A 72089-nucleotide genomic window follows, 5' to 3' on the forward strand; every position below is an offset into this window, starting at 1 on the left:
CTTCCAGCCTTCCACATCCCAGGTGCTCCTGTCAAAGTCAGGATCCTGAGCTTCCAAGGCCATCTGCAGTTTGGTCTTGTACATCGCTATGGCGGCAGAGACTTTGGCATCTTCGGTGATCTCATGCTTCTCGTAGTCGACATTAATCAGCACCTTAGCTGTCTCGTTTCTGGCATTCTGGAGGTCCTTCTGGAGGTCGGCAATCTTGAGATCCTTTAGTAGTGCAACCTTTGGAGGTCAGCAATCTTTTTATCCTGATCCTCAACGTGGCCAACGTAATCCTCAATCTCAGCGAATTTCTGCAAAGAGGATAAAGGATATTTCAAGACCAGATGATCCTCAAACAAGCAGGATATACAAGTAGGGACAGTGATCCTTACCTCACTGAAGTAGTCAAGGAATTGTTGGCGGATCAAGGGCAGACCTTGCAGATCCTCGGCTTCGGAGGCTTTTCTCTTCTTTCCTCCCCTTCCTTTGAGGGGTGCCTTGGGGATTGAAGCAGTTGGGCTGGCAGGAGTTTTCTTCTTAGAGGATCTGACAGTGGTAAGATCAGTGACACTGAACTTTGAGGCAGACTTTGTGGATTTTCCAGCACCTGCACAACCAAAACAAAGATAAGTACCTTTACCCTACTTATATTTCACTATTTATTTGAATTTTTAAACAAAGATACTTACTTGACATCGTGACAGAGCCTGAGGATACATCTTGTGAATCCTAGGTGGTTGTCTTGAACGATCTTATTTCAGGATCGAGTCTCTTAAAGGCGGCAAGCCTCTCTTTAGCAGCAGGAGACAGTTTGAGGTGTGAGACGGTAACAGCTGCACAACAAAAAAGCAAAAGGGTGTCAGTGATCCTTATATGAAAAGAAAGTTGTCTGGTCCTACCATGGGTAGCCCATTTCTTGGGTAGATCCTTCCCGTCAGGAATAGAATCCCTTTTTACGAAAAAGAAATGCCGTTTCCAATTAGTGTCGTTCTTGGTGGCCTTGAAGATTGGGTGTTCTTCACCAGGCTTTCGTTTGAACAAGTACCGGTGGGAACCAAAGGTGGTAAGATCATACATCTCACCCAGCTCTGACATCCCTAGGTCTATCCCCTCCTGCTCAATGATCCTTTCAAGGGTATGCAAAACCCTCCAGATCATCGGCATGGCTTGGATATAAGAAATGTCGGTTAGGGAGAAGAAAGATTGGGTAAAGGCTGGAAAAGGATATGTATAGCCTATGGGGAAGGCAACCCATGATTCAGAGACATGATCGCTCAGGGCAGTGGGATCGAAGGATTTAAATACGGCATTCGCTGGGAAGCAGTAGGGGATCCTATCAATCTGCGGATCGGTGAAACAACAGCGTTCTTTTATGGAATCTTCGATGATCCCCTGGCTTTTCAGTGGGCTGTTCTTCTGGTGATCCTTAGCAGGAGAGTTCCGGAGCAACATTTTTGGCGAGATGATGGAAAGAGAAAGAAAACAGAGTAAGAGAAGGAAGAAGATGAAGAGAGAATACCTGTTTGATCTTCGGATGAGATTATAAAGGGAGTATCTCTGAAATTTAAATGCTAATTGATCCTATCTCTATCTCCTATTTATAATCATGATCGTGCAGGGTTGTCACTTCTGTGACGTCAGAATTGCAACGGATAGTTAGATTGAAACGGCTATATATCCGTTAGTTAGTTGCGGATAAGATCATAAAATATAACTCGCTCATTTTACAAATTACTCCTTATATTTTGGGGGCAATTGTTAGGGCAGGATTTTTAATGACCTATGATCCTCACTTGTTATCCTATTAGTGATCCTTACTTCTGTAACAAATAGTGATCCTCAGAAGCGTTTCAGGATCAGGATCATGGATCACCCTAAGGATCCTTATACTAACGATTATTCTCTTTGAATTTCGTATTGTTTTGCAGGAGTAACAAGTTGGACCTGGTCTTGGCAACATTACTAAGGAATATTCCACGGCTATTTCGCACACGTTTGACTGGAAATGGACGTTGTGGAGAACGTGGGAGCATGGCACGAATTTCGGATAGTTAGTTAGCATAGTTAACTTCTATTTTTAAAAGCGGTAACGAGCTAGTAGTTAGAACACTTGGCTAATTCCAGCTACACACACTCGTACAATTGCACTCTTGAGCATTCAGCAAAACACTTAACAGTTTTCACACATTCTTGCACGATATACCATAGTGATCCTTGTACCTAGCTCGTTACTATCCGAAGTTGTAAACATTTGTTGGTTAATTTGATCTTGGTGATCGGTAGTTTCCATCACCCGAGGTTTTTTATGCCGGAGATCATTCATTGATCAAGGGCTTTTTCCTCGTATAAATCTTTGTGTCAATTGTGCAAATTGCATCTAAGTGATCCTTATCATTGTTCCTCATTTCAAGCATCATACCCCGTAACAAAGAGTTTGGTTGCATTATCCTCATCAGATTTTGACCAAAACAAGGACAACTCCTAAGAATGCTACAGGCCAAACTCCATTTTCATTGGTATTTGGGGCAGAATTAGTGATCCCTACAGAGATGGTGGTTCCAACTGCAAGAATAAGCATTCGTGATCCTGAAGAGAACGCTGAAAACTTGGTTCAAGACTTGGATACTATAGAAGAAATCAAGGATTTGGCAAGGATAAGGATAGCTAGTTATCAACAATGGATGGCTGGAGCCTACAACAAAAATGTCAGGATCAGGAATCCAAGTTGGTGATATGGTATTAAGGAAAGCATTTCAGAATACCACCAATCCTGCTGATGGAAAGTTGGCACCAAAATGGGAAGGCTCCTATTTGATTGAAGCTGAAACAGGAAAGGGGGCATATTGATTGCTAACAATGGAAGGTGATTTGCTACCTAGAGCCTGGAATGTTGTCCATTTGAAGAAATACTTCATGTGACAAGGATCCGTGATCCTCACATGATAAGTATCCTTGAAGGATCCCTTACAACACAGATGATCCTTATTTTGGTAACATTTTAATCTCAAACTATTTCATTCTTTTATTTTCTCATATAAGGATAGGGATCCTACATCCTTTATCCACCTTTCACTTGATTCTGAGTTTTGAAGGTTCAGGTATCCTTAGCAAAGGGTTGATTATCCACAGAAGCATCCAATTATATGGGCTTGACCCCAGTTTCGCCAGTAGCGCACGATGATCCTGGTACAGTTCATGGCAATGGGACCAGTACTCGCTTTAGGGGCTGACAATTCCATTGTACTGGCTATACCCAGGATCCTACGTATAATGGTAGACGTACCATACATTCATTCCTAAGGTTTCTAACGTTTTCACGTTAGCTAAGGTTTTGGCATTTTTCATGTCACTAAGTTTGGATAGTCGCCAGTAAGGGCCATACTCCAGTTTACACACGATCCTTTGGGCTTGTCCCCAGTTATCCTTTGGGCTTGTCCCCAGTTATCCTTTGGGCTTGTCCCCAGTTGCTAACTTTTATCTTATATTGGCTTAGTTCCAAGTTGTATCCTATTTCAGGTTTTTGAAGCTAAACGTCCAAGGATCCTTGATCCTTACCTTCTACTAAGGTTTGTCTTTTGGGTTATCCTGATTATAAGTGTTAAAGGATAGGATCCTAACTTGGATTCTCATGTATGATCCTTAACTATTTTGATTTTATTCATTATTTATTTGAATAACCCTTATCCTTTGACAACTGAACTTATGATTCTTAAACTATATTACTTTTCAGAACTTATCGATTATGGGATATGTGATCCTTGATCATATCCTAAACTTTTTGGGGATATTTTTTTTTAAATTTTTCGAGGCTTGATACGTTTAAACAACATGAACATTACAACAGTTGGAAAGTAAAATATTAACAAGGATATCAACACAGGATAAGCCAAAAAGTTAAAGTTATTTTATTCACAAAAGTTTAAACCATTTAAGGTTGTCAAAATTGCCAACCCACATTTCTACCAGCAAAACGTGGCCCGTCCACATGGGTTGGCAAAGGGTGTCCGTTGTTCATTGGTTTGGAAAGTGTAGGAATCTAAAGATGGCAGGATCACAATGGCTTCATCCCCCAAACAGAGGATCCCTCCAACATTTGTAATCCTACCTATTGTTCGAAGGATCCATGATCCTTAGCCCTAATTACTATTGTTTGAGTACAACCCATTATTGTTCAACAAAAAACACCATAACCAAAACAAACTAGCAACTTTAAAAAAAGGGCTCCGGCTACGTCTAGAAATGTCCTTCATCGCCCATTCATGCAGCCTACACCTTCGCTGCATCATCATCCCCTCCAGCTCCAGTACCCTTCGCCTGATCCTTGCCACTGCCACCAGCTTCGATTGCCAGAACCTCGTCAGCCTCATCTTCATCATCCTCCAACTCAGCCAGCCTAGCCTTCCAGCCCTCCATGTCCCAGCTGCTCCTATCAAAGGCAGGATCCTGAGCTTCTTGAGCCATCTGTAGCTTGGTCTTGTACATGGCAATGGCAGCGGAGACTTTAGCATCCTGTGTGATCTTGTGCTTCTCGTAGTCAGCGTTGATCAGGACTTTAGCCGTCTCGGTCTTGGCGTCTTGAAGGGCTTTTTGGAGGTCAGCAATTTTGTGATCCTTGAGCACCGCAACTTGTTGGAGGTCTGCATACTTCTGGTCCAGCTCTTCAACGCTCCCAACATAGTCTTCGATCTCAGCAAATTTCTACAAAGAAGACACTGTAAAGATTAGAGTCAGGTGATCCTCAAGTGGATAGGGTAACTAAACTGAGTCGGTGATCCTTACATCATTAAAGTACTCGAGGAATTGATGACGGATCAGAGGTAAGCCTTGAAGGTTGTCAGCTTCAGAGGTCTTTCTTTTCTTTCCACCTCTTCCCTTTGAAGTGGTAGCCTTGGGGATTACGACGGAGGGGCTAGCGGCAGACTTTTTCTTTGAGGATCTGACATTGTCAAGATCAGTGACACTGAACTTGGAGGCAGATTTTGAGGATTTACTGGCGCCTACACATTCAAAACAGATAAGTATCCTTATCCTAGTTCTATTTAACTATTTATTTAAACCTTTAACTATACAAAAAACAGGATACTTACTTGACATAGTGACAGAACCTGAGGATACTTCTTGTGAGTCCTGGGTGTTTGTTTTGAATGACCTTGTTGCAGGATCAATTCTTCTGAAAGCAGCGAGTCTTTCCTTGGTGGCAGGTGATGGTATAAGGTGCGAAACAGAGACAGCTGTACAACAGAAATAAAAGGGTGTTAGTGATCCTTATACAAAAACAAGGTTATCTGGTGATCCTTCTCAGGATCCTCTATCCTACCATAGGTGGTCCACTTCCTTGGCAGATCCTTTCCATCTGGGATAGAATCCCTTCTGACAAAGAAGAATCGCCGTTTCCAGTTTGTATCATTCTTAGTGGCTTTGAAGATGGGATGTTCTTCACCGGGTTTACGCTTGAATAGATATCAGTGGGATCCAAATGTTGTGAGGTCATACATCTCTGCTAATTCCGACATTCCTAGAGCAATTCCTTCTTCCTCAATGATCCTCTCAAGGGTATATAAGACCCTCCAGATCATTGGCATAGCTTAAATATAGGAGATGTCGGTGAGGGAGAAGAAAGACTGGGTGAATTCAGGGAAAGGATACGAGTATCCTATTGTGAAAGACCGGGAAAGCTACCCAAGTTTCAGAAATGTAATCACTTAGAATGGTGGGATCAAACGGTTTGAAATAGGTGTTCGCCGGAAAGCAATGCCGGATTCTGTCTATTTGTGGATCAGTGAAGCAGCACCTTTCATTCGCCGAATCTTTGATGATCCCCTGGCTCTTAAGAGGACTGTCCTTCTTGTGATCCTTAGCAGGAGAGGATCTTAACATCATCTTGATTATGAAGAAGGTGAAGAAAGAAGGAGCAGAGAAAGAAAACGTAAAGGAAGAAGAGGAAGAGAGATACCTGTTTGATCTTCGGATATGAATTTAAAGGGAGTTTCTCTTGAATTTAAATGCGGATTGATCCCTATCTCTAACTCCTATTTATAATGATGATTTTGCAGGATAGTCACTTCAGTGACGTCATGTTCGTAACGGCTAGTCCGATTACAACGGCTAGTTATCCGTTGGTTGATTGCAGATAAGAACAAAATACAACTCGTTTATTTACATAGTTCCTCCTTATATTTTGGGGGAAATTGTTAGGGGAGGATTTCTCAATGACCTCTGATCCTCAATTACTGTTGGGTTTGGTGATCCTCACTTCTGTTTGAGTTAGTGATCCTCAGAAGTGCTTCAGGATCAGGATCATGGATCATCTTAAGGATCCTTGTACTAACGATTGTCTACTTTGAATATGGTATTGTTTTGCAGGAGTACCAGCTTGGACTTGGTCTTGGCGACATTCCTGGAGCATATTCCATGTTTATTCCGCACGTGCTTAGCTAAAAGGGGACGTTATGGAGTCGTGGAGGACTGGCACCATTTGCGGAATGTTAGTTAGTGTAGATATTTTCCATTTTTAAAGGGGTAGCGAGCTAATTAGAAAACACTTGGCTATTTTTGGCTACACACACACTCGTACAACTCCTCTCACCTGTTTTCGTTAATTCACTTAGCGATTATACACCTTTTTACATAATACACTATAGTGATCCTTGTACTTAGCTCGCTATCATCCAAAGTTGTAATACATTCATTGTTTAATTTGAGTTGGTGATCGGTAGTTTCCATCACCCGAGGTTTTTTATGCCGGAGATCATTCATTGATCAAGGGCTTTTTCCTCGTATAAATCTTTGTGTCACTTGTCCATTTCATTTCTGAGTGATCCTTATTGTTGTTCATCAATTCAAGCATCATACCTCACAACAGAAAGTTTAGTTGCATTGTTATTGCTTGATTTTTGACCAAAACACCTATACCTTGTAGTATCAGGGAATGCTGTAAGTGCCGTCCTTATAAAGGATCATGAAGGTCAGCAATATCCTGTTTATTATGTTAGTAAAAGTTTGATAGATGCTGAAACTAGATATTCCCATTTAGAAAAGTCGATACTAGCACTAGTTATGGCATCAACAAAACTTAGACATTACTCTGAGACACATAGAATTCATGTTAAAACCAATTATCCTGTTAAAAATGTGCTTAGGAAACCCAAGATGTCAGGCAGGATGGCCAAGTGGTCAGTAAAGTTAAGTGCTTATGACTTAGTGTATGAACCTAGAAATGCCATAAAATCACAGGCTTTAGCTGATTTTGTGGCTGATTTCAGTAGTGACATTCAGTATGAGGTAGACCTAGAAGTACAACAATTAGGAGAATCCTCAGGATCCTGGACATTGTACACTGATGGAGCATCTAATGTTAGAGGAGTAGGATTGGGTATACTACTAAAATCGCCACAGGGGGACATAATACCCCAGGCTATTAGATGCGAATTTCCTGCCACTAATAATGAAGCAAAATATGAGGCTTTGATTGCAGGATTAGAATTGGCTAAAAATATGAATGTCAAGAGTCTGCAAGTATATGTTGACTCCTTGTTAATCACTAATCATTTTAATGGATCCTATGCAGTTAAGGGTGAGAAGTTAATCGAATACCTCGATATTCTCAAAAAATTAGCAGGATATTTTGATGTTTTTACACTTGAACAGGAACCAAGGGAAGATAATGCTGAAGCAGATGCCTTAGAAAATCTGGGACCATCGGTCAGGATACCAGAAGGAACCCAAATACCAATATTGCGTATCTTGTATCCCGCTACGAATACTCAGGATAAAGAAGTAGCAAGTATCCAGGATCCTGTTGCTGAATATCCTGAGGAGGATTCAAAATCCTGGACGGCTCCAATCATAAGATATCTCAAGGAAGGACACATCCCTAGAGACGAAATTCCTAAAGCATTTAGGATGAAGGTATCATGATTCACCATTATAAATAATGTTTTGTATAAGAAATCTCTTGCAGGACCATATCTAAGGTGCTTGGAGGATCCCAAAACTAAAGAAGTACTTCGGGATATACATGAAGGGGATTGTGGTAACCATACTGGGGGCAGATCTTTATTCTCGAAAGTATTGAGAACATGATACTATTGGCCGACAATGAAGAAAGATGCTACAGAATTTGCTCGAAGGTGTGATGCATGTCAGAGGCATAGCAACATACTCCACCAACCAGCTGAACCACTATATCCTATAGCTTCCCCTTGGCCATTCATGAAATGGGGAATGGACATAGTGGGAAAATTGCCGAAAGCTCCAGGAGGAAAAGTTTTTATGCTAGCAATGACTGGCTATTTTTCTAAATGGGTTGAAGCTGAAGCATTTGTCCAAGTTAGAGACCAAGAAGTAGTATCCTTCATAAAGAGACCAAGAAGTAGTACCAGCTGAAATCATTTGTGACACTGGATCCCAGTTTATAAGTAAGAGGAATACTGACTTTTGCAAAAGTTGGGGAATCAAAATGATCACATCTACCCCGGTACATCCTCAAGCAAATGGACAAGCTGAATCCTTAAACAAGATAATTGTCAACAACTTGAAGAAGAGATTAGGAGCCAAGAAAGGAAGATGGGCAGAAGAACTACCCTTTGTTTTGTGGGCTGATAGAACAACAATAAAGAGTGCGACTGGCCAAACTCCATTCTCCTTAGGATTTGGAGTAGAAGCGGTGATCCCAACATAAATGGTGATACCCACAGCAAGATTCAACCTTCAGGATCCTGGACAGAATCCTGAAGCATTGTGTGAATAATTAGATACTGTGGATAAAACAAGGGATGCAGCAAAGCTAAGGATGGCAGCATATCAACAGGGGATATCCAGAGCATACAACAAGAATATAAGAACTAGGAGGTTTCAAGTCGGAGATTGGGTGTTAAGAAAAGCTTTTCAGAATACTATCAATCCTGCCGATGGAAAATTAGCTCCAAAGTGGGAAGGACCCTATGAGATTGAATTAGAATCAGGGAAAAGAGCATACCGACTCAAGAATATGGAGGGGGATATGCTACCAAGATCCTGGAATGCTATACATCTAAAGCTCTATTTCAAGTGAGTTTGAAATTTAATTTCTAACTCAGGATGGTATGAATTCTATCTCCTTTAATATGTGTTTGATATTATTTATTCTCTTGGATCAATTACTGACTTAAGCATCGGAGGGGTGTTAGCTAAGCTAACACCCACCTTAGTTTAAGGATGTTTTGCAGGATATGTCTCAGGATATACCTCCAGGATTTACACTTGGGATACTCCGGAAGATTAGAGGATTGGCCCCCTCTCTCATACTTAAGGGATCCTGGTCCCTTCACAGGTTTAAAGGTATTCACCTTTCTCTCGAATTGGGTTTGAACACCCCGCCTGGAGCGCAAGTCATCCGGGGATAGTTCAAGGTAGCGGGACCAGTTCATGTAAAAGTGGCTGACAATTTCGTTACTATTGGCTTTGTCCTGGATCCTAAAGGTATATGAGGATTGATCACCCTCTCTCGCGAAAGGGTATTTTCATGCCCTCTAAGGTTTAAAGGTTATCACCTTTCTAAGACTTAGAGTTTATACACTCTCGCCTGTAGCGCATAAAAATCAGGGTTTATCCCCAGGATACAAGGGTTTATCCCCAGCATACTAAGGGTTTATCCCAGGATATCAAGTAAAGCTAAAGTATGGCTACATTTACATTCCTATGTTGAACACAGGGGACATGTATCACACAATTTAAAGGATGGATTCGAATTCATAAGTGTGCACTGGGGACATTCCTATGGTGGAAAGTTGGAATTGAATCTTTGGGAATCTCTGGTATGATCTCTCCTTTTTATTTGGATAATTTGAATTTTACAGATTATGTGTCGATATCCTGAGCAGGATATCTTTCAGGATACATTTACAATGTGTTCCCAAGAATGTTCGAACAAAATTGTTTTCATAAGTAAAATTCATGTAATGAAAATAATAAAGATAAGGTCAAAACAGGGTTATATTATTAACATAACAAAAGTTGTGCTTTTGGTTTCACCTCAAACCGAGGCCCATCCGCCAAAAGCACAATTAGTTTTTAACATATTTACACAACGGCTGAAGGTTTCATCTCAAAACGAGACCCATCCGCCTCCAACCGTTGCATCATTCAAAACAAATTATACTAACTAATGACCAAGGGCTTCATCCTGAAACCCAGGACCCATTCACCTTTGGTCATCGTATTGTCTAAGTGCAGGAAAGTAAATTGTTTTAAAGACAAATAAGTAAATTATTCAAAGGACCACAACTATCAAATCTAAAAAAGTGGGCTCCGGCCTAGGCATAAACATCCATCATTGCCCACTCTAGTGCCCTCACACAGCGGCATCTTCACCACTCTTCCCTGTCTTCTCAACTTCAACATCCTGAGCAGCATCCTCACCAGCATCCGTCCCATCATCCGCTCCAGCATCCTTCTTGGCTCCAGCCTTGACCACCACCTCTGCTGACTTAGAGGACTCAGCAGCATCAGTAGGATATGGCATAGCCTTGCCTCCGAGCTCCTTCAGTTTAGCTACCCAGGATTCAACCGGCCAAGCGGGGCACTCAAGGCCTGTCTCCTTGGCCTCATTAGCCATCTTAATATGGGCTTGTAGCAGAGAGACAACGGCGGAGGCTTTGATCCCTTCCCTAAAAGAAATCATGGCCTGTTCGTGCTCCATTTGGACGGTGGCAAGTTTGAGCTCGGCATCCTGGGTGACCTTCTTTAGCTTGTCCTCATAATGCCGAGTCTTGGCTTCGGCAATAACACCTTGGTCAGCGATGGTAGTCTCGAGATGTTTGATCCTAGCCTCATGGAGTGCAGCAGTACTGCAGGCGTCGCTGTAAAGGTGGAGCAGATGCTGGAGGCCCTGTAAGTTGAAATTCAAATATAAGTCAATAGTCACTAACCTAAATATCCTGTCAGGATATTCTATCAGGATATTATGCAGGATACAGTGCCAGGATATTACCTTGTTTAGGAAGGATCTCATCGGTTCCAAGGAGTCAGTAAAGCTAAGATCATCATAGGAGAATCCTTTGGAGCCTGGAGCACTAACTTCAGAGCCCTTCCTCTTTTTGCGGTGGAAGCACGGGTCCTCGGATTAGCCTTAGGAGCCGGGAGTGGCTTGGAGCTGGTGGCAGCAGGGGTCTCTTTCTTGACAACGGGTGGAGTAGGATAGTTGTCAAGTTCATCAAGATCAAGGAAAACCTGAATTTTGCTGGAATCTGCATACAGGGAGTAAAATTTCTCCTAAGTATATCACATAAAATATATGTATGCAGGATATTGTACAGGATCCTTACCAGACATGTTTGCACTAAAAAGAGGGCTTGGAGATGGTGGAGACGGGTTAAAACTTCTTTCAGCTTCTGGTAGAAGTCTAATGGCGTCGATTCTCTTCTGTGAGTCGGCTAAAGGGGGTGCAAGTTTCCTGAAGTCAGCTGTGCACAAGAAAAGAGAAAAGTCAGTACAAGATATAAAACAGGATATAAGGCAGGATCATACTAAAACCCTAAGTCCTACCCTTTTTCAACCACTGCACTGGATATTCCGTTCCACCAGGGATTGAGTCCTTTTTTACCAAGAAGAACTTGGACTTCCATTCCACCTCGTTCCTGGTGGCACGAAGTATCAGTGGGTCGCCGGAAGTAGAATAAAACAAAAATCGACAAGAACCATGGCATCTAAGCCGGTATGCTAAGGGAAGATAATGAATGGAAAGGTCAGGGATATGGTTATTCTTGATTTGATCAAGAATAGACAAAACTCGCCAGAGCATTGGCATTGTCTGACTGAAGCAGATTTTGGTAGTGTTGAAAAACTCAGTAATGAAGTCTGAAAAAGGAAATTGCAACCCTAGGGTAAAAGGGAAAGCGTTGTAACACAACCACTCGTCGGAAACCATATCTGATCGGATTTCCCGATCAAATGGCCGGAATACCGTCCCTTCCGGGAAAATGCCGGAGGTTTTGAGGGCCGACAAGTGGGCAATGTCGAAAGAGCATATTTCCTTCTCTGGATCTTGGAGAATATTCTTGTGAATGAACGTGGGAGCAGAGTCGTCGGAGCTAGATCTCGTCCGTCTTGCCATATGATTACAGGAATATTGAACAGTATGGAGGAAAGAGATGGAAGTGAGAGAGAGATATTTACCTTTTTTCTCTTCGGTGAAGGTTAAATGATGATGAGGATGAGAAGTTATAGGGGTGAAATGAGTGAATATAGGCTGCGTGGTTACAACCAGTCCCATCAGAGTCTTATCACTTAATTGCCTCGTTTTTCGTAAAAAAAAATATAACCGTTAGTGCCAGAATACTAAACGGTAACATTTTTTGGGGACAATTGTTATGGGTGAAATTCTGAGCCCATATCCTGGGAAATATCTTGTGTTGTATCTTGATTATGTAATGTCTGTTCATATCCGGGATGCTCATTCAGGGTATTGGTAACATCCTGAATGATATCCTCAGGATTACTAACGGATTGTGTGCAGCAGTACGAGTTCAAGTGCCCAACGTTCGCGAAGACCCTTTCTCTGGGAGACTCGGTCTAAGTCGTTCAAATAAAGACGTTGAAGCCGCTTTTCCCGACCTGCAACGTTATTAATGGAATATTCGGGAGCATCCCATATTTTTAGGAATTTTAGTTTGTATTTCGTTACTATAAATAGGTGGATATACCAGATCGAATAGGGTATTACAGCTACACTCACTACTCTCTCATACTTGTTCTCTCGCAACTTTCACTTTCACAAAAATCATTGTAACACTTAGCGATCTGGTTGATATTCTGCACTGTATCCTGAAGTTGAAAGCAATAAGAAGAACAAGGCAGCTGCGATTGTCAGCTCCCGAGGTTTTATGCCGGCGATCTAGATTGATCAAGGGCTTTCCTCGTACATCTCGTGTCATTTACTTTACTTTTTGCTCATAGTTTAATCATAGATATAGCTCAATATCCTGGGCCATATCCTGAAAACTGTTTTTCCTAAACAAGTTAACTAGCATATTTCCAACACACTTTCTAGCACACTACCTCACTTAACTAATTTGATCACTTAATTGCTTCGGTAATTTTTGACCAAAACAATGATGATGATGATGATGATGCACGGAATCTAGTAGGATGCCTAGAAACGCGCCAAACTTTAATTCGTGTTTATTAGTTTAGAAATTCGATAATTGTTGTAATTCATTTTGTTTCAAACTTGATGTATTCTATTTCAAACAATGTACTTGATATTAGCAATGAAATGAAAATATTTATTAAATACTTGTCATATTTAGTGTTATGAAGTCTTTAGCAATCTCGTTCGTCTTACTCCGATGTTTCTGCCATCGGTTGGGGTGTGACATTTATCTTTTTCGAAACATGTTGTACACTTTTCCATGCACTTTTGTTTCAAAAGTTCATCTTTTTCTGCTAGTTCTGTGCATTTTTTGTTTTAAAAAATCCTCTTTTTCATCAAGTTCTTCTGTGCAATTTTGTTTTAAAAATTCATCTTTTTCATCAAGTTCTATGAGAATTTGTTTTTAAAAAAAATCATGTTTTTCAGCACAAAACTTGCACGTTCAGTGCACTTCTTGCACTGCAGTTCAGTTTTCTCCTCGACTTTTTCACTTTCATCTTCTATACTAACTGACTCATTCTTTCCATCATTTAATTCAATCTTCTTTTCTATCACCAACTCTTTCTCTTCCTCTTTGAACTGACACTTTCATCTTCTATACCAACTGACTCACTCTTTTCATCATTTAATTCAATCTTCTTTTCTATCACCAACTCTTTCTCTTCCTCTTTGAACTGAGCCATCATAACTTTATCTGCTATGTTAGCCAGATTCTCTTCATCCATCGCTCTCGACACTTTGATGATCTAATCTTCAGATTCTTTCTTTTCTTCTTCTTGATGTATCCCACTAGATCATGAGCTGCTAGTGAAGTAACCTATAAAAACATTATTTACAATTCAGGAGACATCATTGATCTTAATCCTTCTTGCAACATTTCTTTAGAAGAAGAATAAACCCTATCGGAATTCTCGGGAGTTTCGTCAAAACAAATTTCTCTTTCATCTTCAACTTCTTCAATTGTTTGTTCAGGCTCTTCGATTATTTCAGTAAGCATCGCAAAACTTTCACCTTTTGGTATATATTTATCCTAGTTAAACCCTTCATCTTCCTGAGTTACTACCAAAGCCTTTTTCCTTTCTTTAGACGAACCATCTTAGATCTGAGTCCTTGTCATGTTTGGTTGTGGCGATGTCTTGTGATTTATTGCCTTTTTTATAGTAATTACCGTGAAAAAGGATTCACATTTCCCTGAACTTCCTGAACCTAATAAATCAAATGATCTAATATGAATTGAATACTCATACAATTAAATGCAATTATAAGTGTATAAGTTTGAATAACTTCTATTTATATGCAATTATAAGTGTACAAGTTTGAATAACTTCTATTATAATCATTAAATCTTGTGAAATTTAAGTTAAAAATCAAATCCTTATACTCACTTGAATGTGTTTAAAACCTGACTTGAAGTGGTTGATTACCACAATATCCCTTCGAGGTTAAGGTAAACTAATCTTTGCAGATGTGGTCTTGTTTATTTATTGTCAACATTGTTTTATTTTCTTAATTATCTTATTGCAATTTAAAGTTTAAATTAGTTTAAAGAAATTCACTCTTTTTACCTTAACCAATTAATATCTATTAATAGAGCAATGGAAATGAACAGTGGTTTTTGTTGTGGTTTGTTTTAATTGGCTTATTTGGGTAGTAGCTGATTCGAGGAGGAAGGGGTGAAAAAGCTTTTGGTTTTGCTTATTTTTAGTCCCTACACCTTGTAACTAAGTTATTTTATGTCGTTTTCTTGTATTTTAACTTGTTTTTAGGTATTTAAAGTGTACCAAGGTATAGTACGAGTACGATGCATGCATGATAACTATTTCCACGTATGTCAAGTCTCGGCTTTGCATATAAACAAGTATTCAACGGTTGATTGCGTATGACATAAGTATAATAAGCGTGAGTATAAAGGTGAATTCCATTATGATTAATGCCTAGGATTGCACTAATGGAATTGAAATACGAATGCAATGTTTCTAAAATAGAATGCGAATACGAACTTTCTAAAAATAGGAATACGGAAGTACGAGGCGTTACATGCCGACTATTCTTTTTATATTTTTATTATCTATTTATTAGTGGGGCCCTCAGTAATTACTGAATTACCAATGGATCTCATGCGTCATGTATCTCGCCCGTCGATAATACTCGTTTTTTCAAGTTCTGTCATAACTAATACTCATATTTACATGTCTTTTGTTCAACATTAAATAACTTTTTAGTTGAATATGGCTTAATATTATACCTAATAAATCAATGATCTAATATGAATTGAATATTCATACAATTAAATGCAATTATAAGTGTATGAGTTTGAATAACTTCTATTTATATGCAATTATAAGTGTATAAGTTTGAATAACTTCTATTTATATGCAATTATAAGTGTACAAGTTTGAATAACTTCTATTATAATGATTAAGTCTTGCGAAATATAAGTTAAAGATCAAATCCGTATAGTCACTTGAATGTGTTTAAAGCCTGACTTGAAGTGGTTGATTACCACAATATCCCTCCGAGGTTTAGATGAACTAATCTTTTGCAGATGTGGTCTTGTTTATTTGTTGTCAACATTGTTTTAGTTTCTTAATTATCTTATTGCAATTTAAAGTTTAAATTAGTTTAAAGAAATTCACTATTTTTACCTTAACAAATTAGTAATAAAAAGTTTATGCTATTACATGGTTTGAGTGATTAACATTTAGGGGGTAGGGGTGGTGATCACTCATCACTCACAACATCCAATTAAGTTTCCTATGTCATCAACCATTATTCCATCACTCACAACCTTTTTTAGTAGAAATGGTCATCATTCACCACCACACCCAACAATTTCCCTCACCACCCAATACCCCATCACACGTGAAAAATACCACACGTTATTAAATTGAGTGGCGGTGGTGTGAAAACATGTATAACACGTTATACAAGCCCATCACGATGGAAAACACCTCCACCCTGGGGTCCCCTTATAGTAATATATACTTGAATGATCAAATTTGTCGTTGCACGTGGTTTGAGTCCACTTAGTGATTAACATTTATAGTAATACATACTTGAGTGGTCAAATTTGTCGTTGCACAAAATGCATGTAGCATGCATCTCTAATTGGGATCCTAGTGGTGGACCTATCTTAGAATAAGGGATAGTCTTCGTTACCCCTTACGATCCGTCGGTAGTGTAAATTATGAAAAAATATTACATTTTTTGACCTTTTTTTATTTCATTACCCTTTTTAATTGAAACGTTACCCCTTATAAGGATTTTCTAGATCCGCCACTGAAAAGAAGCATTTAAATATTAAGTATGAAGTGAGCACCATCTTGGCACCATATGAGTTTGGTATGTTTCATGCCTAACGTATTAATTTAAAAATTATCAACTCACCAGCATATTAAGCAAACGATGCTTCATTCCTGCAACAACCTCCAATTGCAAACGAAAATGGGCATCGAAAACGGGTCAACGTTGAAGAAGAAATGGGGATTCCGGCTGAACCGAGAGACGAATATGGGGGCCGATATAACGATTAGAGGTGTTCGGTACATGCTCATGTCCAAACTCAACAAATCGGACACCAGACCCGTCCTCCCTCTCGCCCATGGAGACCCGTCGGCTTTCGCATGCTTCCGGACTACCCAGGTTGCAGAAGATGCTTTAGTTGACTCCATTCGTTCTGGTAACTTTAATGGTTATGGCCCTGGTGTCGGTATCCTTCCGGCAAGAAGGTACTACCTCCTCCTACAATTGTAATCATATAAGTAAATACTTTAACCAAGTTTCATATTTGTTTTTATATAGATTGAGTAAATTACTTTTTGAGTCTCTGTGTTTTACTAATTTTAACCACCAGAGTCTAAAATAAAAAAGTTCAACGCTCCGAGTTCCTAACTGCTCATTTTTTAACGTTTTGAGCACCTTTGTTTTAGTGGTTTTAACCACTTGAGCCCAAAATCAAAAGTATTTAAAACCAGTAAAACACAGCGGTTAGGGACTCAAAATGGTAAAAAATTTATTTTGGATTCAAGTAATTAAAACCACTAAAACATAGTAACTCAAAAAATAATTTACTCTTTATTTATTTTACAATAGTTATACAAAATCCGCAACAATATTGACACTTGAGTTGTTTTATAGATAGAAAAAATACAAGTGACTTTATGGAAACTTCAAAAACCTTGATTAACACAAGGTGACATGTTCGCTAGATACTACAATTAAAGGGCAGATTCAGATGCACTACAAGAATAATAGGAAATAGTGAGATTATATGTCACCGCTATTGGTTGATTCGGAACCCGGTGTCCGATATTAAGCCACAGTCATCCATTTCTTATCGATCTTGATCTAGTGGCTGGGGTATAACCTAGTCAATAGCGGCGACATGAACCAATAGCGGCAACAAGAACCAACAGTGGCGACAAGAGGCTCTTTACCAGCCAACCTTTACCGGCGACCCTTTAGCGGCATGGATCAGGCTTTTTAGCGGCGACATTTGTCCCCGCTATTGCCCCGTTTCTTGTAGTGATAACTCCATATATATCTTATAAATTTTGAGAAAATGATTGTTGTCTTTATAACAAATTTGTATTCATTTACAACAGGGCTGTGGCAGAATACCTTTCTCAGGATCTTCCAACTAAGTTATCAGAGGATGATGTGTTCTTGACAGTCGGTTGCGCGCATGCGATTCAAACCATATTAACCGTGCTTGCGAATCCCAACGCGAACATTCTACTCCCTAAACCCGGGTTTCCATACTATGAAGCTGTTGCTAAATCATGCCATTTGGAAGTCCGACATTTTGACCTTCTTCCAGAGAAAGATTGGGAAGTTGACCTTGATGCGGTCGAAGCTCTTGCCGATGAAAACACAGTTGCAATGGTTATAATCAACCCTGGAAATCCTTGTGGGAATATATTCACACATCAACATCTAGAAAAGGTGCGTTATTTTTTTATTTCTTTTCTTGATCATGACAGAACTAAAAGGTTCCAAATTCAAGTCATTGATTTTTTTATTTGGGTAAATTTTAAAATGATTTAAGAGATGTGCATGTCGTTAAAAGTTACATTACATGAAGTGTATTTTTAATGCATGCAAGTAGATGGTTTTTAAAGTTTTTTTTCTTATAAGGGCTAATAAAGTATAGTTAAGTTTCTATGTAGCAAATTAGTCCCCATGTCAAACATTGACATTGCGACTTTGATAACCCCAAAATGATGACTAGTGACAAAGCAAAAATAAATTATATATAGTTAAGTTTTTATCTAATGAATAATTCTAGATCAATTGGTTTGTGAGGATGCGGCACCCAATGGCCTTACAATGTGGAGGTCATGGGTTGGAGTTCCATTTGGTGCAATATTTTCCAGGTGGGCAATACGTTTTACCACAGTAGGCCTTCGGGCTATGGGTTTCTCCTGGAATGGTAGGCCGGCCTAGTGACCAACGCTGCGTAAATGGTTTTTTAAGTTTTTTTCCTATAATTGTTGTAAGGGCTAATAAATTATAGTCAAGTTTCTTGTGGTTTAATTGGAAGTGTGATTTTTATTATTAGGTTGCCAAAACAGCCAAGAAACTTGGGATATTAGTCATTTCTGATGAAGTTTATGACCATCTTGCTTTTGGGAAGAACCCTTTTGTCCCAATGGGAACCTTTGGATCAATTACACCTGTTATTACACTTGGCTCCATATCAAAAAGGTGGATTGTTCCTGGTTGGCGCCTCGGATGGCTTGCCATCAATGATCCTAATGGCATCCTTAAGGAACACGGGGTTGGCTCGCTTTCTCACTTGGTGTTTTAGAACAAACTTATACATTCGTCGATCTAACTTACTTTTATTTTCAGATTATTGATTGCATTGCTGGACATATCAGTTTATCCTGTGACCCTCCAACGTTTATTCAGGTTCTTTACTATTAACGCATAGTCGCGTACCTCGATATTCTGTCGTATTAGAAAGAAAGTTCTAAGATTTTGTTCTCTGATGTGAACATGACACTTTTGGAGTGCATAAATCAATGTACTTGACACTACTAGGATGGTGGGTTGTTTCTGACTGCGAAATTAGTCGAAAACGGGAAGGAAATGGCTTTTAGCGGACACTTTTCCGACAAGATTGATTTTGTCGGAAAAACTGTCCTAGAAAACTTTTTTTGACAAAGCTTCCCATTTCAAAGGAATATCCAAAAATATATAACAAATGAACTTTTTTGTTGGAAATGCATAGGAATTCCAGACATATTTCCGAAGAAAATTTAAATATATAAAAAAAGTTCAGTATTAATTACCAACCTTTTTTCCAGAAAAGGTTTAGAAATCTCCGACGGATTACCGAGGTTTTCTATTTTTGTCGGTATTTTGTCGCTAAATTAGGTTATTCGACTGCGTTGGTTTTGTGTCGAAAATGTGTAGGAATTTTTGACGCATTTTTTCCCTCGAAAGTTTTCCTAAGAAATATCCCCCTTTCTAGTAGTCATGATGTTGCACAATATAAAGGAGCTGTTCATCATGCTTTCCTTTCTACATGATCTAGACTTTGTTTCACGTGCAGGGAGCGATTCCTGATATACTCGGAAAAACTAAAGAGGATTTCTTTCTCAAAATCATAAGTATAATAAAAGATAATGCGAATAGCTGTTATGAGGGACTTGCAGATGTCCCTGGTGTAGTTTGCCCGAGCAAACCCGAAGGATCAATGTTTGTTATGGTAAGGACATAAATGCATTAAAATTTTTCAGATAACTTATAACGTCATAGATTAGGCTTAACCGTAGGGGCTTAAAGCGAACTCTAAAATTAGTATCATTTTCGTAAAATATAACATGTGGGACTATGATGACACATTTTTCTATATGATTTTAAAGAGACACATAATAGCACATATTAGAGTTGGGGTGAGTTTTAGTAAAAAGAATATATTGATAGTGTGCTTTCTTTGTCAAAATCTAAAAACTCAACGAAGTTAAGCTCGATCCTACAAATATGGCCCCAAGTTTATTCTTGTATACAGTCGAGCCGCCTATGTGAAGTCATGTTTTCGGGTTGAATTTCAAGATAGATCAGTACATATGAATCGGTTCTAAGAAGAGTTGTTTTCTTGTTGCTTATATTTAAAAGGCGAAACTAGATCTATCGGTGTTTGAGGACATCAAGGATGATTTGGACTTCTGTCTCAAGCTTGCCAAAGAAGAATCAGTTATTATCCTACCAGGTAACTTTCAAAAACTTGGCATTCTTTGAATGTTAAAGACTTAGCATACCCATGATGTAAACAAGCCATGCCGCTTGTGAGCTATTCGAGATTGGCTCATTAAAAGCTCAAATCGGGTCGAGCTTAAACAGTTAAACAAGTGAAAACTAAGCTCGAACCCGAAAATTAATTAGCTCGAGTTTGAAAATTTTCTTACATGCCGCTTGTAGCTATATTTGTTTATATTCATAGCTATATGTAATCTTAATCAATCCTTGAGCTAACTTGCTTGTTATTCAGGTATAACTGTGGGGCTCAAAAACTGGCTAAGAATAACATTTGCTATTGAGCCTTCAGCTCTAGAAGATGGCATCAAGAGGCTTAAAGCATTTTGTGAAAGACACTCCATCAAAGCATAACTTAAAGCTTTAATCATCTCTCACTTGGGGTTAATTTCAATGCATGATATTATTTGTGTTTGCTTTTGCTTTAGTTGTGAAAATAAGTTGTGAACACTTTTGAAAAATTTGTACATAACTTTTTATCCGTATTAAAATGTCACTTGTTTGTCATTCATTTCTGACAAATTGGTATCAGAGGCATGTTGAACAACACCATTATCCTTAATTAACTCTTGATATGAAATTACCCCTTGGATAAAACATGAAATCTAATTTAGGCTCCAGCAGGTCGTTAATAGTAATTTCTCGAGTCCTAAGACTCATAGCGTTGTCTTTAATAGGAGCAGTTTTGCTATTCATCATCATCATCATACTCAGTAAATCCCACCAATAACAAAGCTAAAATAGGGTTTGAAGAGGGTAAGATGTAGACAGTCTTACCTCTACCCCATAGGAATAGAGAAACTGCTTCCAGTGAGACCCCCGGCTCGATGGTAGTTTTGTATCAAGCCTTGGACATAAGGCACATAACACTCGGCAATTAAGACAAAGGTCAATTAGTGCATGTACTCCCTTGTCTTTCGGCTATCAACGCCACCACATGATGCATGATTAACCATCCCCGTCTTTTAACATTATTTTCACGAAATTAGTAAAATAATGTTAAAATTAGTGCACTTTCACTTTTGCCCCCAGAGCGCCCACACATACATTTTATGCGCATACCGCAAACGGGTCGTATCGGTTTTGCTATTCAAAAAGGGGTAATTTGATCATTTGGATTTTTTATCTAACTTTTAAAACATTACTTAAATGGCCCCTTTAACATAGACTTTCATGCAAGAGCTAAAAAAACACCAACAAATATCAAGAAGTCAACCAAGTTGCAGATTAATCACAAATTAGTTGAAAGTTAGCTGCACAGAGACACAAAACCGAGTTTGTATTGGTCCAACAATATACAACACAAACTCGATTCGGTACTTTTGTACAGGTCCTAAATCAACAACACGCGCAGACAGCTACAGTCCAAGAAAAACAAGCAGGTGGCGCGACACAAACCTATGAAACTTTCGAGAAATCACATAATCTCAACCACAGCACGGCCGACAATACTTCCATGGTTCAGATCCTCATACGCTTTCCCTGCCTCCTCAAACTTGCATTTTCTTGAAACCGCTGCTCCAAGGTTGAATATGCCACTTTCTGCAAGTTTCACTAGCTTTGGAAGATCGTGTCGGGCCCGACCTCCATACGAGCCCATTACTTTGATCTGTTAACCAATATAACAACATTATCAAAACAAAAAGGTTATATTGACCCAAAAGCGTTCTATAGAAGCAAATCTGTATAAATAATAGTTAGAGTAAAATACCATTTTCGTCCCTGAGGTTTGGACAGTTTTGCGACTTTCGTCCAAAGGTTTGTTTTTTCTGCATCTGGATCCAAAAGGTTTGATATCTTGCCATTTTCATCCGGCTTGTTAACTCCATCCATTTTTCTCTGTTAAGTCAGGGGTATTTCCGTCCTTTTTGTTAACTTAAAGGGCAATTCGGTCTCTTTCAGGGGTATTCGGTACCCCAGACTTAACGGAAAAAAAAATGGATGGAGTTAACGAGTCGGATGAAAATGGCAAGATTTCAAACCTTTTGGATCTAGATATGGAAAAACAAACCTTTGGATGAAAGTCGCAAAATTGATCAAACCTTGGGGACGAAAATGACATTTTACTTTAAAAAAAAAAAAAAACATGAAAGTATATGGGCGGTATCACATACCTGTCTGCGGACCAAATGGTTTATATCGATTTCACCTTTGGCTCCCGAGAGAGTAAGACCAATCATTACAGCTTTTCCACCATCTCTTACACTTTGTACACACTGCATAAATGTTTTAGGATTTCCCAATGCTTCAACACAAGTATCAACCCCCATCCCTCCAGTTATTTCCTGTCCAAAACATCTCAGTCAGTATTCACTAATGACATAATAATAAAAAATAAAATAAAATAAAAAACGGGTATGTGTACTTTGATCTTTGCAACTGCATCTTCGGATCGAGCATTTACAACATGAGTGGCTCCAAGCATTTTAGCTTTCTCGAGTTTCTCGTCTTGTATATCCACAGCAATGATCTCAGATGCACCAAACGCGCGTGCTATCTGCAGGCAACTGCAACATCCATGTAACAACATACGTTTAGAGTAAGTTAGGTTTTGGGAAGTCATATCTAACATGTCGTGTTCGGATTGACATGTTTAGTTCAAATGATTAAGTGGGTCGTGTTCGGGTTCACCTGTTAAACCCATTTATTTAAACGGGTCCCATTCGGGGTCGATCCATTTAATTAAACAGATCGAGCCATCAACTCGTTTAATTAAACAGGTCAACCCACCAACCCATTTACGACCCACTTATTACAACTCGCCAGTTTAACACGCTTAAAACTTGATTACAGCCCGTTTGACTTGTTTAAATAGATGAGTTCAACGGGTCAACCCACGCATTTAAATCATTTTAATAAAACGGCTAGTAATATTAAGTATTAACATATCTTATATTCTCACCTTGAACCGACACCACCAACACCTATTACAGCAACAGCATCACCAGGACGAACCTGGGCTGCGTGGGCCATAGCACCATAAGCAGTAAAAACCGCACAACCAATTATAGCAGACTCGGAATAAGGCAGCGAGTGAGGTAGAATAGCCAACCCGTTTGCGGGCACAACTGCATATTCCGCCATCCCTCCCATACTGTACATATACACTGGTTTACCTGCAAATAAAACTTATTTATTCCACTATAAGACATTATATAATTATTAATAACATAATTCAGTTAATGGTTAATGCATTGACTATCATGAAAAACACTCAACTTCAAATATAAGTTGAGCGTGGAGTGTTTGAATGTGTGTTATAACTGTTTAGATTATAATTATATGATCATTAGTGGTCAAATAATTATTTTTGGATAATTAGTTTTCTTTTTTCTTGAACGGCAAATTTGGATCACTGGAGTATCATCGTGCCACCAGCGGAACCACCCGATCATATACACCAATTCAGGAGGAAACCCAATAAATCTGGGAAAAAAACCCCCTTGTGGGAATCGAACCCAGGACCTATTGGTCCCAAAGCCTCATCCTACATGCTGCAATGGAAACCTAACTGATTATTTGATAAAGAGTAAAATGTATTTTCGTCCCTAAGGTTTGGTCAGTTTTGCGACTTTCGTCCAAATGTTTGTTTTTCCGCATCTGGATCCATAAGGTTTGAAATCTTACCATTTTCATCCGGCTGGTTAACTCCATCCATTTTTCTCCACTCATTCAGGGGTATTTTTCGTCTTTTTTGTTAACTTAAAGGGCAATTCGGTCCTTTTCACTTTATGTACAAGCATTTGGCATAATGTACCAGTATTCAAAAAAGACAAAAATGCCCCTGACTTAACGGAGAAAAAACGGATGGAGTTAACGAGCCGGATGAAAATGGCAAGATTTTAAAATCTTTTGAATCCAAATGAGGAAAAACAAACCTTTGGATGAAAGTCGCAAAACGGGCCAAACCTCAGGGACGAATGGCATTTTACTCTTCAATAAATATTAAAATTACTTATCATTTATCGCTCTTTTTAACTAAGTTTACTTTTTAATAATACTGACAAAATACAATTATTGGGAAAAACAATAAAAATATGCAACGTCCAGAATAAAAGCACAGTTACCACTGCCACGAAGAAAAAGGCGTGTTTCCCCATCATAGAGTGTCCCTTTTGCACGATTATAAGCAAAGAAAGCTTCACATAAATCATCTTGACCCTGTTAAGCAAAATTTAGAAAATACTTTCATCATTACAGCAAATGTGGTAATGCATACAAAAGCCCTTAAAGTGCAGAAGCAAGTCAAATGGGTTGACGGGTTGTAACTTGTAATGACGCTGTGAATTGTTAAACAGGCTGGTGGGTTGAACGACCCATTTATTAAATGAGTCAACCCAAACACGTCCCATTTAATTAAACAGGTCAACCGAAACACGTCCCATTTAATTAAACAAGTCAACCCGAACACGACCCATTTGCTAAACGAGTTATATTTGATTCAAATGTGTGTTATTAAATTATATATAATCTCGTTATGTTTTAATATGGACAATGATATAACACGTCACCTTTGTGCAGAAGAAACAGTTACCGCAAGGCATAATGAAAGCACCTACAACACGAGCGCCCAGAGGAAGTCTGTAGAATAAAATATACATCATATTATAAACCTACTCAAGAAAGCAATTATACACATTTTACCAGTTGTAAAAATGAAATGTGAATTATAAACCTTTCGATTACTTTAGTGTCGGTCAAAGGCCCATGTTCAACAACCTCACCAGTGATCTCATGCCCCACAACACATGGGCTCGGGAATGGGAGTTCGCCTTTGATCACATGAAGATCAGAGTGGCAAACACCACAAGCTGCAGAATCCAAATTGTCATATGAGTACAAGCTACGTTAATTGGTCCCACTCGTCAGGTATTGGTGGGACCCATGAGTTTTCTGATGACGGATTCTCACGGTTATTAAAAAAATCTAGTAAAAGCTATTTTTCGCAAGAACATAACAATTAAAACACATATCATAAAGTATAGTTTACCAAGAACAATCAAAATTAAGCTGCTCACAAGCCGAGCTAGGGTCAGCTCATTCTTGGATAAGTTTGTAAACGAGCCGAGCTGAGCTGACTCCGTTTGTAAACGAGCCAATCCAAGCTCGGCTTGGTGTGTGTGTGTATATATATACACCATCTGGTCCAAGCTGACTCGGTTTGTAAACGGAGCAATCTGAGGTCGGCCAGATTTATAAACCATCCAAGCCGAGTAGGCTCCTTTTGTAAACCGGCTAGTCTGAGCTTGGCATGGTTTATAAACCACCTGAGCCGAATTGGCAAGATTTGTAAACGACCCGATTTCGAACATTTTTTTTTTTTTTTTGAGTGACATCTCTAGAGTCTAGGCTTGGTACACACAAGTGTACAACAATTATAATTAGTATTGGGTATAGGGCTAAAATTGAGACATAAACCAAAATATATAATTATTGCTTTTACTAAGTGATGATCACACCTACAAAAGCCTCTTATCACTCGATAAAACTTTATACATACATATATATATGACAATTATAGGAAGAAACCCATATTAGTTAAGAAAACTAAGAAACCCAATGAATAAACCTCCTTTTGCCACGTGTTACACCTTTTTGCAAACGTGTTACGTATAACAACCAAGAGACTGCCACGTGTTACGTAATAGCTTTTACTTTTTCAGAAACAGCTGAAAAGTCTGCAAAAAGTCTGCAAAAGCTGTTAGATGTAACACTTACGTGGCCTTGGTTGTTACTCGTAACACAGTCTGCAAAAAGGTGTATCACGTGACAAAAAAAGTCCATTCATTTAGTTTTTCTAGTTTTCTTAACTATAATATGAGTTTTCTTTCTGTCACTCCTCTATATATATACACATTAAAAATAAAATAACTAGAGCCAAGATAAGCCGGCTCGGTTTGTAAACAGCTCAGCTCAGTTTGTAATCGAGCTGATTTCGAATGAGCTACCAGCCATTTAACCAGTCTCTAAAACAAATTTTTTTTAAAACGGCTAAACATTTAATACACAAAATTCCAACACTATGCTACAAAACCATAAAAACAAATATTAACCAACACCTTTAGTTTTGATAAGAACTTCGTTGACTTTGGGTCTAGGAATTTCAAAATCTTCAAAAGTCAAAGGCTTGTTTGGTTCCCAAAACACAGCTCCTCGCATATACGAGGGCCCACCGTGTACATGATAAGACGAACTCGGAATCGTGGAAAACGACGCCGTTTTGTTAGCATCTGAGCAAGAGGTGACTGATCTCCGCCATTGGTTACAGTAAACGGAAGAAGAAGAAAACGTTGTTGTGGATCGAGAGGTGTTGATGAGGGTTCGGAGTAATTTGTTGTATCGGTTGAAACCCATGTGGATTTTGGATCTTTTTGATGTGGGTGATCGTTTGATTTGCAGAATGATGATTGGAAGTGAAGAGGTTGAAGTTGTTGTAGTAGCAAGAAGAAGAGGTAGTTGGTGTGCGTGTCTTTGGTTTTATTAATGAAGTTTATTATGTTGGCCTTTCAAAAAAAATAAGGTAGTTGGTAGGATGAGGATGATGATGATGATGATGATGATGTGTTGTTCATTATCCGAATCAAGTCTTTTTTGTTTGGCAAAATTTCGATTCGTCGATGTTAACGAAGTTTGAAAGGGATGGATAAATTATGTGATTCAACTGTTTACACCTAACTTTTTAGTATTTCCGATGTAACATTAATAAATTCAAATGTGTGTTTAACTGTTTTTCACGGGCCGTTTAAATCGTTCGTCGCTTGTTGCTCGCTCGACGCTCGTTCGGAAAATGCTCGTTTGATTTGACGCTCGGTTGTAAACGAGCCGCTCCGCTCGGTTCGGTTTGTAAACGAGCCAAGCATAAGCAAAGGTCCGCTCGGCTCGGTTCGACTCGAATTATTATTTTTAATTAGTATATATATATACATTTACATATACACATACATATATAAACATGTATATACACATATATATATATACACAAATATAAATTATACATATACACACACATCTATATATATATATATATACACATTACACATACATATATACTTAAATATAAATTAAATTTATAGTTTTATATATACCATTATATTAGATTTTGATCTACTATATACAAATTTACAACTATATCTAGACGTACTAGCCCAACCACGCCAATAAAAAAATTAATATCAAATCTAAAAGTTAAACCCTAAACCGATAAATGAAAGGCTGCTCATCGCCTTAATGTTTCATGTCGTTACCCTAGGTCGATCGTCTCCTGCTCTCAACGTAATTGTTTGTGCAATATGATCATCGCATCGTTGGCCACAATACCATTATTCATCAGAAAAAATATTATACTATAAAATGTGCATGTTTTTAAAGACATAAAAACTTGAGACCAAACATTATCACTATTTCTCTCAGCAAATTTAAATCGGGCGACACGGTTGTCCAAATTGCTCGAACTTCGCTCGACGCTCGCTCGGAATATTTACGGCTCGAAAAACGCTCGCTTGATTTGAAGCTCGGTTTTAAATGAGCCGCTCCGCTCGGTTCGGTTTGTAAATGAGCCAAGCACGAGCAAAGGTCTGCTCGGTTCGGCTCGGCTCGTGAACAGTCCTAATAACTTACGATATATATTGTTTTATAAAAAAAAGCAAATATTGTTTTGCGATTGTTTATTTTTATCTACGTTTTGATATAAATTTTACAAAAAAACAGAGCCGTATAAAATATAACGTTTTATAAGTCGTGATAAAATTTTATATTTCGTTTTTTTTTATAAAATTTATATCAAATCGTAGATAAAAATAAGCAAATCGCAAAACCATATTTGTTTTTTTAATAAAACATTATATATCATAAGTTACAAAAGAAAAACACAAATTTGATTTTATTAAAATCACATCACTTGGTGTAAATAGCAAAAAGTTGGTGTAAATAGAATCACCCTAAGGTTGGAGGGTGGGGGGGCTTTATCAACGCCACGTCACACAGGGGCTTTAAGGCATGTCCCCTTAACTTGAAGGGTGTGGGATAAAGGCCCCTCACACCCTATAGCGCCCCCTTAATCTTGACCAATTACCTCAATCAAGCCAAAAACGCTTGTTACCACCATGGAGCCTCTTCTATAGCGCCCCTTCTTGAATCTGAGGGTGTGGAGGTATGGCGTCGTGAGGCGCCATAGAGGATGAGGTGGCCCTGGTGGCGCCTCCATACCCTCCGGCCTAATTAATGAGTAAAATGCTAAAATGGTCCCTGAGTTTATGTCACTTTTGTCACTTCAGTCCAAAAATAAAACTTTTTATATCTAGTGTTGTCATTTTCATCCAATTGGCAAAATATGTTAGAATTTTCTTTTAACTTCTCCATCTTTTGTCGTTGTCCTCATTTAAATGAAATAATCATCATTTTATGTCATAATATATGTCACACCCCAACCACGTAAAACATCCCGTGGCGGAAACGTCGGGGAGTGTTGTAACAGAATTATTGTTTCACAACCATGGAAATTAAAGTTACATTTTATTTATCAAACAAGAGTGTTACATTGTCTCAAAATAGGGAATAAAAAGTTCAGATCATAATTAAACTAGTTCTATCTTTATTTTAAGTCTCTAAGGCACAGGTCCGCCCTAGTGTCACGATCATCATCCTAAGCGACAGCTCCTGAAAACACATGTGAAAATAGGTACGTCAGCATAAAAATGCCTGTGAGATACATAGGTTTCGTGAAAATAGGATTCATGACTGGGGTTTTAGAAGAAAGGTTTAATAAAATTTAGTCATGAATCTTGTTAAGTGTTAATAGTTATAAATCATATGAAAACTCGATAAGAAATCAGATTTATATAAAAGAAAGGAGTATGGTTAAAGGAATAACCAAATAAAATGAGTTGGATAAAATAAACTGTTTTGTAAAACAATGTCTCGTAAAGAATATGTTATTTGTGTAAAATGTGATATGTCTATACTGAAATGATTTAAATAACGCTACGATATGTAATATTACACAAACACTTATATATAGGAAGTACCAGCGGCGTATCCACCATGTTTGTATGATATTACACACGCCTCGTTACTCAAACCATTTACCCAAACCAACCATCAATGTAAATTGTTCATGTATAAATCAATTGTCAAGTGTTATTGTGTAAACCATATCAAAATGTCCATGTCTAATGTAAATCACCAAATGTGTATATCAACGTCAAAATGTTTATGTTTAATGTAAACCATATAATGTGTATCCAAAAATATCATGTATGGCATGTGAAATATATCAACTAAACCATAGGTACAATGCACAAAAACAGGGTATTGAATTAAACATAGTTTAAGTCAAACTTATGTTTTGTGGAGCAAATGCATGCTATACTGATACAAACATCTATGCGGTATTGTGAAAATGCATACATTCAGGTGTAGGATCGATTGCTGACCCGAACGAGTCGTTCAGAGGTTGTCTCTTGCGTTTCAGATGCGGAATAATAAGAAATGCAAGTAGATATAACTTGTTCTTCCTTCTAACTGCTTGTTTTATTGATATGAAATGTTTTACAGCTCAATCTTCACACCGCAGAGCTTCGGCGTGGAATTCGTCAAAGATATTATGAGGTCCGCCCTAACGACCCCTATATATAGACTATTGGGTTCGCTTATGTGACACATGTCCATAAGAGCGGACCAGTTTAGTTCACATAAGCGGACCATAGTGACAAAAAAGCGATCCTAGATCCCTATGTCCCTATGAGCGGACCTAGCATATAAAACCTATACAGACTTCTGTTTTCTCGTATTTCGAGCCCTATGCTATACAATACAATGTAAGATCTGATCCTAGACACTTAGACGCAATCAACAGATGTAGTGCACTAACAGACTCCCCCTCAGATGTTGATGGAGTCGCCAATACACCTTGACTTCAAAATTATGTCTTCATATCTTCAGTCTAGATCAGTCTCTGGGCATTATTTTCTTTCAATCTTCAGACTCCCCTTCTCGATTTACTGGCATTCAGTTGTTCTTCAGTAACATCTTCAGGATCTTTGTCTGGCTTTAAAACACTCTAATTCTTTTGATCAGATCTCTTGATTCCTTAAGTTTATCAGCATCAGCAGTTGACATGATCTTCAGAATCAGAACCTGACTCTATTCACACTTTCAGGATTGATTTCCAGGATCGAAACTTGGCTTTCTTCCAACAGAGATCTTCAGAATATCGAAACCTGGCTACCTGCACAATCTCAACCCTAAAATAAATTTCTCTCACAAACATTTCAAATAACTATGCACCAACACTTGACTCTCATATACACCAAACCAAACATATTATTTCAACAACTCAGATTCTCTCAAAACTCTATGATGAACCACTTGAAGAAGATTAGATTTAACGAAAACAATTAGATTTACACAAACACTCCCCCTCAAATGCTGCTCATCATGTTTAGCACTTGGAATTTTGAAAATCAGTTTTCCAACACCAGTTGTCGAAAATCTTTTTGACTTTTTCAAAATATGCTAAAACACACACAAAATCTTTTTGAATTTTTAGAAAAGAAACCTGAAATGCAAAGAATGAAATATTTACAAACATATTTTTGTGAGTTCGTGTAAGAGGATCATATCAGTTTATGAGACATGTCACTAACACCGTTAAGCTTGATTGCATTTTCAGTTCAAAACAATTCACCTAGATTGTCAGTATATCGGTCCACTGAAATTTTCACACAAAGTTCAATTGATCCGAGATACGATATTAATGTCTTAAGAACTTAAACTTATCCATGTGTCCCACTACTTGAATATACTCCCGTATCCAGATCCCAATATTCAGCCTTACAGGTGAATATACCACAGATGATATCTGTTCAGGGGTTAAATGCGAAACCGTGAGAGCTCAGGTCAGAACTTCCGTTCAGCAGAGAGATGACGGCTCGACTTTTGGTGTGTCCCCTTTAGAGGATCTTTTGATTACAACAGCAGCGACTATCAATTTTATTGTTTCATCAGCTTGCTGAGGGCGATGCTATGTTTCAAGCATTTGCGGAAAGCATTATCCGGGGACTAGGTCAGTATTTCCATACAGTAGAAGTCCCGGGATAATACCCCAGATATCACTGAGCATAAAGACCTAGTATCTCATAATAAGGGACCTTTCAAACAAGATTTCAGGGGTTACCTATATATCCAAGTTTGTGTTAACCCACAGAACAAGCAAGTTTGAAATTTAGTTTATATCTCGTCACAATTTACTAAATGTGTAAAAACCTACTGGCACATCCTCAGTGAGATTGTTTATCACATTTTATCTTTACATTTCTTTAGCATGTTGTGACAGCCTACTGATGTACTATCATTTCCTCTTTTCACAACGAAACTCATTTTTGAATTTTATCATGTTTTCAAATTTTCAAATGTTTTTGGATTTTCATAAATTTCCCTACTCCCCCTAAAATGCAAACACATTTCAAAGAAAATTTGAAAAGAAAAGACTCTTGACCCACTTGAAAACATAGAAAACAATATAAACTATACAGAAACTTGACAACTGACACTGAATCACATCAAATCGCCATTCACTCAGCATAAACAATCAGAACTCTCCCTATCACAAACCATTTTCTCATTTCAGATTTCAAAACACTTAAGTTTGTTTTAATCGAAATGACTTTTCCGGAAAATGAATTTGTGTTGATAAAAACCACTTGTAGATTTATCAATTTTAAGAACGAGGATGTGGTTCAACATCTTGTCTATCTTTTGCCATGAATAGTAAATCAAGTACAATTTAATGTCCCTGATTTACAATTTGCATTTTAGAACCTACTGTACAACTTGTAAAAATACACACATCTCAAAACATAACCACAAATACTACTTGTAAGATCGAGATAACCACTTGTAGAAATGTTACGTCTACATCATCATTTTACCAATCAGAATGCCGATTCCTGCTTCTCAATTACCAACCTGGAAGCTCCGGCGTAGTCCTTCAACCTGCAAAACATTAAAACACTATTTAAAATCTTTCAAAACAAGCTGTTCAAACACTAGAAAGATGCCGATTCCTGATCCACGATATAAACTTGGGATCTCTGGCTGTTGATACACGGAATGTCTGTTGACTGCGTCTACAAAAAGTCTGAAGTCAAGATTGGTCAATAGAGGGTCAAAGTGTAAATATTGTGTAAAACATAGTTAGGATCGCTTATTAGTCATTGTAGTGTCTTGGACCGCTTTTATGTCACTTATCTGGATCGCTTATGTGACAAAGGGTCTGGATCGCTTATATGGCATGTCACATAAGCGACCCTGGATCTCTATATATAGATCAGAGCGGTTCATAAGCTGTAAGAGTGTATGTGTGTGCTACGGTGCTGAAACTCTGCCAAATTTTCATCAGAAAGCAATAGAAAGATAAGGAATTGAAAGGATAAGCTGTTGTAACTTCATATATGTTGATTCCGCCTTCGTACGTGAAGATGAACTACCTTGACTGACTTTTAGGGTCATAGATCGGTCCAACAAGTGGTATCAGAGCTCAGGACGAGGAGTTCATACTACGACAGCATAGATCTGCAGAAATCTCTCTTTTCTACTCACTTTCTCTCATACTTTTTCAGTTTCTAGTGGTTCCAACGGTCAAAATTGTCTGAAATTCGAGTATTACGTGTAAAACACACTATTAACAAACCCTAGAAAGAATCAGGTGAAAATACGGACTAAAAATGGTAAAAGCTGGTTAAAAATAGTCGATCGTTTTTTCGGACATTAGGATCGCTTATTTGGACAATCGGTTTGGATCGCTCGAAATTCACCCTTCGGATCGCTTTTTTGGACAATTTTACCATTAGGATCGCTCGAACGGACGTATCTTGGACCGCTCGAACGATCATATTCTAAACCGCTCAAACGATCACGCTTTGGATCGCTCATTTGACATTTGTGAACCGCTCGAGAGGTTATAGTTGGGTTCGCTTATTTGAACCTAACCTGATTCGCTGTTCTGTCAAGTTGCACAGATAGGCTCGCTTTTGTGGTTCTGTTGTTTTTCAAAATCAAAAATTTTTCTAAGTGTTGTCTGATTTTTCAGGTACGTTCACGATGGACGATATGTTCTTGAATCCATTTGGCGACATGTACGCATTTACGGGAAGTTCAGGAAACAACGATTCGACATCGAACAATACGAACGAGAATCAACCAAAAGAGAAAAAGAAAGAAGCTTGGGAGTCTGAAAGTGCATTTGGAACGTTTAACAAACCTCCTAAGTTGATGGCTATAGAAGACTACAGCAGGTGGGCAACAAAGTTCGAAGATTGGCTAATGGCATTCGCTTTCCCCAGTTGGAAGAGTATGAAAAACGGTTATGCTGAGGGAAAGAAAAATGGTGAAGCTTTAAGAAATTCTGAAGAAATTGATCTCTTTGTAGCTGAACAAAAGTGTGTAGCTCTGTTGTTTCAATCAGTTCGGGAGGATATTATCTCATTGATAGATTATACCAATGCTAAAGACTTATGGGAAAAACTCGAAAAGAAATGTATTGGAAGCACAGAGATTATAAAGAACAAAGCAAAGTTGCTTAGGAAAGAATTTGACATGTTTGGTTGTCTAAAAAATGAATCGGTTTGTAAAATGATTGAACGATTTGGTCATCTGAAACTGGAGCTTGCACGACACAAGATTTCGTATTCTGATGAAGAAATTGTTGATAAATTGTTTGATTCATTACCGGATGAAGTTGATTAGAGATATTACGCATTGATGTTGAAGAACACTATTTCTCCGAAAAATCTGACTCCAGATGTGGTGATTGAAAGACTTGAAAGTCATGAGCATGAATTGAAGAAAACTTACAAAGTCAATCACTCATCCTATCAGCAAAACTTGGATCTTTATTATCCGAAAAGCTTGATGCCGAAAGCTACTTCTCCGAAAACTGCATTTTCTGCTAAGAATGTCTCTCCAGCAAGCAAAGAAGGTCAAAGCAGTTCAAGCAGCGGAAGCCACAGTGGTTATCACAGTGGATCTACGTCTTCTGCAAATCGTTCTGATGCGAAGTTTTCCTGCAATATCGCGATAGATCTGAAGAATGCACAGAATTTTGATGAAGAGTCGGCCAAGCAACAAATGGTTTTTCTGGCGTCTGTACTAGAATCCTATGAAGGTTTGGTAGCCGGAAAGATAGGGAACACAAATCTAACGAAAGAAGATTACGATCAGATAGATCCTGAAGAAATGGAACTGATCGACATCCGTTGGGCAATGGCAAGTGCAGTTCGACGTGCACAACGTTTTATGGAGATTACCGGAAGAAAAACGATCGGTGGTCCATCTACAAAGTTGGGGTTCGATAAATCCAAAGTGACGTGCTTCAAATGTAAGCAGAAGGGTCACTTCAAGCGTGAATGTAGAAACGCGTACGTTGATGAGTCAGAGAATCCGTTTCGTGACGACTATTACAAAAAGGCAATCTACCATCAAAATAAATCCGAGCCGCCCAGATTGAAGCAGCAGGAACAGAATAGAGACAAATCGAGGGCATTAGCTGTGATTTATGACGATGAGGGGTACGATTGGAGTAAAGAAGTTCTACCAGAAGATGATGCGGTGGGTTACGCATTCATGGCAAGTCATGATGAACCCATTCCGTGGAAGGATGATCGTACAGAGGAACAGAAGTATAAGTATCGGAAAATGGTTGCTAAAGCCAAAATCGTCAGACTTTCTAGTGTCTTTCTGGAAGCTAAAAGAGCAAACAGATGGGATCCAGACAGAGAATGTTATCTTGATAGATATGGCAACATCGCGGTTGATGACAAAAAGATAGATATCGAAGCCATCATTCAGGAGTACAAAGAAGATGATGAATATTGGCAGCACAAGTGGTGGGGAACACCAACATCAAAGATGATTGAAGAAGAGAAAAAGAGAAAGGAGAAAGAAGAGAAAGAGAGAAAAGAGAAAGAAGAACTTGAGAAAGTAAAGCAAGTTGATACCGGGTTGATCAATACTACACAGGAGTTGACAGCTGAGAACCTGGGAAATATGGCTGACAAAGTGCTAGCTGCAAAAGCATTTGAGGTAGATTCTGTTTCTGTTACTGAGTCAAAGGATCAGGTCAGTCAAAACAAGTCAACGAATGTGTCAGGTACCAAAGTTGGGGGTAATGCTGATTGCAAAAGTTGCACCAAACAATGCAATTTTTGTGGCACTGTCACGTACCTAAACGGTGAGAAAATCAAGAATCTAACAACTAAAGTTGGAAAGCTTGAGGATCAGATTCTTGAACGTGACACAAAATTAAAAGCTTCAATTGAACAAGTAAATGAATTAACGACTGAATGTAAGAAAATTAAAGCTGAAAATGACAAAGTATTTCTTGAGCACTGACAAATTTCTGAAAAATTTGAAAAATTAAAAAGTGTTGTAAAAGATAGTGATGATCGAAATGGAAAAACAACTAAAGAAAATGAGCATCTAAGAGCTGTTTTGAGGTTAAAAGAAGAATCAATTAACAAACAACTGGATGAAATTGCTAAACTAAAACTTAAAGTTCAAGAAATTGAAATTGAAAATGAAAGAATTCAGTTGAAATTAAACAGCTATAGCTCAGCTAGCTTTGTTTTGCAGCATATTGTTCCCAAACCTATAGGGAAAAACAAAGCTGGTGAGGATGTGTTTTCTGATGGAACGGGTATAGGGTTTCACAAAGTTCCACCGCCAATTTTAGACAACTACACGAAAAAGCAGTCTAGTTTGGTGGAAATTGAGGAAGAAAGTGATGTTACACTTCCTGAGAACATTGATGTCACGTTCACGTCTTCCAATGAAGAGGGTGTCCAAAATGATGTGGTGAAAAGTGTGGTAGACAAAGTGCTTAAACCGGATTGTGACACTTCTGAGGAGGATGGGTGTTTTCTAGATAAATACATTCCGAAGCAAAAGTCCAAAAACAACTTACATGATGAATCTGATCTTGTCATGTACAAGATGTCGGGATCGGATAAGTTGTTTTCGGATTCTGAGTTTTCATTAGAGAATGTTAATTTGAACAAATTGACAAATGTTTTCAAATTGGTCGAAGTCGAGTTGTCAGCAGTGAACGGTCTGAGTCGAAAGAAAGAGAGGGTTTACAACAAGAAAACTGTTTATCCACCACGTTTTTACAATAACAACAGAAACAACTGGTCGGGTGGTTATCAGGGGGGTAAACCATATCAGAAAAGAAATGTTACAAACAAGAGGTTTGTCGAAAAGAAAAAATTTGTGAACAGTTCAAGTTCACTTGCTGATGAAGAAAAAGAAATTTTTACAAAATCAAACAAAGAATTTTTTGAGAAAAGAGCTTCACAGGCTCAGTCTGAAGGCACGAGTCGGGTAGCTGATACTCGTACTTGTTTTAGATGTGAACAGGTTGGTCATATTGCACGAAAGTGTACATATGTGAAGCCTAAGACTGAAGTTGTGAAGGTTCAACAAAAGAAAGTTGATGTGAAGGGTAAAACACCGATGTATGTTGAGAAGAAAGTTGTTGGGAAGAAAAATGTTCAAATTGACAACTTGAAAGTAAAAACTGAACCCGTAAAGAAGTTGGAAAATCAAAATGATAAATTTTATAAGAGGGTTGCAGTAGCTCAACAGGTGTGGAAACCTAAAATTGAACCTAAAGTTGAGAAGAAAGTTTCAACTTCTGAGGTGAAAAAGGCTGAAGAATCAATTACGGTTGATTATGATGCACAATTTCCACCTCTTAAGTCTAAGAATTTCAAAATTCAAATTGCTAAAGTCACGGTTACACCTAAGGCTGATGAGGCCTGGGTGGACACCATGTTTGACTAAACAGTTTGAATTGCCGGAGCTTCCTAGTATGCGAAGCATGAATCGGCATCTTTCTTGAAGTTGTTTAAATGATGATTTGTTATGTGCAGGATCTTCCAAAACTGGTATCCAGGTGGATAATGGATAGTGGAGCGTCAAGGCATATGACAGGGAAGACCGCATTGTTGTATGATGTGAATAACATTAATGGTGGTTATGTGGGTTTTGCGGGTAATCAAGGAGGCAGGATCATAGGTGAAGGAACGTTGTCAAATGGCATTATCATGTTTGAGAGAGTTAACTACATCGCTGAGCTGGAGAACAACCTACTGAGTATCTCCCAGATCTGTGACAGGATGTATACTACTCATTTCACCGACAAAGAATGTTTGATCTTGAAACCGGGATTTGTGATACCTGAAGAGTGGATCATCATGAGGGCACCAAGAGTTAACGATCTGTACGTGTTGGACATGAGCGTTGCTACTACAACCACGGGTCAGGCTCATTGTTTTGTGTCCAGAGCAACAGAAAAAGAGTCAAGGTTATGGCACCGAAAGATGGGGCATATTCACCTAAGGAAAATGAATCACTTAGTGCATAACGACTTGGTCACTGGAGTGAATATTAAAGGTTTTCATCTGGAAGGGGAGTGCATAAGTTGTGTCAAAGGCAAACAAAAGAAAAAGTCACATCCTACAAAACAAGTCAATTCAGTTTCAAGACCTTTGGAAAGACTTCACATGGATTTGTTTGGTCCAGTGAATGTTAAGAGTATAACAGGAGATTCCTATTGTTTGGTCGTGACTGATGACTACTCCAGATTTTCGTGGGTCATGTTTTTGAAAGCAAAAGACGAAACCTTTGATAGTTTGGTGGTATTGTTTAAGAAAATTGAGAATCTGTACCAGAGACCGATTTGTAGAATTCGAAGTGATAATGGTACTGAGTTCAAAAACAGTAAGATGGAGGAATATTGTGATGAAAGAGGTATACTACATGAGTTTAGTGCTCCGTACACTCCTCAGCAAAATGGAGTTGCAGAACGCAAGAACCGGACGTTAATCGAGACAGCCAGAACGATGCTTGCAGATTCCAAGTTACCAATTAATTTCTGGGCTGAAGCTGTTTCTGCTGCATGCTATACTTTCAATAGAGTTCTTACTGTGAAGAAGTTCAACAAGACGTGCTTTGAGCTAATCAATAAACGCAAGCCGAATTTGAAGTATCTAGAACCGTTTGGGTCACCCTGTACGGTGATAGAGCCTAATGGCAAGTTTGGTTCAAAGAACTTTGAAGGAATATTTGTTGGATATTCATGTCCTACACGGCGTGTCTTTGTTCCAAGTGAAAAGCGTATTATTGAAGCAGCGAATGTTGAATGTCAGGGGTACACTATGCCGCCACAGAATCCTGGTGATTCATGGCGTTTTCATTATGACAAACTTTGGGAATCGTTTGACATGAGAGAAGAATCAGAGGAAGAGGAAGATTTCTTTGATGAGCTGGATATTTTACGAGAGTATGAATCGTCGCTCAGGTTTCCAGCAGAGTATTCTAGAAGACCTCGGGAGACTTCAAATGATGATGAAGCAGGTCCTAGTAACGCTGGTGAACATGATGATGAAGTTGCTCCTGGTATTCAGTCGGAGGTGAATGATGATCAAGAAGCTGAAAATATGCCAGTTTTTGACCATGGTGATTCAGATCTTGAGGGGGAGTAGATCCACTTGTCAAGTCAAACAAACCAAGTTGGTGAACAAGATGCAGAGCAGAATGTTACTAATCTGGAAGGAAATGTAGAAGTTCCAAGCGAAGTGATGCCGCGAACTCTTTCGTATCATCCAGAGGAGTTAATAATAGGAGAATTGCAATCGGGCGTTCGGACGAGACGTCAAATTAACCAGGGCTTAACATGTTTTTATTCTACAGTAGCACCTTTACAAACTGAATTTTCATTAAGTTGTTTTATCTCGCAGGTCGAACCGAGGACTTACAAAGAGGCGCTTACTGAAGACTCTTGGGTCATCGCGATGCAAGAAGAGTTAGGACAGTTTGAGAAGTTAGGTGTGTGGAAGTTAGTTGATTTACCGGATGGTCAAAGGAAAATCAATACAAAATGGGTTTTCAAATGTAAAAGGGACGACAGAGGAGTGGTTGTAAGGAACAAAGCTCGACTCGTTGTTCAGGGCTTTAGTCAACAGGAGGGGATTGATTTTACCGAAGTCTATGCTCCTGTCGCACGACTAGAGGCTATCAGAATTTTCCTAGCATTTGCGTCTTGGAAGAATTTTAAAGTATTTCAGTCAGATGTTAAATCAGCGTTTCTTCATGGGAAGGTCAAAGAGGAGGTTTATGTTGGTCAGCCGCCGGGTTTTACGGACCCAATCCACAAGAACAAAGTTTATCTGCTGGACAAAGCGTTGTATGGTCTACATCAGGTGCCGAGAGCCTGGTACGAGACTTTGTCTCAACACCTACTCGTTAACCAGTTCATACGTGGAAAAGTGGATGCCACTCTCTTCACTAAAGTCGTTTATGGTCATCTTCTGATAGTACAGATTTATGTAGACGATATAATTTTTGGGTCAACAAATAAGAATTTATGCAAAGATTTCGAACAGGTGATGAAGCAGAAATTTGAAATGTCTTCAATGGGGGAGATGAAATTCTTTCTGGGATTACAAGTTGAACAACTTCCTGAGGGAATTTTCATTCATCAAACGAAGTACGTGCATGATATTCTAGAGAAATTTGGAATGTCAAGTTCTACTCCAGCTGCTACCCCACTTGCGACTAATCATAGGATTCACCCAGATCTCACCGGAGACAAGGTTGATGAGACACTTTATCGATCCATGATAGGTTCTTTGATGTACCTAACTGCTTCACGTCCTGACATCATGTACCCAACGTGCCTCGCAGCAAGATTTCAGTCTAACCCGAGAGAATCGCACATGATTATTGTTAAGAGGATTTTACGTTACTTGAAAGGCACACCCACATTGGGGTTGTGGTATCCTAGAAAAGGCGATTTTACACTCGAAGGGTTTTCCGATTCAGATTTCGGATGCTGCAAGATCAAAGCGAAATCAACAACTGCAGGATGCCAGTTCTTTGTCCGAGATTGGTTACTTGGCAGTGTAAGAAACAAACATCTGTGGCGCTATCTACATGTGAAGCGGAGTATGTTTCTGCTAGCAGTTGCTGCTCTCAGATCCTGTGGATACAGCAACAGATGCGCGACTACGGTTTGCAGTTTCTTAACACACCTCTGTTTGTTGATAATGAGGCCGCAATTAATATAACTAAAAATCCAGTACATCACGCTAAAACTAAACATATAGAAATTCGTCATCACTTTATTCGCGATTGCTTCGAGAAAAAGTTGATACGAATTGAGAAAATCCACACTGACGAACAAAAAGCTGATTTGCATACCAAAGCTTTTGATAAAAACCGGTTTCAATATCTATTAAAACTTAATGGTATGAAATTGCTTTCGGTGTCGGATGGGGTTGTGAGCGTTGATGAGAATACTGTTGCGGATGAAGATGAGAAACAATCTGCGATGGTTTGTCGATTCTTTACGTGTTTTGGTATTTAGGGGGAGATAGTTATTTGTACATAGTTTATTTTCAGTAAAATACAAAAACAGTAAAAATGCTAAAATCCAAAAACATGATAAAATTGAAAAAGAGCTTGTGTATATAGGGAAAATGATAGTATATCAGCTAGACAATTATAGTATGCTAAAGATTTGGAAAGACAAAAAGAGTTAAACAGTCTCACTAACGATGTGTCGATAGGTTTTCGTACATTTAGTAGATTTATTCGGGATATAAACCTAAAATTTCAAACTTGTGAAATTCGTGGGGAACACTACTTGGATATATAGGTAACCCCTGAAATCTCGTTTGAAAGGTCTCGTATTCTGATATACTAGGTGTTTATACTCTATGATGTCTGGGGTATTATTCCGGGACTTCTGCTGAACGGTAGTTCTGACCTAGTCCTTGGCTAATACTTTATCCAAAAATGCTTGAAATATAGCATAAAGCCCTCAGCTGGTTAGACAATAAAATTGATAATCAGTTGTTGTAGCTAAAAGATCCTCTAAAGGGGACACACTGCAAAGTCGAAACTGATATCTCTCTGCTGAACGGAAGTTATGACCTGAGATCCCTCAGTTTTCGCATTTAACCCCTAATTTATGTACAGACATCATTGTAGTATTCTTGCCTGTAAGACTGAATATTGGGATTCTGGATACGGGAGTATATTCAAGAGGTGGGACACATGAATTGATCTAAGTTCTTAAAACACTTAAACGGTATCCTGAATAGATTGAAGTTTGTATGAGAATTTAAGATGGATCTGTATATCGACAATCGAGGTGAATTGTTTAAGTCTGAGTATGTAATGTAGCTTAACGGTACTTGTAATCTGTCTGAAAAGCTGATATGATTCCCTGACACGCTCACCAAAAATAATTTCTGTAAATAGTTTATTTTCTGCAATTTTAAGTTTTTTGTTATTTCATTTCTTAGTTTAGATCATTTTAAAATCCAAAAAGATTTTATTTCTGCTTTATTTTAGACAAACCAGAGTGGAAAGTTGATTGTCGGATCCCAGAAAGATGAAGCAGATGCAGGAGATTCTGAGCTGAAGATCGAGGAGAGCTTACATTGTTAGAAATATGTTTGTTTTCAAAGTCACAAACAAGTTCATTAAGTTGAAACTTGTTATTTTAAGAAAATTGGAAAATAGTTTTACTAAATCAGTTTGTTTCGTCAAAGATCAACCAGGGTCATTAATTTGAACTTGGTAGATTAATCAAGTATGCAGGGCCATTAACTTGAACTTGTAAACTTGAGTGGATTTCTAAAGCTGATTGGATTAGTGTTCATTGTTTGAAAAGATAGATTGTAATGATATTAGTTGAGTAACAGGTTTGGACGATATTTACCTACGGAGGCAAACTGCAAAAGCTTGAACCAGATATCTCAAGATTCCAGCATACTGAGAGGGGGAGTCAGTGAGAGGGGGAGTCTGGATCAACAGATAATGGGAAGTTTGTAGATAGAGCTTGGAGACAGTCCGGGAACCTGTGAAGAATGCTTGAGATGATAGACAGAGTTGGTGAAAAGACAAAGACTGAAGACTATGGATCTGAAGATGCTAAAAGACTACATCAACATCCAAGGGGGAGTCTGTTGATACACGGAATGTCTGTTGACTGTGTCTACAAAAAGTCTGAAGTCAAGATTGGTCAATAGAGGGTCAAAGTGTAAATATTGTGTAAAACATAGTTAGGATCGCTTATTAGTCATTGTAGTGTCTTGGACCGCTTTTATGTCACTTATCTGGATCGCTTATGTGACAAAGGGTCTGGATCGCTTATATGGCATGTCACATAAGCGACCCTGGATCTCTATATATAGATCAGAGCGGTTCATAAGCTGTAAGAGTGTATGTGTGTGCTACGGTGCTGAAACTCTGCCAAATTTTCATCAGAAAGCAATAGAAAGATAAGGAATTGAAAGGATAAGCTGTTGTAACTTCATATATGTTGATTCCGCCTTCGTACGTGAAGATGAACTACCTTGACTGACTTTTAGGGTCATAGATCGGTCCAACACCGGCGTAGTCCTTCGACTATCATGGGAAGCAGACTTCCATCCAAGTCTTCTCAGACTTGATGGCTTTCAACTCTTGAACAGTTGGGTTGTATGTTGCCGTTTTAGTCGCGTAAAAATCTTTAACCCCCTTTGCTCTCCCACTAAGCATTTTCCCAAATATCTTTTTAACATTCCCGTTGAATGTTTTCTCGACATCAAAATCATTCTTTTCTTTGTAGAACTGATTCGAAATCTCAGTTTTTCCAACTTTCTTTTTCACTTCTTCAAACTTTAATGATGGAAATTCTTCATCATTCACTGAAATTTTCTCCTCAACCTGTGGCTCTTCTGGTTTTGTGGAACCAGATTCATCGCCGACATTTACTTCACATTTCTTCGCAACCCACACCTGGTTGTCTTTTCCTTTCTTTTTGTAAAAATTCTTTTCCGAACACTCACCAACCTCAAATTTTGAATTCTCAAAAATTTTAGTTCTATTGGTTGGTGTATCAACATCAACAACTTTCTCTTTCAACTTCTGAGAAACTCCCTGTTTTGATTTGTCATTATTCAAACAATTCCATGCAATATGACCAGCTTCATTGCATCTATAACAGGTTCTAGTCTCTCTTTGATAACAAATATCAGCTCCATTCTTCTTTCTCTCAGCAAGAAACTCTTTATTCGACTGTTTCTAGAACGGTTTCTGCTGTTCCTCCTCAGCACTTCCACCTGTCACAAATTCAGATTTTGTTTTAGAATTTTTCATATTTTTATCATTTTCTGGTGGAACAAAACCAAGACCTTTCTTTTTGTAGCTACAATTCTGGTTTGGTTTCTTTTGAAAACCAGGACCAAGATTGTTGCCCTTTTTCTTATTTAAACGTTGCTGAACTCTAGAAGTGTATTTTTTAGATTTTACAAAACTTTTCAACACTTTTAATTCTGGAATATTAACTTCTATAAGTTTGAAAGTTTTGTTTATTAGTTCCGTTTTAATACTCATTATTGGGAACTCTTTATTGTAATATAATTTGTCCGAACCATTCAAAGTATACACAACTTCGAATGTTTCATCATTCAAATCTGCCTTTGACAATAAAAATTCTTTACTATAAGACCGTTTATCCGACGAATTTTGACTGTTGACAGACGACTTTGACTTTCCAGACCCAGATTTCGACTCAAACTCCTCATCAGTATCCAACACCTGATCGACCACCTTTTTGATTAATTCAGACTCATGATCACTATCGGACGAGGTATACGTGACATCAATGTTATCTGGTAAAACGTCAGTTGTGTCGGTTTTAAGCTTTATATTGACTGCTTTTTCCAATTGCTCCTCATTTGGTCTCCTAGGTGAATAACCATCCCAAATTGGAGGCGGACATTTGTTGTAACTAACAGTCGATTTCTTACCACAGTCTTTCTTGTCTTTTAGCTTTTCATCTTTGAAAGCTTCCATACCTGCAACAGTTGGATAAATACGATCAATGAGATAATCAGAACTAGAATAACTTTGCAATAAGCGTCTAATTCTCTCATTCTCTATCTTTTCTGTCTCCAACTCTTGCTTCCACTTAGCACTCTCTTCGATGTAGAAATTTATTGTTTTTTGTTTTGTCATTAAAACTGCATTCAACATCGTCAGCGCTTGTTCTCTCTCTGAGTTAGTCTTTTGGAGACCAGTTACTGTTTTATTCAAAACATCGTAAGATTCTTTCACATAGTTGAGATTGAACAATAACTGCTCCTTTTTCTTCTCATACTCAGCTATGATGTCGTCTTTAGCTGCACAATTCTTGCAATCTTCTAAGCACTTTTCACACGGCTTGACAACTTCAACAAACTTCTCAACTTCGATTATTTTAACTACTTCTACCACTTTTTCTACTTCAATCACCTTTTCTTCTTCTTTCACAATCTCAGTAATCTTCTCAGCAACATTCTCAGTATTTTGAATATCACCTTCAGATTCGGATTGTTGTTCTTTATCAGCTCGTTTCTCTTTCAGTTTCTCCATTCTTTCTTCAAAATAGAAATGAAAACTTTCAGGTGACAGATGAGTTTTTGCAATATTTATATGTTTTTCTTCCTCATCATCACTGCTGTTGTGATCAGGTGATTGATCAAACTGCACAGACTTATCAGAATCACCATCTGATACATCAGAATCAGACGGTGTTTTATCAAAAACAACTTCTTTTTCTTGAACATTTTCATTTTGTACACTTTTATCAGAACTCTGTAAATCTTCATCTGAACTTTCTGAAACTTCCCCAGAATGTTCTGAAAGTTTATCAGTACTATCTGAACTTTCAGATGACACATATTTTTCATCTTCACTTTTCACAGTCTATCCAATAGATTTCATCCAAGTAGCAAACAAATCTGGCTCTCGGACGATCTTGGCAATGAAGACTTTGAACTCTCCCTTCTTATCCACAAACATATCCCAACTGAAACCTTCTGGTAGTTTCTCATCATCTTGATCACTAATGCGTGCTGCTGTGGCTTCAGATGATATGTAATTACTCCAGCTGAAATCTACCAAACATGCTCTTTTGGGATCTTCAATCTTTCTTCCGTGAGCTGTCTGTGGTTCTTGGGATTGACCAACTTGCTGATAGATAGCTTTGCGGTAGTAGTCATCTTTCCCGAATGGATTCTGTGCTCCGCTAGCTTCTCTTCCTTTGCACTCCCGTTTGAAATGGCCTTTCTCCCTGCATCGAAAACAAGTAACTTTAGATTTATCAAAACCTAAAGTAGAGACATGTGCATCAAGAAAGTCATTTCTCCCGGTAATGGTTTTGAATTTCTCAGCTCGTCGAAGAACACTAGCAAGACACCATTTAATATCCATGAGTTCCATCTCTTCGGCGTCTATCTGATCGTAATCCTCTTTAGTAAGCATAGGATTTCCGATCCGACCAGCAATAAGACCTTCATAGGATAACAGGACTGAACCAAGAAGTGCCATATGGTCTTTAGCAGTGTCTTCAGAGAAACTTCGACCTTCTAGAAGGTTGAGAGCTATGTTGCATTGAATCACATATCCATTTCCGGTTTTTGTACTCTGAGACTGAAAATTCGTGTTAGTCTCTTTCGGATTCACACTCGGAAACGATGAAAACCCGCTGCTACTCTTGTTCAAGCCATGATCAGCTTTTTCCGATGAGTCACCGGCACTGAATGCAGTTTGCATCTTCGGACTTCTTTCAGACTCAGTCACTGGAACACTACCCCGGTAATACATCTTCACGTCCTGTTGACCACTCGGACTATTCATTCTTGTTATCTTTTGTTGTTCAAGATCCTGACTTTCTATTTTCTCAATGAACTGTGAAATAGTCAGCCCGTCATACACACCAGTATTCTTTAAAATCATCAAATACGTTCCCCACTCTTTCTGAGGTAACGCGTTAGCCAATTTATCCACCCATTCCTCACGACCTTTCTCAACTCCCAACATTGATAACGATCGCACTAAGTGACAGTATCTCTCGATTAGCTTTTTAGTATCCTCTCCTGGTAAGCTGCTAAACAAATCAAACTCTTTCTTTAATAGTGCTTTCTTGCTCTTGATCATGTTTTCGCTTCCCTCGAACTTGACTTTAAGAGCATCCCATATCGACTTAGCAGTTTTGTCGTGCTGTAACAAGATGAATATATCTTCCTTTATCGCCTGTTGCAACAAACTGATCATCATTTTCTCGGCTCTATACATTGCTCGTTCTTGGTCGGTAAACTCAGATATCTCTTTGATGACTTGCAAATCTGTTCGAGGCAATGTGCATTTCTTCAATATGCATTCCCATGATCTGAGATGATTTGCCTGAACCCAGTTTTCAAATCGATCCTTCCATCCATAATACTCCTCAATGCTCATCAATCTAGGGGGCTTTTGAGTCGTTCCCGTCTCATTTTCTAAATTCATTTCTTGAGCAATTGCGGCTGGAGTAGTCGATGTAGCAAAAGAATTATAAAACTCGGAATCCATATTAACTTTGCACGTTTTCCAAAACAAGTGACAAAAAAGCGAACCAGATGTTCTCAAGAGCGAACCGTTTTAATTCTGAAAACTGACTAAAAAGCGATCCTGTATTGTACACAAAGGCGAACCAGAAAAATCCAAGTGAGCGAACCAGAAAGTGTTCTTTGGAGCGGACCAACACTGTCAAATAAGCGAACCAGATATTGTCCTTTGGAGCGAACCAGGAGCAAAAATGTACGTTCGAGCGAACCAATTTGGAGCGAACCAGACTTAAATGTGTACAAATGAGCGGTTCATGATGACGTCAGTACGAGCGAACCATATACCGAACATGTTTTGACCTGTTTTTAATCAGAATTTTGACCTGAAACTTCCAAGGGTTTGTCTAAGTATGATTATACACAATCTGTGACCTTTTGAACGAAATTCAACCGTGAAATCTCCTGGAAATGAGAAAAGAAGATGTAGAAGTGAGAAGAAATGATGCAAAACAGCTACAATCTGTAGAAAACCTCCTCCCAAGCTCTGATACCACTTGTAGGATCGATTGTTGACCCGAACGAGTCGTTCAGAGGTTGTCTCTTGCGTTTCAGATGTGGAATAATAAGAAATGCAAGTAGATATAGCTTGTTCTTCCTTCTAACTGCTTGTTTTATTGATATGAAATGTTTTACAGCTCAATCTTCGCACCGCAGAGCTTCGGCGTGGAATTCGTCAAAGATATTATGAGGTCCGCCCTAACGACCCCTATATATAGACTATTGGGTTCGCTTATGTGACACATGTCCATAAGAGCGGACCAGTTTAGTTCACATAAGCGGACCATAGTGACAAATAAGCCATCCTAGATCCCTATGTCCCTATGAGCGGACCTAGCATATAAAACCTATACAGACTTCTGTTTTCTCGTATTTCGAGCCCTATGCTATACAATACGATGTAAGATCTGATCCTAGACACTTAGACGCAATCAACAGATGTAGTGCACTAACAGACTCCCCCTCAGATGTTGATGGAGTCGCTAATACACCTTGACTTCAAAATTATGTCTTCATATCTTCAGTCTAGATCAGTCTCTGGGCATTATTTTCTTTCAATCTTCAGACTCCCCTTCTCGATTTACTGGCATTCAGTTGTTCTTCAGTAACATCTTCAGGATCTTTGTCTGGCTTTAAAACACTCTAATTCTTTTGATCACCACCCCTACCCCTAAATGTTAATCACTCAAACCATGTAATAGCATAAACTTTTTATTACTAATTTGTTAAGGTAAAAATAGTGAATTTCTTTAAACTAATTTAAACTTTAAATTGCAATAAGATAATTAAGAAACTAAAACAATGTTGACAACAAATAAACAAGACCACATCTGCAAAAGATTAGTTCATCTAAACCTCGGAGGGATATTGTGGTAATCAACAACTTCAAGTCAGGCTTTAAACACATTCAAGTGACTATACGGATTTGATCTTTAACTTAAATTTCTCAAGACTTAATCATTATAATAGAAGTTATTCAAACTTGTACACTTATAATTGCATATAAATAGAAGTTATTCAAACTTATACACTTATGCCTAACTAGCCCTATGATAAGTAAAATATGCCTTAACATGTCTAATATTGTTGCCAAATCAGTTTAGATATCAAAAGTTATGTTACATATGCTTAATATGAAATTTGGCGTAAAAAGGGCATTTTGGTAATTTACCTAAGGCATATAAACTACCTATCATACAACTAAATAAACGTCGTGACCATAAGGTATAACCTCGAAAGGTTATTCCCTATACAACTATGGTCACCTAAGGCGTTTGGTCGGATCCTAATGATCGACCAAACGGGTCAGGTTCGAAAGTATAAGCGATTGTTTAGATCGCTTACCTTATGACCCTATATAAGCACTAAACTAAAAGTGACGAGCTAAGCATGTTAAAACATCCTTAACTAAGTTTAGAAAACAGGTTTGGTATCAAAACAAACGGTTTTGATACCTAAATGTAGTTTGGTAACAAAATACGCAATAACACGTATTTTGGCCGAAACTACGACTCGTCACTGAGCCTAGAAAGCGTGGTAATCAGTAGGTAGAGTCACTAGGGGCTATAACCATCGTGATTACGCTCACGTTATGAAGTTCAAACGAACTTCGCATTGACCATAAACTGGTCAACGCAGAAAGTTAAACATAGTTTGACTTTCGGACTCGAAAAGCGAAAAAAAGAGCGAACACTTACAAAGGGTCCCCGAAAGCTAATCTTGATCCAAGTAGCTCAGGTATGAAGCAATGGCTTCAACTTAGAGCTTTTAGATCAGATTTTGTGGGTTTTGAGTTGAATGGGGGGGTATTTATAGTATTTGGACAACCGTTAGGATCGTTTATCGAATACCGTGCTCGAATCTCATCCGTACAAGTGTCGGATGTGACAACCAGTAATTAACGGCTTCTAATTACGCGATTAACAAACGTTTAAGTCGATAATAAATAGTGTTTAAGGCACGAATTATCTTAATTAGGCTCTTGGTATGCCCAGGAACGCTTATCGGACGTTACAGTGCGCGTATGATTATCTTCGGGAAATTTGCTGAACATTAAACGATAACGAACTGACACCAAACGAAATGCTGACAACGCCGACAAATACGATGTTTATACGTATAATATATACATACGGATTTGGTTTTGCAAAATTATCGTGCTTTCGAACGTCACAAAACGCAAACGTGAACAAAAAAACGCTACTGCAGGAACGCACCGACAATGAAACGAAAACATCAGACACGTGTATTACCTACTAAACAACTGGCAGAGATCGCTATACATGTTCAACAACTGACAAGGGTCGTGCTACCTGCCCAACAACTAGTAGACGCCGTGATGCATGTTCAACAATTAGTAGGGAATTATGTAACATGTTCAACAATTGATGGAGTTCGTGATAATGACTAATTAAGCAATAAAGATAAACTGAATTTCGGGACGAAATTCTTTCAACAGGGGGAGAATGTGACAACCCGCAAATTCGGGAAAACATCCTTGCGCGCTTGAATCTCGCACACATCGTGATCTTATGTTTTAGACTTAATTTTTTTATTGGTTCGTCATATGCATGTAAATATGATTTGGTTTAATCTTATATTTTACACACATCTATATTTTTATAAAGGTTAATGGTTCGCGAACACACATATATGGGTATTTAGACATAGGAAATATATATACTCATAATAGTCTAGACTATGTATTATAATAAAAAAAAAAAAAAAAAAAAACTTGTAATGGAGTCTAGTAACTAAGTGGCAAAGAGCCATTACATCTCAACTAGACTAACTAACAATAAATGACCATATTTTAAACAAAATCATCAAAGTCAAAACTTCAAATCACCCAACCCCCATACCCATAATCCAATCGGCCAGAAGGCCATACTCTTTCATCATTCCTTGTTATTTGATGTAAGTAAAAAGATTTTTTAAGTAATTATCAAAGCCATATGAACACTCAACTTATATGTTTACATTTTTATATTACAAACTCCCTCCTTTAGACTTGAAATAAAACAGTTTCCTATGAGTGGATAAATACACATTCACACTAGACTAGTAAACTTTCACCTTACAAGAGACTCTTATATTAAATTCCCTTCCACCTATCTCTCGACACTCACGCACAACTGAAAGCACACCCAACTCACAATCAACGTTCCAAGGTGTATTTCAAGCTTTTAAAGAGTTTATTTTCAAGGTGTTGGAGCTTCAAAACTCATTTTTTTCTTCACCAATCCTTCTCCATGCTTGCCATTGTAAGTGTTTGTTATGGTTAACCTTTGAGCAGTTGTTTATACGTCAAATCATCCGAATAGCGTTTTCCTTCTTCTCAACTTTGAAATTCATAAATCTTTTAGTTATTATTAGGAAAAGCTATGATTTCTTAAAAAGACTACAAAATGTTGAGTTTCCGAAAACAACATGTGTTGGTGAATAGTAAATTATTGGTTGCAAATAACTATCACATGAAATAGTTAATGGCAAAGATATAGGAATTTTATCCAAGTCAGAAAGACGAAGTTGATATCTAACCCTTGATAAATAAATAAAAAAAATAAGTGTTCATGCATGCTTACATAATATACTATATGTATACATAGGGGTTTACAAAAAACTGTAAATCACATCACCATGATATTATATGGGAATAGAGGGTGAGGATGTTAACTTCTTATTTTTTTTTTAAAAGACCTTCTGTACGTTTTGTTTTTGAGGGAAACTACCTCTAGAGTAAAAACAAACAAATAATAAATGTCGTTAGTAATGAAAATAGATTCCATTTATACACTAATATGTGATATATGGATTTGTAGAATGGTTGTAATAACTGTCATAAATTTGTATTTATGGTGTCATAACTCTTTTACAAATATGAATGGTTGTATTGTAAAAAGTTACGATTGTTTTTAGAAAGATGCCTAGAAACTTTTATGACATAATTTTATGTCATAAAGGCACTAAACTTATATTCTTCTGCTTGTGGGAGTAGTGCAAGAATTCATTTAAATAAGTGTACACTTTGAAGGAATAAATATAAACTTATCATTTTTATGTACATAAATAATTGTCGTATTAAGAGAGTTATTCTCTAAATATAAATGTGCAATTTGTATATCTATATAGCTTTTCTCGTTGAACCGGGTTAAAACTATATTTACTTTTACACCCGGATATGATTTAATCAAGGACTACAACGAGTATAACAATGTCGATACATTATTATTATTATTATTATTATTATTATTATTATTATTATTATTATCATAAAATATATATTTTGTTGTAAGTATATATGTTTTATCAAATTGGAACCAATCACCAACGTGTCGTGTTAAAACAAGAAACAAGTTGTTTCAAAACAAGCTAGTTGGATGATTTGACTATGACCAGCACATATGCTAGGACTATATTTCATGGACCTTAGTGTCTTATTGGTTTAGGACATCTGTAGGTCGGGATTATATATATTACATCGGACATTACATTATGCTAGCTTTGCATTGGATAACGAGGTGAGTTCATAACCCCCACTTTTTACTGTTTTACATTTTTATAAATGTTTTCGGGGGTGGAAAGACATGCAAGTTTTTGCAAAAGAAAACACTATTTCGATGAACGAAAACACATATTTATAAACCATGTTGCAAATGATTTTCAACGAACTTGAATGGTTTACGAACGATTTATACTAAACATACCGGTCTTACAAAACATGCTTGACTTTCATGACTAGTGACGAGAGTGTCCTAGTTACAACAACGGGACTGGGTTGGCCTGCGTACGAAAAACGAGACAACTCAGTGAGATCATGTCCCCCTTTTCTTTCAACGTTTCGGTTTACAACTTTCGGGGGAAATACATGTCAAACTAGGGTATGATTAAGTTATGGAATGAACTCTTAGATCATGTGAGCATAGGCTGTAACTGAGGTGCCATTAATCCTTTTGAGGACCAAGGAACAAAGGTTAGATCTAATGGGTACGGGCGAGCCCCACTCACGGTCCATGGGTGACCACCTAGAGTGCTGTTGTGTCCCAGTCGAGGTGATTCGACACTAAAAATTGCCTACGCGGGTTGAGTACCTCCTATGTCGTCGCATATATTAATGTCCTCGCGAAACATTAATGATCAACATGTTCATAGACGCTTTACATACCAACTTACAACACTAAAACTTTCAAATGTTTTTAATATTCATTTGACGTAAACTCATAATACATGTATTTACAAACTTTGACAACGTTTTCAACTTATGTACAAATAAGAGGACGTGTTAGTCCTGCTTACAAAGACTCTCGTGGGCTAGACTCACAACTTTCATATATCATGCCGAGAAAATGATTTTTCTATATTTTCTCAACAACTTTTAAACCGGTTATCAAAAAGATTTGTTTTAAATCTTTTTCAAAACAAACTATGAACTCGCTCAACTTTATGTTGACTTTTTCGCATGTTCTTTCTCAGGTTGCATTTTCAAAACTATGGAACGGTTGGAATAGGAGAACCCATGGGAATTCAAGTACTTAGCGGCGTTCATTTTCTAGAAGTCTTAGCTAATTGCTTCCGCTGTGCAATGAAGATACCGGTCCAGTCACGCCATGCTCTGATAATTTCGGGGTGTGACAGATTGGTATCAGAGCTATAGGTTTCAGCGAATTAGGTTTTTGTAGAAATACCTAGGCTTTAACCTCACTAACCTCTGGGGACATAGATATCAAGACTTGAACACGTACAGAACGCCTAAGACTCGAATATGGGTTCCAACCGTTGCTAAAAACAATGAGTCAACAGTTTTGGTTAAAAAAATACATTAGTGTTGAGTTGATACACGATACACGAAGCGATTACGCACGAAAATCAAAACTTTGAGAGTTTTGTATAACACGCATGTAGGACCTTTGGAAAACTCTTGATGAGAAACTTATGTCGAAATTCATTGAAGGTCCTCACTTACAAACCGTGAATAACAACTCGGGCAAACGCCATTATATTATATTGTCTATGCTATTTTAATTACCCGAGCAAGTAACCTACATGGAACGAAACGCTATTGCGCAACTATACGTGAAACTTAAACTAAACGTCAGCGGACGTCGAAGTATATCACACACGACTTTCGAGGCAAGGCCTTTGGAAAACACGATTGGGCCCGGCAACAACGATGCTAATCCCGTCAGCGGGAGAACTAGTGATCGAAACGCGGCAAATTGCCAAGTGATCCTGCAAGCAACACGAATCATGCTGAGGTACGTTGAAACAAGATTTCGTAACGATCGATACTTAGTCTAAAGAGACTCGCAACTATTAGCGCTGCAAAAGAAGTCACATGTCTTCGCATTCCCCCTACTTCATTCATGGCGATTATGCTACGTACAACATACGTGAACTCCCAGGTAAAGTCCTTAAATTTCTTTTGTTGAAATTTCGACTTCTTGCATACAGTGAGTAGGTTTTTGCATTTCTACTCCCCCCTAATGATCGTTGCACCAAAAAAAAATTTTCTTTCATGATAGCGAACACTCGACTGCTCCATTTCTTGAAAAATTCGTAAGTTATACATGCGTTGTTTGTTACGCATGTGACTTCACTCGAAATTGTTGCTTTATCAACGTTCAATATTGTTTCGCTATGTCGATTATTGCATTGTGATTTGGATGATTGCATTGTTGCAAAGCGTTGACTCCTTGATATCGAGTCAATGAAACTTGTTGAAACTCCTTTCCTTTTCAAGCTACATACATGGTTTTTCGTTGTAACCATGTCGAAATTTCGTATCGGTACGTGCATTCATTGTTGGAATGTGACTAAACCAAGTTCAATTGTTTGAACTTGCTCATAATATATATTCGATTCAAGATTTCATATGATGGATTGAGGCCATCATATTCGAAATAATCCCAACAAGCACTTCATTTGCTTTGAACCATAACATGCTTGTTTGGTCTTCGACTTCATTGAATTGTTTCCTTGATCACGATCACCTTGTGGTGGCATTTTTTAGAAAGTTTGAAGCTTGCGCTAAACTCGTTGCTCACCTCATGTACGGATTTAATTATTTATTTATTTGTTTGTTGATATTAAATCCGCTTTGTTGGTTTATTATATTAAAGCAATCTTAATACAATTGTGTATTAAGATAATGGTACATAAGTTCGTTTCATATTTCGGTGTACCTCTTAACGGTTCTTTCAGCATCGATTGAACACTTTGTGATATTCAATTGCTTTTCATCTTTGCTCGAAAACATTGTTTATTTGTTTCATTATCAATTGAAAATCCTCTGATATTTGTTGGAACGAGCATTCAAATTAACTTCGTTGAGCCTTTATTTGATTGCAAACGCGGTGATGCTTGTTCGGTCACCACTATTATTGAATTATTTCAAATCACTACGACACCTTGTGGTGTCGGTATCGAGCGTTTCATGCAAAACACCGGTGACACTTGTTCGATCACCGCTATTATTGAATTATTCATTCACTGCGACACCTTGTGGTGTCGGTATAAACTTGTAGCTTGGGCTAATCCTGATCGATCGTTTCATACAAAACTACGTATGCTTTTTGTTTGACTAATCATTCAAATAGTCTTAATGCAACTATGCATTAAGACGATGATACACTAAATTTTGTTGTATTTCATTTCGGTGTATCCTTGCAACTCAATAATGCCAACACGTTTATTTTATTCATTTAATGGTTCGATAGTTGACAAATCATTTTTATGATTCTATCTATTTGAGCTTGTTGAATTCGAGTTTCAATCATATAACAACCTTTGCAACTTTCCGTTGGTAGTGAATTCTATTGTTTTAAAAATTGATTTACATATTGTGAACGTTCATTTGGAGTTCTATTGGTCGAAATTCCTCTTTTGTTGATCTCCGTAAACTTAGTCACATTGGTGATAGTATCACAACATCTCGTTCACTGGACATCGATTTCTAGAACAAAATCAGTTGAACCATTGGGTTCTTATCGATGCAAAATGTCTTTACACTCACATAATTCGAATAAGTCTTAATTCGATTACGCGGTCATTCACTTTGGTGTTATTCGGACTTACCTAGGAACGACACAACTCTGAGGAGCTAACATAGACTAAATTTCGAGGACGAAATTTCTGTAACAGGGGGAGAATGTGACAACCAGTAATTAACGGCTTCTAATTACGCGATTAACAAACGTTTAAGTCGATAATAAATAGTGTTTAAGGCACGAATTATCTTAATTAGGCTCTTGGTATGCCCAGGAACGCTTATCGGACGTTACAGTGCGCGTATGATTATCTTCGGGAAATTTGCTGAACATTAAACGATAACGAACTGACACCAAACGAAATGCTGACAACGCCGACAAATACGATGTTTATACGTATAATATATACATACGGATTTGGTTTTGCAAAATTATCGTGCTTTCGAACGTCACAAAACGCAAACGTGAACAAAAAAACGCTACTGCAGGAACGCACCGACAATGAAACGAAAACATCAGACACGTGTATTACCTACTAAACAACTGGCAGAGATCGCTATACATGTTCAACAACTGACAAGGGTCGTGCTACCTGCCCAACAACTAGTAGACGCCGTGATGCATGTTCAACAATTAGTAGGGAATTATGTAACATGTTCAACAATTGATGGAGTTCGTGATAATGACTAATTAAGCAATAAAGATAAACTGAATTTCGGGACGAAATTCTTTCAACAGGGGGAGAATGTGACAACCCGCAAATTCGGGAAAACATCCTTGCGCGCTTGAATCTCGCACACATCGTGATCTTATGTTTTAGACTTAATTTTTTTATTGGTTCGTCATATGCATGTAAATATGATTTGGTTTAATCTTATATTTTACACACATCTATATTTTTATAAAGGTTAATGGTTCGCGAACACACATATATGGGTATTTAGACATAGGAAATATATATACTCATAATAGTCTAGACTATGTATTATAATAAAAAAAAAAAAAAAACTTGTAATGGAGTCTAGTAACTAAGTGGCAAAGAGCCATTACATCTCAACTAGACTAACTAACAATAAATGACCATATTTTAAACAAAATCATCAAAGTCAAAACTTCAAATCACCCAACCCCCATACCCATAATCCAATCGGCCAGAAGGCCATACTCTTTCATCATTCCTTGTTATTTGATGTAAGTAAAAAGATTTTTTAAGTAATTATCAAAGCCATATGAACACTCAACTTATATGTTTACATTTTTATATTACAAACTCCCTCCTTTAGACTTGAAATAAAACAGTTTCCTATGAGTGGATAAATACACATTCACACTAGACTAGTAAACTTTCACCTTACAAGAGACTCTTATATTAAATTCCCTTCCACCTATCTCTCGACACTCACGCACAACTGAAAGCACACCCAACTCACAATCAACGTTCCAAGGTGTATTTCAAGCTTTTAAAGAGTTTATTTTCAAGGTGTTGGAGCTTCAAAACTCATTTTTTTCTTCACCAATCCTTCTCCATGCTTGCCATTGTAAGTGTTTGTTATGGTTAACCTTTGAGCAGTTGTTTATACGTCAAATCATCCGAATAGCGTTTTCCTTCTTCTCAACTTTGAAATTCATAAATCTTTTAGTTATTATTAGGAAAAGCTATGATTTCTTAAAAAGACTACAAAATGTTGAGTTTCCGAAAACAACATGTGTTGGTGAATAGTAAATTATTGGTTGCAAATAACTATCACATGAAATAGTTAATGGCAAAGATATAGGAATTTTATCCAAGTCAGAAAGACGAAGTTGATATCTAACCCTTGATAAATAAATAAAAAAAATAAGTGTTCATGCATGCTTACATAATATACTATATGTATACATAGGGGTTTACAAAAAACTGTAAATCACATCACCATGATATTATATGGGAATAGAGGGTGAGGATGTTAACTTCTTATTTTTTTTTTAAAAGACCTTCTGTACGTTTTGTTTTTGAGGGAAACTACCTCTAGAGTAAAAACAAACAAATAATAAATGTCGTTAGTAATGAAAATAGATTCCATTTATACACTAATATGTGATATATGGATTTGTAGAATGGTTGTAATAACTGTCATAAATTTGTATTTATGGTGTCATAACTCTTTTACAAATATGAATGGTTGTATTGTAAAAAGTTACGATTGTTTTTAGAAAGATGCCTAGAAACTTTTATGACATAATTTTATGTCATAAAGGCACTAAACTTATATTCTTCTGCTTGTGGGAGTAGTGCAAGAATTCATTTAAATAAGTGTACACTTTGAAGGAATAAATATAAACTTATCATTTTTATGTACATAAATAATTGTCGTATTAAGAGAGTTATTCTCTAAATATAAATGTGCAATTTGTATATCTATATAGCTTTTCTCGTTGAACCGGGTTAAAACTATATTTACTTTTACACCCGGATATGATTTAATCAAGGACTACAACGAGTATAACAATGTCGATACATTATTATTATTATTATTATTATTATTATTATTATTATTATTATTATTATCATAAAATATATATTTTGTTGTAAGTATATATGTTTTATCAAATTGGAACCAATCACCAACGTGTCGTGTTAAAACAAGAAACAAGTTGTTTCAAAACAAGCTAGTTGGATGATTTGACTATGACCAGCACATATGCTAGGACTATATTTCATGGACCTTAGTGTCTTATTGGTTTAGGACATCTGTAGGTCGGGATTATATATATTACATCGGACATTACATTATGCTAGCTTTGCATTGGATAACGAGGTGAGTTCATAACCCCCACTTTTTACTGTTTTACATTTTTATAAATGTTTTCGGGGGTGGAAAGACATGCAAGTTTTTGCAAAAGAAAACACTATTTCGATGAACGAAAACACATATTTATAAACCATGTTGCAAATGATTTTCAACGAACTTGAATGGTTTACGAACGATTTATACTAAACATACCGGTCTTACAAAACATGCTTGATTTTCATGACTAGTGACGAGAGTGTCCTAGTTACAACAACGGGACTGGGTTGGCCTGCGTACGAAAAACGAGACAACTCAGTGAGATCATGTCCCCCTTTTCTTTCAACGTTTCGGTTTACAACTTTCGGGGGAAATACATGTCAAACTAGGGTATGATTAAGTTATGGAATGAACTCTTAGATCATGTGAGCATAGGCTGTAACTGAGGTGCCATTAATCCTTTTGAGGACCAAGGAACAAAGGTTAGATCTAATGGGTACGGGCGAGCCCCACTCACGGTCCATGGGTGACCACCTAGAGTGCTGTTGTGTCCCAGTCGAGGTGATTCGACACTAAAAATTGCCTACGCGGGTTGAGTACCTCCTATGTCGTCGCATATATTAATGTCCTCGCGAAACATTAATGATCAACATGTTCATAGACGCTTTACATACCAACTTACAACACTAAAACTTTCAAATGTTTTTAATATTCATTTGACGTAAACTCATAATACATGTATTTACAAACTTTGACAACGTTTTCAACTTATGTACAAATAAGAGGACGTGTTAGTCCTGCTTACAAAGACTCTCGTGGGCTAGACTCACAACTTTCATATATCATGCCGAGAAAATGATTTTTCTATATTTTCTCAACAACTTTTAAACCGGTTATCAAAAAGATTTGTTTTAAATCTTTTTCAAAACAAACTATGAACTCGCTCAACTTTATGTTGACTTTTTCGCATGTTCTTTCTCAGGTTGCATTTTCAAAACTATGGAACGGTTGGAATAGGAGAACCCATGGGAATTCAAGTACTTAGCGGCGTTCATTTTCTAGAAGTCTTAGCTAATTGCTTCCGCTGTGCAATGAAGATACCGGTCCAGTCACGCCATGCTCTGATAATTTCGGGGTGTGACATCGGAATGTTATGGTAACTCAATATGCCCCCACCCTTAGAGATTGGCATGAGGCATTGGCCTTTGGAGTGTTGAAAGGCTGTTAACAGCAGTTAAAACGAGTTTCTGCATCTGAGGAGGCCTCACGGCCCGTGTAAGGAACAGACAGGGGTTTACGCGCCCCGCCTGAGTGTTCTGTTCTGCAACCAACTTTGAAAAAATGACATTTTCAGTCCCTGTTGGTGTTTAAAGCCATTTCCGATACGTTTAAGGCCCGATAAGCCAACTTTAAGGCCCTAAAATGATGCTTAAACATTGTGGACATGAAACATGCTCAAAAATATGCCGGATGTCGGTTCGTTTGGTCGTACGATCACGATGTTCGGTTAATTACAGCGGAAGTCATAACGAACGCAAAAACGGTCCAAAATGCGCGACGAATTGAATTTTGACAAGCCAAACACTAAAGCATAATATTATGATGCTTACATAAATTTTTGGATGTCCGGATGTATTCAGAACGTAAGTTATGCGCGAAAGAGCAAACTTGTGCACTTTTTGACACTTTTAGTCCCTGAATGACCCAAAAGTTTATTTTAGCACACCGAACCCCTCAAAGCCTATTTCTAAGCTATATAAAGGATATTTAAGGTGTGTTTAAGTTATGGTCATGTTCCGGAATGTCTGTTACAGTTCAAATTGGCATACTTTCGCAGTTTGTCATATTTAGTCCCTGTAGGCAAATTAACTTGTTTTTGCCATACCAAAGCCTTCAAAACTTATTTCTAAGTTATGTAAGGGTTATTTATGGTATGTTATGTCACACCCCCAAAATCCACCTGCGGAGTATCACCGCTTGGGAGCGTGACTGACCAGGATCAAGCCACCAATCATATCGAACATGCAGTTAATGTCAAGTATAATAAATGTAAACAAATCATTCAATACGATTGATGTTCCAACAAAATATAGTTTAAGTTGCGGAAGCGTAACAATGAGAATCCAATGTAGGTAAATAGTTCAAGTGTTGTAAGTTTATCAAAACATCCACGTTCCATGCACCACAACGACCTGCTCCTCCCTGTGCAAGCTCCATATGTACCTAATGTCCTGCAAGGCATGCAGCAGAAAGTCAACAACTAGTTGAGCGAGTTCACAGTTAACAGTTCAGTAATAGCATAGTGTGAGTAGTAGTATGTTCGTTCGTTATGTCGTGTATCGTAATAGTTTCCATCGCGGCCTCCCAGGCAGGTATGCGAAGATATTAGGGGGATGTTCATCCCGTATATTCTAGACTAGGTTTATCCGTATCGCGGCCTACCAGGCAGGTGTGCGAAGATTAGTAATTTACAGTTCGCGGCCTTCCACAGGCAGGTGTGCGAAGTCAGTCATAATATCGCGGCCAACCCTTGGCAGGTGTGCGAAGATCAGTTCAATAAGTGTTACTAGTCTAGCAGTAGTTCTAACAGTGGAGTAAGTACCTTAGTTCATTCCATAACATCACTACGTTCCATTATAGACAAGTACCAATAAATAATCAAATCCCATTCCCACCCTGGGAACCCCATGCCTTGGCTGTGTGAACTCACCTTGGTTTGCTCGGTATGCTATGCTCTAGGGTTTATCAAACGTCTAAGTCCGTTAAACACGACCTAGGATATGTTGCATATGATACGATGTAAGTGTTTGCATCAAATTAGGGTTTACAAATCATTGACATTCAAGAAACTGTGTTTTGTGTGCTTATTGTATGCAGGATGATATCACATAGATCGTTCATTCATGCAGGATTATACTGATGCATTCAGTATCATACAATCATATACAAAATCATACATCACGTAAACAGTTAATCGTATTCATATAGTTCATGCGTCGCATCTTTGATTACACAGTTTAACCTAACGTAAATGTTAACCTGGTTACCACTGATTAACATACCTAACATGTTATTATCGTTAATAAGCTTAACAGGTTAGTCATTATATAGTATGCGGTTCATTGATTCAATTTAAACATCACAAAACATCAGACAGACAGACAGGGCCTTGCCCTTCTAAAACTCAGACAAGTATGGGGGCTTCCCCTGTTGAAAGTCGGATCATGCAACAAAGAATAAAACTCAGACAATATGAAGTGTGGGGTTAAAGTCGGACCACATACCAAGTCCTTTAAACTCGGACTAGATGCTCAACAAAATCGGACCTCTCTTGCGTCCAACATAAAGTTCGGACATCAATTAACCACCATAAATTCGGACATGTGTTTGGGGTTGAAACTCGGACCTGACTTGATTACTTAAACTCGGTCCATGTGTAACATTATACTCGGACCAAAGAGAGTCCATTATACTCGGTCCATATGATTCATTATAAACTCGGTCATGGGGGAACACTCTCACAAAGTCGGACAAGGGTAACCCCCTTTTGAAACTCGGATATAGGTGGGTGGGGGGGGTTTCCTTCATTAAACTCGGACAAAAGGAGGGAGGTTAAACTCGGACACTTCACAATTATTTAAAGTCGGACACATCAACCATTAATAAACTCGGTCCAAGGAGAATCCAATAAACTCGGTCCAACAACTTCAATAAACTCGGGCAAGCTTATCCATTAACCTAAACTCGGACCTTATGTGATTGTCAACAAAGTCGGACCATGACCCTTACCAATCCTCGGACTTCATCACATATTAAAAACTCAGACACACATTATCATTCAAACTCGGATCTAGCATAATCTCAGACTTTTATCATCCACAAACTCAGACAATCAGCATCATACAAATATTCAAGTTCGCAGTTACAGCCTTACGACAACAGTTACGTTTCGATGATTATTCCAAACCCTAGTTCATGATTCTCACAATGCAAGATCAATTCAATCGACCGATACTTAACAACCAAAAATCATCATAAGATCAATGTATCAAGCAATGCAATTAATCATCATCATCATCATCACATTATTTCATAATTAAATCAAAACCACAGAACCTTATATGAAGAACTAGGGCTTCCAAGAACACAAATCAAGAATCAAGAATAGCAACAATTCCAAATAATCAATAAACAATTAACATCAACGATGATTAAACCATTACCTTGATTCGATTCTAGTTGGATTAGCAATCAAACTTGATGTGGAAGACTTGTGAATCCAAGAATGATAAGAAGGTGGTTGTAGAGAGGATTAGGGAATGTGGGTACGTGTTTTGATTCTTAGAGAGTGATTAGTGAATGATTAGGGAGGGGATTAGGGTTATGAGTTGTTAAAGTTTCACTATCAACCCTACACACCCTTAAGTATTATTTATTACAGTTTCAACACCACATTCCTTTATTTGACAAATCTTTCACAAGCAACACATAACCATGCACAATCACACAATACAATTCGTTGTATCAAAACGTATCTCATTCCATAGCAAATATTTGTGAAATCAATCGACTAAATAATACAAGAACGTGCAATAAATGCGAAATAGAAATCTTGGAAATTCGAGTTGTCACATTATCCCCAACTTAAAAGAAATTTCGTCCCGAAATTTGGTACGCACTCACTGAGGAAGCTAGGTAAGTTGTATCGTTCACTGGTTTTCCTGGGGTGTCACATCATCCCCCCGTTGATTTGGAATTTCATCCCGAAATTCAGTAGTAGTAGCTTCAGCCTCAGTAGTGGTTGCATTGGTTTCGAATAACTGGGGGTACTTTTCTGTCATCAGGTCTTTGCGTTCCCAGGTGTACTCTGGGCCACGTTTGGAGTTCCAACGAACTCGGACAAGAGGGATTCTCTTGTGCTTGAGGACCTTAATATCCCGGTCCGTGATTTCAACTGGTTCCTCGACGAACTGCAACCGCTCGTCGATAGTGAGTTCCTTAAAAGGAACTATGAGGGTCTCATCTGATAGGCATTTCTTCAGATTCGACACGTGAAATACATTGTGAACTGCACCGAGTTCAGCTGGTAGGTTTAATCTGTAGGCTACTTTGCCTATTCTTTCAGTGATTTCGAACGGTCCGACATACCGTGGATTGAGTTTGCCTCGTTTACCAAATCGAACCACACCCTTCCAGGGTGAGACTTTAAGTAAAACCCGGTCCCCGACCTGAAATTCCAATGGCCTCTTACGCTTATCCGCGTAGGCTTTCTGACGGTCGCGAACTGCCGCCATGCGTTCTCGTATCTGCGCAATCTTTTCTGTGGCGTCCACTACAATCTCTGGACCGGTAATCTGACTATCCCCCACCTCTGCCCAACAGAGAGGTGACCGGCATTTACGTCCGTACAATGCCTCGAATGGAGCGGCTTGAATGCTGGTGTGATAACTGTTATTGTATGAGAACTCCATCAAAGGGAAATGTTTTTCCCAGCTGTTGCCGAAATCGATAACACACGCTCGAAGCATGTCTTCTAGGGTTTGAATTGTGCGCTCAGACTGCCCATCCGTCTGAGGGTGATATGCTGTGCTCATGTCTAATCGTGAGCCGAAGGATTTGTGCATCGCTTGCCATAGCTCTGACGTGAATCGTGCATCCCGATCCGAAATAATGGATGTTGGCACTCCGTGCCTCGAAACGACTTCTTTCAAGTAAATGTCTGCTAAGGTAGAAAACTTATCCGTTTCTTTGATAGCCAAGAAGTGAGCAGACTTTGTGAGTCGATCAACGATCACCCAGATAGTGTCATTCCCACGCTGGGATCTAGGTAAGCCCGTAACGAAATCCATGGAAATTTCTTCCCATTTCCACTGTGGTATCCTGGGTTGCTAAAGTAGGCCTGCGGGTTTCTGATATTCAACCTTGACTCTTGCACAGGTCAAGCCCTTGCCAACATAGGTGGCGATGTGGGCCTTTATGCTAGGCCACCAATAAGTAGTTCTGATGTCGTGGTACATTTTGTCCGACCCTGGATGTACCGAGTAGCGAGACTTGTGTGCTTCATCCATCACAAACTCTCGTAAACCGCCATAGAGTGGGACCCAAATACGCCCCGATACAAAGTAGGCGCCGTCTTCCTTTTGTTCCATTCGTTGTTGTGAGCCACGCAAGGCTTCAGCCTTGCCGTTTTCGGGTTTCAGTGCTTCTATCTGAGTAGCTAGTATCTGTGCAGGAAGATCAGACTGAATAGTGAGCTACAGAGCTCGTACACGCCTAGGTAAAGTGTCTTTTCGACTGAGGGCGTCGGCCACAACATTGGCTTTGCCTGGATGATACTTAATAGCGCATTCGTAATCGTTAAGCAGTTCGATCCATCGTCGTTGACGCATGTTCAACTCCTTCTGCTTGAAGATATGCTCGAGACTCCTGTGATCGGTGTAAATTGCGCACTTGGTACCGTACAGGTAGTGTCGCTATATCTTGAGCGCGAAAACAACAGCTCCCAGCTCTAAATCGTGCGTCGTGTAGTTCCGTTCATGAACCTTGAGTTGACGAGAGGCGTAGGCAATAACTTTATCCCGCTGCATCAATACACAACCAAGCCCCTGTATCGATGCGTCACAATAAACCACGAAGTCATCCGTGCCCTCGGGCAGTGAGAGAATAGGTGCACTGCAAAGCCTATCCTTTAGGTATCGAAAAGCAGTCTCTTGGGAATCTCCCCAATGGTAGGTGACACCTTTCTGTGTCAGCATAGTAAGCGGCTGAGCGATCTTGAAGAAGTCTTTGATAAATCGTCTGTAGTAACCCGCCAAACCCAAGAATTGGCGTATCTCTGTCGGTGTACGCGGTGCAGGCCAGTTTCTGATCGAGTCTACCTTGGATGGATCGACATGAATCCCATCCTTGTTCACTACATGGCCCAAGAAGTGGACTTCTCGAAGCCAGAAGTCGCATTTTTGAAAACTTGGCGTGCAATTGCTCCTTTCGAAGGAGTTCCAAAATCAATCGTAGATGCTGCTCGTGCTCCTCCTGACTCTTGGAGTAAATCAGAATGTCGTCGATGAAAACGATGACGAACTTGTCTAGATAGGGTTTACACACCCTGTTCATAAGGTCCATAAATACAGCAGGCGCGTTCGTTAACCCGAATGGCATGACAAGAAACTCGTAGTGACCGTAACGAGTTCTGAAAACGGTTTTAGAGACGTCCTCATCCCGGACTCTCAGCTGATGATAACCTGACCTTAAGTCTACCTTGGAGTAATAGCACGACCCTTGCAACTGGTCGAATAAGTCGTCAACGCGTGGAAAAGGATAACGGTTCTTCACTGTGACCTTATTCAGTTCACGGTAGTCGATACACATCCTGAACGTACCGTCTTTCTTTTTCACCGATAATTGGTATCCAATAGTTCTTGTAGCTCCCCAAGGCGAAGAGATAGGTCGGATAAATCCCTTATCCAAGGTTTCTTGTAGCTGCGTCGATAGTTCTTCCGATTCTGATGGAGCTAAGCGATACGATGCTCGAGCTATGGGTGCTGCTCCTGGAGTGAGCTCGATTTGAAATTGGTCCTGACGATGAGGCGGTAGACCAGGTAAATCTTCAGGAAACACTTGAGGAAAGTCGCGTACTACTGGTATATCTTCTAATCTTTTCTCTCGTTGATACGTCAGTAACGAGAGCCAAAATTGCGGTGTGACTCTTCCGTAAACATTCTGAGCCTTCAAGAAAGAGTAGCGGGAGACCGAACGATAGCTGAACGTGCAGTATTCCCTTTTAATGCGTTCTATGAATTCGTTCCAGGGGGTGGCGTTAGCAGCTGCCAACCCTAGTATCTGTACCTGCGCGTTCCACCAGGTTAGCGCGATTCCTTCCAACGTGCCAGTGGCGTACTTGACCCTGCGAGCCTCAGGGCATTCACACATCTCGAATACTGACTCGAGCTTCCCAAACCAATGGAGTAGTCCCACTGCTCCTTCTGTGCCACTGAATGTGCTTGGACGACAGTCCATGAAGTTTTTGAATGTGCAGACAGGTTGCTGTGCGTTCTGACCCGTTGCGCGAGAAAGATAGGTCGAGGTTAAGCGCGAGAGTTGGGTCACGAGAGTAGGATCTAACATCCTAGAATAGGTTTGGAATAGCAGGTTATACCTCCTGCTTGTGCGGGTGCAAGCGCCGCAGCAACTTGTTCGTTAATGAGAGCCGTCAACTGGGCTTGAGTCATGTCAACAAGTCCAGACATGATCGAGTAGTAAAGGTAGCATAAGTATGAATGGTTCGCGAGTAGTGCGATGACAGAAAAGTGTAGGCATATAGGTGTTCTCAAGCGGTAACAAGTACTGAGCAAAGTAATGTAAGCATACCACGAGCGAAGTTCTAAGCAGTTCTAGCAAGCAGGTAATAAACATAAACCTTATTACCTAGGATGTCGAGTCTTGCACGTGGAGCGAAGCGTCGTTGTGGATCGTTGAGAGCACTGTCCTGGTTATAGTATGGTTTTAATAAAAACGTTTTCCCATATTAAAACCAAGTTCTCTATAACCAATGGCTCTGATACCAATCTGTCACACCCCCAAAATCCACCTGCGGAGTATCACCGCTTGGGAGCGTGACTGACCAGGATCAAGCCACCAATCATATCGAACATGCAGTTAATGTCAAGTATAATAAATGTAAACAAATCATTCAATACGATTGATGTTCCAACAAAATATAGTTTAAGTTGCGGAAGCGTAACAATGAGAATCCAATGTAGGTAAATAGTTCAAGTGTTGTAAGTTTATCAAAACATCCACGTTCCATGCACCACAACGACCTGCTCCTCCCTGTGCAAGCTCCATATGTACCTAATGTCCTGCAAGGCATGCAGCAGAAAGTCAACAACTAGTTGAGCGAGTTCACAGTTAACAGTTCAGTAATAGCATAGTGTGAGTAGTAGTATGTTCGTTCGTTATGTCGTGTATCGTAATAGTTTCCATCGCGGCCTCCCAGGCAGGTATGCGAAGATATTAGGGGGATGTTCATCCCGTATATTCTAGACTAGGTTTATCCGTATCGCGGCCTACCAGGCAGGTGTGCGAAGATTAGTAATTTACAGTTCGCGGCCTTCCACAGGCAGGTGTGCGAAGTCAGTCATAATATCGCGGCCAACCCTTGGCAGGTGTGCGAAGATCAGTTCAATAAGTGTTACTAGTCTAGCAGTAGTTCTAACAGTGGAGTAAGTACCTTAGTTCATTCCATAACATCACTACGTTCCATTATAGACAAGTACCAATAAATAATCAAATCCCATTCCCACCCTGGGAACCCCATGCCTTGGCTGTGTGAACTCACCTTGGTTTGCTCGGTATGCTATGCTCTAGGGTTTATCAAACGTCTAAGTCCGTTACACACGACCTAGGATATGTTGCATATGATACGATGTAAGTGTTTGCATCAAATTAGGGTTTACAAATCATTGACATTCAAGAAACTGTGTTTTGTGTGCTTATTGTATGCAGGATGATATCACATAGATCGTTCATTCATGCAGGATTATACTGATGCATTCAGTATCATACAATCATATACAAAATCATACATCACGTAAACAGTTAATCGTATTCATATAGTTCATGCGTCGCATCTTTGATTACACAGTTTAACCTAACGTAAATGTTAACCTAGTTACCACTGATTAACATACCTAACATGTTATTATCGTTAATAAGCTTAACAGGTTAGTCATTATATAGTATGCGGTTCATTGATTCAATTTAAACATCACAAAACATCAGACAGACAGACAGGGCCTTGCCCTTCTAAAACTCAGACAAGTATGGGGGCTTCCCCTGTTGAAAGTCGGATCATGCAACAAAGAATAAAACTCAGACAATATGAAGTGTGGGGTTAAAGTCGGACCACATACCAAGTCCTTTAAACTCGGACTAGATGCTCAACAAAATCGGACCTCTCTTGCGTCCAACATAAAGTTCGGACATCAATTAACCACCATAAATTCGGACATGTGTTTGGGGTTGAAACTCGGACCTGACTTGATTACTTAAACTCGGTCCATGTGTAACATTATACTCGGACCAAAGAGAGTCCATTATACTCGGTCCATATGATTCATTATAAACTCGGTCATGGGGGAACACTCTCACAAAGTCGGACAAGGGTAACCCCCTTTTGAAACTCGGATATAGGTGGGTGGGGGGGGGGGTTTCCTTCATTAAACTCGGACAAAAGGAGGGAGGTTAAACTCGGACACTTCACAATTATTTAAAGTCGGACACATCAACCATTAATAAACTCGGTCCAAGGAGAATCCAATAAACTCGGTCCAACAACTTCAATAAACTCGGGCAAGCTTATCCATTAACCTAAACTCGGACCTTATGTGATTGTCAACAAAGTCGGACCATGACCCTTACCAATCCTCGGACTTCATCACATATTAAAAACTCAGACACACATTATCATTCAAACTCGGATCTAGCATAATCTCAGACTTTTATCATCCACAAACTCAGACAATCAGCATCATACAAATATTCAAGTTCGCAGTTACAGCCTTACGACAACAGTTACGTTTCGATGATTATTCCAAACCCTAGTTCATGATTCTCACAATGCAAGATCAATTCAATCGACCGATACTTAACAACCAAAAATCATCATAAGATCAATGTATCAAGCAATGCAATTAATCATCATCATCATCACATTATTTCATAATTAAATCAAAACCACAGAACCTTATATGAAGAACTAGGGCTTCCAAGAACACAAATCAAGAATAACAACAATTCCAAATAATCAATAAACAATTAACATCAACGATGATTAAACCATTACCTTGATTCAATTCTAGTTGGATTAGCAATCAAACTTGATGTGGAAGACTTGTGAATCCAAGAATGATAAGAAGGTGGTTGTAGAGAGGATTAGGGAATGTGGGTACGTGTTTTGATTCTTAGAGAGTGATTAGTGAATGATTAGGGAGGGGATTAGGGTTATGAGTTGTTAAAGTTTCACTATCAACCCTACACACCCTTAAGTATTATTTATTACAGTTTCAACACCACATTCCTTTATTTGACAAATCTTTCACAAGCAACACATAACCATGCACAATCACATAATACAATTCGTTGTATCAAAACGTATCTCATTCCATAGCAAATAATTGTGAAATCAATCGACTAAATAATACAAGAACGTGCAATAAATGCGAAATAGAAATCTTGGAAATTCGAGTTGTCACATGTTAAGTATATGTTGATGTTCCAGAGTATTTGTCGCATTAAACTGATTACGTTTATGCACCAGTTTGTGTATAACTCTCCAGAAAGCGATATAGAGTTTAAAATTGAACAAAAGTCAAAACATGAAAAATGTCAAACATAAACAAACAAACATTGCGATCAAATAACTTTGTTTTATTGATAACTGAAATGTTCACAATGATTTCAAGCACAGATGCTACAGTCTCCCCTACTTGTGGAAATTTCGTCCCGAAATTTATTTAGAGGAAACTCGTGGGAATAGATGTGGATACTTCGCCTTCATTTGATCTTCACGTTCCCAAGTAAACTCGGGTCCACGTTTAGATTCCCAGCGAACTTTGACCAATTGAATGCGCTTGAGCTTGAGCCACTTGACTTCACGTTCCATGATTTCCACTTGCTTCTCAACAAATTTCAGTGTTTTATCAACACGAATTTCGTCAAGTGGTATGTGGAGGTTCTCATCAGCTAAACACTTCTTGAGATTGGACACGTGAAAGGTTGGATGAACATTTCCAAGTTCAGGAGGTAACTCAAGTCTGTAGGCTACCTTACCGATTCTTTCGACGATCTTGAATGGTCCAACGTATCTAGGTGCAAGTTTTCCTTTCTTTCCGAATCTGATCACACCTTTCCAAGGTGAGACCTTAAGTAATACTCGATCACCGACTTGAAAATCCAAGGGCTTGCGTTTTGGGTCCGCGTAACTCTTTTGACGGCTTCTAGCTGTCTGAAGGTTATCACGAACTTTCTTAATTTTATCAGTTGTCTCTAAAATGAGGGCAGGTCCAGTAAGCTGAGCCTCGCCGATCTCATTCCAGCAGACTGGTGAACGACATTTTCGACCATAGAGAGCCTCGAAAGGAGCCATGTTGATGCTGGAGTGATAACTGTTGTTGTAGGAGAATTCAATTAACGGAAGATGTGAATCCCAACTACCACCAAAATCGATCACACAAGCTCTAAGCATATCCTCCAGAGTCTGGATTTTTCTTTCAGATTGACCATCCATTTGCGGATGATAAGCTGTGCTTAGATTAAGTTGGGTCCCCATAGTAGATTGCATGGTACTTCAAAAATGAGAAGTGAAACGTGCATCTCTGTCAGAAATGATGTTCAAAGGAACACCATGTCGAGCTACAATTTCATCCACATAGATTTTAGCAAGTTTGTTAGCCGAGAAATCCTCACAGATTGGCAAGAAATGCGCTGACTTAGTAAGACGATCAACAACTACCCAGATGGCATCATGACCTTTCTTTGTGCGCGGGAATTTAGTAATGAGATCCATAGTAATGTATTCCCATTTCCAAACTGGGATCTCTGGTTGCACCAATAAACCAGAAGGACGTTGATGTTCAGCCTTAACTTTAAGACAAGTAAGGCATTTTGATACATATAAGGCAATGTCTTTCTTCATACCAGGCCACCAATACTGAATACGAAGATCCTTATACATCTTATCTGAGCCAGGATGAACAGAATAACGAGACTTATGGGCTTCATCCATAAGCAAGGTGCGGAGGTTATCTTGGCTTGGGACCCACAAACGGTCCATGAAGTAATACGATCCATTGTCCTTCAGTTCCAGATCAGGTGTTATGTGATAGGGAAATTCCTTATCCATCAAACCTTGTGAAACATAAGTTTGTTGAGCCTGGGAAATTCCTTAGTACGTTCCTTGCGACTCAAAGCATCGGCTACGACATTCGCCTTACCAAGATGGTAGCGAATTTCGCAGTCATAGTCGTTTAGAAGCTCCACCCAACGGTGTTGCCTCATGTTGAGTTCTTTCTGATTGAAGATATGCTGAAGACTTTTGTGGTCCGTGAAAACCACACATTTTGTACCATACAAATAGTGTCTCCAAATCTTAAGAGCGAAGACAACTGCACCCAACTCAAGATCATGAGTGGTGTAGTTCTTCTCATGTATCTTCAACTGCCTCGATGCGTATGCTATGACTTTGTTTCTTTGCATCAGGACGCAACCAATACCCAATTTAGATGCATCGCAATAAACGACGAAATCATCATTGCCCTCAGGCAAGGTTAGAACAGGCGCGTCGCAAAGTTTTTGTTTCAAAGTCAGAAACGCTTCCTCTTGCTTGAATCCCCAATCAAAGGGTTTGTTCTTCTGAGTTAGAGCAGTTAGAGGAACTGCAATCTTTGAGAAATTTTCAATGAAGCGGCGGTAATAACCCGCTAGACCAAGAAAAGAACGAACTTCAGTAGGAGTAGTAGGCGTATCCCAATCCTTAATCGCACTGATCTTGGAGGGATCTACATGAATACCTTGTTCGTTGACAATATGTCCTAGGAATTGAACTTCTTTAAGCCAGAATTCACACTTGGAGAATTTGGCGAAAAGTTGCTCTTTCTTTAGGAGTTCCAAAGTAAGACGAAGATGTTGCTCGTGATCAGCTCGCGTCTTAGAATAAATCAAGATGTCATCAATAAAAACAATGACGAACTGATCCAAATAAGGCATGCAGACCCTATTCTTTAAGTCTATGAAAACAGCAGGAGCATCAGTCAAACAGAATGGCATGACTGTGAACTCATAATGCCCATAACGAGTGCGGAACGCTGTCTTGGGAATATCTTCTTCATGCACACGAAGTTGATGATATCCAGATCGCAGATCAATCTTTGAAAAATAAGAAGCGCCCTGCAATTGATCAAAGAGATCATCGATGTGAGGTAGGGGA

The 72089-nt window shown here is 38.6% G+C and overlaps 2 protein-coding genes across 2 annotated transcripts; one reads left to right on the forward strand and one right to left on the reverse strand.

The window, feature by feature from the left end:
* Positions 1-16486: 16486 nt before the first annotated feature.
* On the forward strand, positions 16487-20891 carry LOC110922109 (tyrosine aminotransferase). The gene is made up of 7 exons (XM_022166438.2): positions 16487-16845; positions 17722-18061; positions 18678-18896; positions 18971-19030; positions 19677-19832; positions 20243-20336; positions 20616-20891. The coding sequence occupies exons 1-7, from the start codon at positions 16523-16525 to the stop codon at positions 20732-20734; spliced, it is 1311 nt and encodes a 436-aa protein (XP_022022130.1). The 5' UTR covers positions 16487-16522; the 3' UTR covers positions 20735-20891.
* Positions 20892-21569: 678 nt separating this feature from the next.
* LOC110926105 (alcohol dehydrogenase) lies at positions 21570-26995 on the reverse strand. Its single transcript, XM_022169850.2, has 8 exons — positions 26440-26995; positions 25056-25191; positions 24892-24961; positions 24448-24541; positions 23283-23496; positions 22746-22887; positions 22495-22665; positions 21570-21989 (listed from the first exon to the last, which is right to left on the reverse strand). Exons 1-8 carry the CDS (start codon positions 26732-26734, stop codon positions 21798-21800), a joined length of 1314 nt encoding a protein of 437 aa, XP_022025542.1. The 5' UTR covers positions 26735-26995; the 3' UTR covers positions 21570-21797.
* Between the last annotated feature and the right edge of the window lie 45094 nt (positions 26996-72089).

This window comes from Helianthus annuus, chromosome 17, assembly GCF_002127325.2.
Source record: "Helianthus annuus cultivar XRQ/B chromosome 17, HanXRQr2.0-SUNRISE, whole genome shotgun sequence".
Taxonomy (NCBI): Eukaryota; Viridiplantae; Streptophyta; class Magnoliopsida; order Asterales; family Asteraceae; genus Helianthus; species Helianthus annuus.

What these genes read in the sequence shown, in the direction of transcription:
- LOC110922109 (XM_022166438.2), top strand. Translation starts at nt 16,523, where the DNA reads ATGCTTCATTCCTGCAACAACCTCCAATTGCAAACGAAAATGGGCATC. An exon ending in GGTATCCTTCCGGCAAGAAG is followed by an intron (nt 16,846 to 17,721) that starts GTACTACCTCCT and finishes CATTTACAACAG; the next exon opens with GGCTGTGGCAGAATACCTTT. An exon ending in AAGGATCAATGTTTGTTATG is followed by an intron (nt 19,833 to 20,242) that starts GTAAGGACATAA and finishes TATATTTAAAAG; the next exon opens with GCGAAACTAGATCTATCGGT.
- LOC110926105 (XM_022169850.2), bottom strand. Translation starts at nt 26,734, where the DNA reads ATGGGTTTCAACCGATACAACAAATTACTCCGAACCCTCATCAACACC. An exon ending in AGTTCTTATCAAAACTAAAG is followed by an intron (nt 25,192 to 26,439) that starts GTGTTGGTTAAT and finishes TGGATTCTGCAG; the next exon opens with CTTGTGGTGTTTGCCACTCT. An exon ending in ATGCAGTTGCAAAGATCAAA is followed by an intron (nt 22,666 to 22,745) that starts GTACACATACCC and finishes TGTTTTGGACAG; the next exon opens with GAAATAACTGGAGGGATGGG.